Source organism: Solanum stenotomum, chromosome 3 (assembly GCF_019186545.1).
Source record: "Solanum stenotomum isolate F172 chromosome 3, ASM1918654v1, whole genome shotgun sequence".
Lineage (NCBI taxonomy): Eukaryota > Viridiplantae > Streptophyta > Magnoliopsida > Solanales > Solanaceae > Solanum > Solanum stenotomum.
In genome coordinates, this window is record NC_064284.1 from 37,436,118 (window position 1) to 37,508,206 (window position 72,089).

Here is a 72,089-nt window from a genome sequence, read left to right on the forward strand (position 1 = left end):
TCAAACAAGATTCTACAATTTAGCTTGGGTGCAATGATCATCACAAGATTCATTTCAACAATCGGCCAGTCACAATGAGATGCTAAGAGTTCACACATGACTTATGCAACTCAAATTTTCCTCATTGGATTTCCACAAACATATCATTCAATCAAGACCACTGTTTGAGTCATTGGTATTGATCGCAACAGATACTTAAATACGCAAGGGAACAACCACATTCACAAACATCAAGAGGTGAAATTTTAAATTTGGATCCAAAAGCTATCTAAAAACAAACACATTCACATTAAAGACCAACAACCGGTAGTCAGAAAAAGTAAGCATTCAAAACAAGCTACCAAAAACAAATATTTACAAAAATAACCCAAAAGAGGTAGGTATGAAGATACCTCACCCCGTCAAATAAAACTAACAATTTTCCTCAATGTGAAAGAAATAAAAAGTCTAGCAATAAAGTAGAAAGAGAGTCAGGATCCCCCTGTCAGGCTAAGTCTAAGGTGAAATCTGCACATTCTAGATTCTCTCAATCTGGGCATCAAGCCCAGCTCATCTACATCATTTGCTTTATTGGATCCCACCATCGATGTATCCCAACGAGAAGCCTCTATGGTTTTCTGCACCATCGCGCCCTCTAGGTCCTCCAGGTCATCGTATACTTCTGCATCTTGTGTACGAAGATCTTCCTCATCAGTCTCAGGAGCATCATACTCGGCATACTCATCAGCCACAACAATATCTCCGATCGTAGTAGCTGGAAGGATCTCATAAATGGCTGGCAACTGTGTACTCGGGACCTCAAGAAGGTACACTGTGCTGGAGAACATAGATACGTGGATTTAAGCTTATCAACATCACGTATCAGGCTAGCCATATCGACTTTCAAAGCCATCACATCCTCATATTTGCATCCACTCTGCTCGCACGCCTCCACTCTAACTGTAAGGGCATCTAATGCTAATCCTTGCACGGTGATCAGCTATCGATACTCTCTCAACTCAGCCTGGATAGGAGCTAAGGCGGAAGAAATGACCCTCTCAATCAAACCAGGGATAGAAGCCTCTACCCGTGAGGAACGTACATCATCAGATTAAGCCAGATGACCCATCTTGAACAACATAGCCTGGGTCAATGGGGGCCGGGGAGCAGCAGTAGTAGAAAAAGCAGTAGAAGCTGCAGAAGTGGAAGGACCAGTAGTAGAAGTGCCAGGGATACCTGAAGGCTCACCGGCCTAAGTAGGAGAGGTTGTCTCTGGCTATAACATTCCACGTCAACAACCGAGGAAGTGTCCACTGGTGCATCTCTCCTCCTGTCAGTCTCGTCCTTAGTGTACTTGGCCTCAATCCTACAAATATCAGTAGAGGAAGTGGGAGTCACTTCCACATCCGTCTTCTCAACTAAGGCACCCGAGCACGCCGGCACAACTCCGTGATCAATACCGAGAATGAGAGTGAAGTATGACTCTTCTTAGCCCTCATGGCCATATCCTGCTCAATAATCAGTCTGAGATTGAGTCTATCCCAATCGATGATGGATCCCAACAAGGCAGCCTTCGGATGCCTGAGTATGGACTCATTTTATGAAGGCATCAAAGTGCTACTGATAAATCTGAACCAATAACGGGCAGCCACATTCAAATCCTTCTTCTCTATTTGCACTGCAGGATCGATCCATGGCGGTGTGATATTGGAGATTAGTGGAGCCAACCACCCCTTCAAGTCATCCAATGTCTTCTTTCATATTTAATCTACACAAAAGTTGATCACGTTCATTGTACAACCTAGTTCCTTATTAATGTCAATGCTGCTGAATTTTTTACTCTTCTACCCCACACCACTACATGGTCAACCGGTACAAACAAGCTGGCCATCTTCTTCCCCTTTGACATCAGCTTCCCATACTCATCATAGAACTCTCGACCTAGGAAGGTATATAGGAGCATCGGGGCCGGGTAAATATCTCAAACTTGTGGAACTTGATAGTGTTCCACACTTACGGGTACCTGTCCACCACCCCATCTGTAGACAGTTGCTTCTCTTCCAGAATGGTCCTCAACCCAGCAACCTTTAGTCTATTCAGTGATCGAGGTGTGGGTGCCTTTGTTGGGGGAATTGAAGGTACCTGCTCTACTATCTGTGCTGGAGGTAGAGGAGGTGTAGGAGTCACTGGTATCCTGGCTGGATCATGTAGCGCCTTACAGCGCAACTCAGCTCTCCTCCTCTGCAAGGTCTAGTCATCCTCCGGCTCAGATACGGAGACTGGCAATCTAGACCCCGAGTTGCTCTCACCGTCAGACTCTGAGGTGGTGAGGTTGATATCGTAGATACCCATACTCTCAGAGCTAGCCTCTGCTTTATTGGGATTAAACAGGTCCCTTTCCCTTGCCTTTGCCCTTCCCCCTATCGGAAGAAGTCTTTCATGTGTAGCTTGTGAGGGAGCAGCACCCTCATTGATTACTATTGCCCATGTTCTCTTTTGGGGTAGTTCATTTCTTCCTGGCACATTGGGTCTGGCCATACCTGCAAAATAATATGGAATAAACCAATACATGAGAAATAGTTCAAAAAATCTCAAAGTATAAAAACCTGCAGGAAAACTCACCGGCTGGTTCAGCGAATAGCCGAACACATTCGGTGAGCTAGATCGAGCTCACCGAAAGTTCCAGAACAAAATTCCTCGGATATCAGCACAAGTCGGCGAGGTGCAGGGACTTTCAACGATTCGCCGACACCATTTGGCAAAATAAAAGTAGCTCGCCGAATGTTACTGAATATTTTCTAGAATTTAGGATAGGAAAGGGCGATCTAACAGACATTCGACGAGTCACCGAGTGATCTCAGTGAGCTCAGGCATATCGCCAAATGTTACAGAATAAAATCATCAAATATGAAGAATAAAAAGGCGATCAAGGATTCACTTGTTGAACCGCCGAGCCAGTCGGCGAGGTCAACTAAGCTCGTTGAATAGTCCTTCGTGCCAGATTTTGACCCCGACCTTCAATTTTCAGCCCATAGCCCACGATAATGAAATTAACGTACTATTCTATGCAATAAAGCCCAGACCCATACGAAAAATGATCTTGGGGTACTCAGACTTCCCCCGAATTATCCAAAATTGGCCAATCGACGTCTTTTTCCCTTAAGAATGACATCACCCGCTCTATCATTGGGCAAAATCAGTCGATCGTTACAATTCGGGTTACTTAGACTTCACCCATAACATACCCAAGACGCAAATAACACACACCCACGAATTCAATCAATTTAAAACATGGAAACTCAACAACCAAGGGATAAACACAAACACAAACACAAACATGAAACAAAAGTAGCCTATACTTACAATTAACGAATAATACAAGATTAAGCATTCAATTCAACAATATTATGAGCATGCATCAAAAACTACTAAAAACTAAGCCAATTTTGGGACACCAACCTCAAAAGTAGATAGAGAAATGCTAGGCTAGCGAGTACGGAAGTGAACGCATAAGATTCCCCCCAAGTAATTGATCCCCACTCAGAAATAACGAGCAAAAATATAATTGATAAATGGAGTGAACGAGTGTAAAAGTTGGAAAATATGAAAAGAAATGGAAATTTAAATTCAAAACGGTTAAGATCAATTTTTGACCCTTCAGTTCGCGCCTAAATCGGCATCACCAATTTATGTCGCCGACAATTCGGTAATGCGCTGAATGGTGCTTTTTCCCACCAAATTTTATAGAAATCCAGTCTTTTGGTTGATAAAAAATGGTGATCCAGATCGGCCTCGCGGACCAGTTCAGCTGGTCGCCGATGGGTACCTAAGCTCGCCTAATTGCCTTTTTTTCCAAAACTTCAAAATTTCAACCTATACATCGAACGCCCGTTATTTAAACAACAACATTAAAAACAAAAACTTTGGGTTGCCTCCCAAAAAGTGTCTTATTTAACGTCATGGCACGATGAATAGATTCTTTCAAACTTCATTCTTTGGGTTGACCATGTATCCCTCGGTAAACTTGCTTTTGATCTTGGGTTTAAATGAGTCAAGATTTGACCCATTTGTGCTTCGAGGTACTTAATCGATACTGAATGTGACTTAACTGTTTGGTTCAGAGTTGAGACATTATCTTTTATTTCCTTTAGCACTTTGTCCGATCCTTACACTTTGTGTAGAATGCGTGCAAGCATATCTTCAGTGCAGAAATTTCCAGGATCAGCCATTTTCTCTTTTGGCTTTTGACGATCATAGGGAGGTACATATCGCACTTTGTCACCATCCCATTCTCTCCAATTCATACCACGGTCACACCATTCCCTATCTGGGTCTCTCCAATCGTCATCGTGATTCCTATTCCAACCTTGGTTCCCAACCAACCTTGGATAGTTCAGGCGGAAACCTCCTTCCTGATTTGCTAGGAATTTTACTTCCTCATTGTACATCGCTTCAAATTGCGCTGCATCGGGATTCACTCTATAAATTCTGACTGTTTTCACAACTTTGGAACCACTTCCCATGACATGTTTTGATAATAGATCTATTTGGGTCATCATTTTGGCAATGTTTTCATCTCACTCTTGGTCCTTTTCCATTTGTTCCTTTGTCATACTGAAGTTTAAAGGAGACACTTGATCCTCTCTAGTGTACTAAGCATGGTTGATCTTTGTCATTTCATCAAGAAGAGTGGATGTTATTTCAAATGGTTGTTGCATGATTCCTCCTCGAACAAGCTGGTCAGCCACACCCTTGTTGACTGAATCTAGACTCCAGTAGAAGTATTGTAGCAACACATTGTTCGGGAGTCCATGAGTTGGGCATTGGAGCAGCAACTTCTGAAATCTTAGCCATGTCTCGTGAATTGGTTCGCCATCCACTCACTTAATGTTTTGAATGTTATCTCTCAAAGTCACCATCTTCGAGGGAGGGAAAAACCTTACATAAAGCGCATCAGTTTGTTCCTCCCAAGAAGTGATCGAATCCTTTGGTAAATCAGTCAAGCACTTCGTTGCCTCCCCCATTGGAGAAAAGGAAACAGCCGAAGTTTGACCGACTCCTGAGTGATGTTCTTGAAAGCAAATGGCCCACACACATCCATAAAGTTTCATATGTGATCATGAAGATCCTCAATAGCTAAACCTCCAAATAGACCCTTCATTTAAAACAACTACAACATAGTGCTAGTCACATGAAACACCACATTGCCTACAACCGAATGCAACTGAATAGCACCCGCACTTCCCAACTGATCTTCATTCACATCGTGCAAGTTACCGATGTCATCATTATGCCCAAGTTGGCTAGTAAAACGGAGCATAATACAATACCAATGTAATATTCTAGAAACTAGTAGACTAAACTAGATCTTAACATGAGGGTTAGAGTCGTAAACGTACCTCCCCATACCTAAAAATATAGGGTTTTATGTTAGAGCGTCAAGGTACAAACCCCAAGAACCAACCATGGGTCCTTGAGGAAGACACATAGAAACTGCCTCATCAATGATCCACAGAGGGCACCCACGCCTCGTGGGTCAGGCCATGCCCCATGGGTGAGGGGCGTAGGTCAAGCCTAAAAAATGAAGCCCCAGAACCAAACCCACGGACCACCAGCATGCCATGTGGGTCCATCCTCGGACCATGGCATTGGGGTTGTGGGTGGTCACTGAAACTACCTTTTGGCAGTTGACTCTAGGGGTCTTTTGGGGTTTTCCTTTTTAATTAAATATTAAGTGATGTCGTTTTAGTCTATTTTTAAACACCTATGAAGGGATTTCAGACCCCCTAAACTAACTCATCCAAATCATAAATTCTAAATCCCAAATCAAAAACCAACCTTTCCCCAAATATTATCTCTCTAGAACTCCAAGGGAGAAAAAGAAGAAAGGTGAAGCTAGGGTTGAAAGATCAATATTTTCTACTCAATTTAGTGGGTATTATTCACCAACGTATGGTAGCTCTTCATCCATGGGTAGCCTTCACTCATAGAGCCCATTCAAAAACTCCAATTTCAAAGCTAGAAATCCCAAAAGCTAGGGTTTGATTTCAATCTCATTGATTCCTTTTTAAAAAATCTTTAATGATTGCATTATGTATTATTATGGATATATTGATGATTTTATATGGTTTTAAGTTGAATTCCTCAAGAATCCATGAATTTCCTTATTTTCCCAATTTGGATCTCAAAGTGTGGGTATTGATTGATGCAAGTAGAATATGATAGAATTATGCATGTCATAATTAAACTACTTGAATTATGTTATCATCCATGTCTAATGTAGTAATTCTAGATGTGTTGGTGGAATATAATCTATGGTCCTTGAAGGGCAAAATATGTGAATTATGCATGATTATGAGATTTATGTACATGATTTAAGAACACTTTCAGAGTAAAGTGAATATAATTATGATCTAGTTGTTGTGTTGTTGGAGGTTATCCTCATGTACACATATATGTATGACTATGATATGATGTTAAAGGTTTTCTCACAATATGATGATTCTAAGGTTGAAAGGCTATTCTCACCTATTGAATCTATGAGCTCTAGTATGATTTATATTGGATTGAGTGTCAAGACATTCTTCCATGAGTATGAAATTAAGTCAAGACTTAATATGCAATATATGGGAATTAATGCTTATCACCGAGTGGATATGAATATGAGATGGAAGCTTATACGCTAGTTGAGTCCGGCTTTCCAAATGGGTTCCTTATACGCTAGTTGAGTCTGGGTTCCCAAAGTATGTATCTCATGAGATGGAAATCTTCTACCATAGTTGAGTCTGGGCTTCTAGAAACAATCTCCTTATCCCATAACTATGTGCCCTCATAGGTCTTTAGCTAGTGGATCCACCTAAGCTAAGAGTATGATTCTACCTTAGGCAAGTAGGACAACCCTTTTTTGGTGTGGGGTAGACACCAGATTCCATGATAAGCTCACATGGTCTATATCGGTTAAGGATTTTCCCCCTATTATGATAGTATGAACAAGAAGATGAGTTATGAACTATAGATACTGAAGGAGCTTTAGTTAGTATGGGTAGGATTATGGGATCTTATTCATGCATTGTAAAAGTATGCTTTGAGGGTATGTATGATATGTTCCTTTTATGATATGATGATTTATGAGTTGATTATGCTTATGACTTATGCTTTTCGATTATCTTCAAATGATGCTTTAACTTATTAAATTGCATGCATTCAACCAAAATGTCCCTTTTTAGCATATTTTCAAGATTTTTATGCATGGCTATCATACTTAGTGCATTTTTGTACTAACCTATATTTTTTAACATTTTCCACAAGTGTAGGGTCCTGTGTTTGAGGTGATCTTCATTTGGTTCAAGCTTGGGTTTGACTATTCTCCTTACTTGTGGTGATTCCTCATGGTTAGAGGACGGATGATATCTTTGTAGTCCCTTTTTTTCATTGTGTTAGACTTTCGGATTATGTTGTAAGGATTGTGACCCTATTTGATTCAAAGATTAATAGATGGCTAATTGAGACGAGTCTAGACTGCTGCTTTCCTTTATGAAAATTCTGGACTTGAAACTTTGTTTTACTCTTTATTGTTCTTTACTTGTGTTATGATATGCTAAGTGGCTTACATGGTTCCTTTCGGGGTTCTATTAGCCTTGTTACGTCTAGGGGATACCCTTGGGTGGTGACAACCAACTACATTAAATAAACACCCAATCCCATAATTGCACCCCTAGACCTTGGGGTTTTAGCCACCTATCACAAAAAGCAAAGAAAATATACCTTCCATTAAAGCAGACACGGGTAATAAGAAATTAAGCAATTACAAGTAAACTCACTTTAGATTCAACTTCAATTTAACAAATTCAAGAGCAAAGTTGAAAAGCCCCAACAGCTAAAAAGTGTTCTTCAAAAAGGTTATATATTCTCTCGCAAAACTCAAAATATTTCTCTCTCTTTCTTCATTGCCGAACTTCATTTGCTCTCTCCTTTGGGATATTCATAGTTTCTAAAAACTTGGCCCAAAACCCAATGCGCATCTTATTCAGCGACATTATGATAACGCTCAACTACACTTCATCCGATTCTAAGTTTAGGAAGTCTCAATGAAGTATAAACCCAACGGAGAGTTGGGATTGATCCCATAGGGAGCGGTACGGTAAAGAATTCGATTACGAAGTGAAAGGAGTGTTCTAATCATTTGTAAAAGTAAACATTTTCGAAGCAATTAAAGTAAATGGCAGGGGTTTGAAATTTAATGTCAATTGAGGGCATTAGAGTGAACAATTAACACCTACGAACACACAGGGTAATCAAGTAGAGAGGGATCCTTGGAAGTGTTATTGATTTAACGACAATTTCTCTATATGGGTGATTATCACTTACTAATAGTCGCTAAAGCTTAATGGGTAAGCTAGTCTTTAGGTGTCACAACTATTTCTCAATCAACTATTACAAATCAAGTGAGTTCTCGAACCTAGACAAGCATAACAAATATGAACAACCCAAAACCTCAATTAATATACTCTATTGAGCTAGATTAGTAGGATTGAATTCATACCCACTTTCTCAAGATGAATCCACAATAACTACAATCATCAATTGGTAGCTTTAATTCTAAAATATCTTTCTCAAGAAAGCCTAGAATGCTACACTAGAACTGTATTTGCAACTACAATTCATCAATTAAAACTCAACTATCAATTGAACCCACTTCAAATCAACAATTAAATCAGTAAATACTAACACCCATAAACTAAGTAAAATATTTAATCACATAATCACACCCCTAAGAATGGGGGTTTTAGCTAAACATCATAAAAAGCAAGAAAATTTTACCAACTATATTCTCCATTAGTTTGGGTAACAGATTGCAAGTTTGCACAATGCTCAAAATCAGTTCCAAAACAAAACCAACACTAAATTCCTACTCAAAAAAACTACAACCAACGTTCAGAGTGTTTTAGATCAAAAACCCAGTATTAAAATGTGAGGGGACTCCTTTTTTTTTCAAAACTCCATTTATACATTCCCAAATTTTTTGCTTCGGAGTTATTCGACAGAATAAGTCGTGCTTCGCCGATCAGGTCGGTGACGCACCCAATGCTCCTTTCCATCACCTTATTCGCTTGAGTCTTCACCACTTCTCTTCTGTGAGTTTAGGCAATTAGGATTTTCATCTCCTATCCAGTCTACGCTTTGCCAAAACGTCACTTTCTTCGCTGAGTTGGCTTTTTTCCTAGGCTGGCCTGCTGTAACTTTTGGCGAGTTACTAGCCGAGTGGTATTGGCGATCATCAACCTTGCTTGTTTTAAACTTTTTCAGATTTTTTGCTCTTTTTTGCCCAGTAATGTCTTTGCCTTGCTCTTTTTCCTTCATTGCTGCAAATTTGCATTTAAACATCAGTTTAGAGCATAAAATAGATATTGAGGACACTAAAACTCTAGATATTAAGCCCTAAATAAGTCTAAATACTCGACTCACACATTAGTCTGGCTCGTTGAGCTCGTTCAACGAACCACCTCTTGTGCTTCAGCTCGCCTTTTCATGCTCTAGGCTTAAGGTGTTTGAACCTCAGTCAGCGAGCTCGGTTGAGTCAGCCTTTCACATTCAGCGAATCACTGAGTACCACCTTGGTTCACCTTTCGAGCATTCAATTTTTCTCCTTGCACTATCATTTTTTGCGACGATTGGCAAGTTCAACTTTCACATTTGGCGTATCGCCTTCAGAGTTGGAGATTGTCGACCTGTTTTAATAGACACAAGTGTTATGCACTGTCAATTTAGGCGAGGTCATGCTCACTAGACGATCTGCCCTTCTCAGTTGGCGATCAAAATGTATAATTAGAACTTCTTTTGCATTTTTTGTCATTCTTTCAAACATCAATCTTTGTCTTATACATTAGACTTCATAGTTGCATGTTGATATACCGTGAATTTGCAGTATTTTTAATACATTTCACTTAAGATTTGTGTGTGTCTAGAGACATTTTGTATTAGAAATAATGTGTTTTGTATCATGTTTGCAGGATATAGGCTTGGACGTGGTAAAGTGAGATGACAACTGAAAATTGGCAGAATTGGCCACCCACGGAGGGACCTACGGACCGTAGGTCCTATCACGGTTCGTAGATGGTGAGCGTAGAAGGGAGCATCAGGGAAGTCTGACCAAGTATGGAACAACGAAGCAACCTATGGACCATAGGTCGACCTACGGGCCATTTTGCACGTCCGTAGAAGGGGTTCAGAAAGTTTAAGTTCTAGTACCTGATGAAAATCCTAACTGTGAAGCCACGAAAAAGGACCCCACACGTCCGTCATTTATGAACTGGGAGTTGAACGTTCCAGTCCATGCAGAAAAAGTCTAAGTGTTGAGTTATGGAGGGGACCTACGAACCGTAGGACCCACGGTCTGTAAGTCGAGTCGTCGATCAAAGCCGAGTCCAGAAAGTTTATTTCCTTACTTTGTTTCATTTTTGTTTAGGACATGTTTTTCTTTAAATAGGGTATGTAAACCTCATTTTTGGGGGTTAGACACCATTGTATACTTTTAGTTCTTGTTATTTTCTTGGGAATTATCTTGCAAACTTTGGCAATTTGATTTCTTAATTTTGGTTTATAAGATTTTTCCTTTGAATTTCAATTGGAGATTACAAGTTTTTCCTACTCAATATGTAAGTTCATGAATTCTTCTTCCAAAAATATGAATTGTGTTCTTTCAAACATAAGTAACTAAATCCACAACTAGGGTTGTGGGAACCATGAGTAATTAACAACGTATGAATAATAACTAAGTAATTCTTGAATAGTGTTGATGCATGTATTGGTAATTCTTTCGCTTAGAAGTCTTTTTAACGATTGCACGCGTTAGAACTCGCATTGTTGCTACTTGCCGAACCAAAGGAGGTAGTTAATAAGAAAAGAATTATCAATAGAGATTTAGTGTGATACTATCTAATAGTCTAATGTCAATTGGTGCGAGGGTGAAAACTGAGCCATACATTGATGTGATGTCTAATCTCAGGTAAAGGTGAGGGTTAGTAAATTATACACATTTTCGAAAAAGGTGTTGAAGTCTAGTAATGAGAAGTTAGGTGCAGCCTTGTGCACAGAGAAAATGCACCAAGATCAAAAGACATAAAAGTGCAAACTAGCTCCTGGGGATCTGGTGTTGTTGTTTAAATTAAGGTTGCACTGGTTTCTGGCATATTCAAGTTGGATCGGACCATTCAAACTGACACAAGTGTCCCCACATGGAGTAGTTGAGCTTAAGAACAAGGAGGGAATAAGGTTCAAGGTGAACGAGCAAAGGATCAAAGTCTACAATGGGTCATTGGAGAGTGTGCAAGAAGTGATTGAGGCCTATTATCTTGATGAAGTCTGAGTAATCAAAGGGCCAGCGTCGTGCCGCCAAGTTAAATCAAGCGCTGCTTGGGAGGCAACACAAGATGTACAATCTAGCCAACTATAGGTTTTTCTTTTCGATATAAGAGTTTTCTTCTTTTATTTTGATTCTGGTAGCTCTTTAGATAGGTGTCTTATTTTTGTATTAGTGTTGGCTAAATATCGAATAGGGTTCGTGTCTAAAAAATGTCCAGAAAATCTAAAAAGAAAGTCCTAATGGTTGCTACGTGTGCAAGGACAAAAGGCAAAATCTATAGAAAAATAGTTGTGCAGTGGTCTACGGACCCTATCGACGGTTCGTTGGTCAATCCACGGATCATGGATCGCATCCGTAGATCCCAGATAAGTCCTCAAATTTTTCTAACAGATAGGTGTTGGCCCATTTGGCAGTGTAAGCACTACTAAGGGTGCTGAGAGAGTTGGTGTGAGCACTACTGAGAGTGTTGGGATAGTAGATGGGAGCGCCACTGAGGGTGTTTCGAGTGTTGATCTAGTAGGCTCTGGGAAACCGGACCCACCCGCTACTTGAGTGGTCTTCGGCGCATATGCGCCACAGGTTTGCTTCACATGATCCTTTGCTTTATAATTTTTGTGCATTGGGGACAATCGCACTTTATTTTGTTGGAGCTAGGGTAAATGGATTGTGAGTGATAGGGTCTGAGTAACCCAACTTATAATCCTCTCTTGGGGTTTTCTTTCCTGTGTTCTTTTCCCCCAAAAAACTGTTTTAATTTATGTTGAACCAGTATGTTTAGGAATGAATGTGTAGTAGTAAGTATAAAAATGAAAGCATGATGGCATGAAAAGCATGAGAAAAATGATCCTTTCCCAAAAATGTTGAATTGTGCTAGATCTATAGTGTTGATGAGTTGAATGTGTTGGATGTCAAAGTGACATGATAAGAACCGATGTGACCTCATGACTTAAGCTAAAACTTAAATTGGGTAATCTGATAATGAAACAATGTGCCAAGAGTGTGTGAGAAAAGTTGAATGTTCAGATAGTATGTGCCAATCTAGAACTTGCCCCGTTGGTCCTGCTAATATGATCTAGGCTAGGAGTTCGGAAGTGATCATTGGCCCTTGTTCAAATTAGTCGACTTAAGCCTAAAGTGATCCAACCAAATGAAATCAATATTCCCTTTGATCCAAATATTTCAGCCTAAAGTAGACCATTTTTTTATTCACCTAACTCACCATCCCTAAAATAAGTGTTTTGGCCCTGGTCCCTCCTTGGACATGTGCACCTTGACTTAGGCCAAAAGCCTAAGTTGAGGGTGGCTAATGCAAAAGTTACCTCAATCTTGGCCCTGGTCTGACTTCGGATATTGTGCACCTCAACTAATGTAAAATTCATAAGTTGAGGGTGGCTATGAAAGAGGAAACCAAAAGAAAAAAGGGTATGAAAAGAGTTTTGTGTTGAAAAAAGAAAAAGAAGAGATAGAAGAGAATGTGACTTTGTGCAAAAGAAGCAAAAAGATGCCTAATAAAAGTGCTGAAAAATAAAGAAAAATAAAGTGAAAGAAAAAGAAGAAAGTGAAAAATAAGAGCCACAAAGTTAAAAGTCACATCCATGATGAAAGGAGTCAAGGGAAAGAAAGTAAAATGAAAGGATGTTAAAAATAGGTTGAGAAAAGAGGTAAAAAGCCAATATAATGTCAAGGAGGGCAGAAAGTCACTAAAAGGTATCCAAACGTACCACACCTGACCCTGAACCTACGTTACAAGCTAAGAAAGTCCTATAGTGATCCTAGCAACTAGTTTGGAGAGTCTAACCAGTGAAAATAAGGGCAAGCATATGGTATTGAGCACTAACTGTACTTGAAATCACTTCTCAGAGTAAGTGTTGAATGAATCCTAAAACTCAAAATTCATATCTTCTGTGTGTAAAGGATTTTGTTTGAAATGAAGGCACTAGTTACATTGTGGGAGAGTTGGTACCTTGGTGATTGTGAAAAAGTGTATGGTGTGTGTCTATTGGTCGATCTCTGTCATATCTTGAGTTAGCTTGTTGAGTCTAATTGAAAAGATTTGCACTAAGAAAATGGAATGGATTGAAATGGCTATGTGATTGCTTGAGTTTGTATGTCTGCTTCTACACAAGTGTCGTTTAGAGTGTTTGTGTGTCGCTTGAGGACAAATAACATGTTTAAGTTGAGGATGTTGATATACCGTGAGTTTATGATATTTTAAATACATTTCACTTAAGAGTTGTATGTATCTAAGGCCATTTTGTATTAGAAATAATGTGTTTTGTATCATGTTTGCAGGAAATAGGCTTAGACGTGGTAAAGTGAGATGACAGCTGAAAATCTACAAAATTGGCCACCCACGGAGGGACCTACGGACTGTAGGTCCTATGACGGTTCGTAGATGGTGAGCATAGAATGAAGCATCAAGGAGTCTGACCAAGTGTGGAACAACGAAGCAACCTATGGACCGTAGGTCGTCCTGCACGTCCGTACAAGGGGTTCAGAGAGTTGAAGTTCCAGTACCTGATGAAAATCCTAACTGTGGAGCCATGGAAGAGGACTCATGGACCGTAGGTCAACCTACGGTCTATCCTGCTCGTCCGTTAATGATGAACTGGGAGTTGAAGTTTCCAGGCCTTGTAGAAAAAGTCTAACTATTAAGCTACAAAGGGGACCTACAGACCATAGGTTGACCCAAGGTCCATAGGTCGAGTCGTCGATCAAAGTCGCGTTCAAAAAGTTTATTTCCTTATTTTGTTTCCTTTTTGTTTAGGACATGTTTTTCTGTAAATAGGGTGTGTAAACCTTAATTTTGGGGGTTAGACACCATTGTATACTTTTAGTTCTTGGTATTTTCTTGGGAATAAACCTGCAAACTTTGCAAATTTTATTTCCTAATTTCGGTTTATAAGATTTTTGCTTTGAATTTCCATTGGAGATTACGGGTTTCTTCTACTCAATACATAAGTTCATGAATTCTTCTTCTAAAAATATGAATTGTGTTCTTTCAAGCATGAGTAACTAAATCCACAACTAGGGTTGTGGGAAACATGAGCAATTAACAACGTATGAATAATAACTAAGTAATTCTTGAATAGTGTTGATGCATGTATTGGTAATTCTTTTTCTTAGAAATCTTTTTAATGAGTGCACGTGTTAGAATTGCTACTTGTCGGACCAATGAGGTAGTTAATAAGAAAAGAATTTATCAACAGAGATTTAGAGTGATATTAACTAATAGTCTAATGTCAATTAGTGCGAGGGTGACAACTATCCCATACATTGATGTGATGTCTAATCTGAGGTAAAGGTAAAGGTTAGTAAATTATACACACGTAGCCGGACCAAGGTGCGGGGTGAAATTCCCGATTTGGAGGACCAATCACTTAGGGATACCTAACTTACCAACTTTTCATGTAAAACACTAGGAAAGGAATACTATTATTAGGATTACCGCGTTAAGAGCTTATGGGGAACACATACACCCTAGTTTATCTCTCTTATTGATAACAACAAAGCTTGAGTCTTGCTCACTTGATACTTGATCAACAATCGGTTATTTGTTTCACAAATACCCCCCCCCCCCTTTTTACTTACTTGTTTTCAGAAATAGTTTGACTAAACGAATATAATTGTAAGTTAAGTTTAAGGCTGAACCATATTCCTTGTGGGATCGACCCCAACCTCCAAGTTGGGTTCTTTACTTGATAACGATCACTTATACTTCTTTAGGAAAGTGTAATTTGAGCGCATCACAACTCATCAACATTTCATATGAATAGGACAAAATTAGACATTGAGGACACTAATTATTGATCTAAATGGACCTCAAATGACTGCATATCTACCACTCATAGTTTATCATATGGGTAAAGCAACTATGGTTGCCGATGTTCTTAGTCGATTGTTCATAAATAGTATTTCTCATGTTGAGGATGGCAAGAAAGATTTAGTGCATGCTCAATTGGGTGTTCGCTTAGTTGATTACGAGAATGGTGGTATCATAATTCAGAACTGCTCACAATTGTTTCTTGTTTTTTATGTGAAAGCTAAGAAAGATCTGGATCTGACCATATTGAGTTGAAGAAAGCAGTTTACGAAAAAGACATTGAGGTTTTCTCCCAAGAGAGAGATGGTATGCGTTTTACCAAGGTCAATTATGTGTCCCAAATGTTTATGAGTTGAGGCAACATTTTTTATTGAAAGCTTATAGTTCTCAATATTCAATTCACCTGGGAGCCACCATCATGTACCTTGATTTGTGGGAGGTCTATTGGTTGAACATGATGAATAAAGATACTACAAAATTTCTTGCTAAGTGTCCTATTGTTAATAAGTGAAAGTTGAACAACAAAATTGGGAGGTTTGACTAAAGATATTAGCATTACTACTTGGAAGTGGGAAAATTTGAATATGGACTTCATTATAGTTTTACCTCATACTCGTTGATTGTTTGATTTGATTTGGGTTATTGTGGACCAAATGACTAAGTCGTCTCATTTTCTTTTGGTGATGACTTTATTTTCAGCAAAAGACTATGCTAAGCTTTATATTTGGCAAATGGTGAGGTTTCATGTGGTGTGTTTATCCATTATCTCCAATCGAGGTACCCAATTTACCTCTAAATTTTTTGGTTTGTTCAGAAAGGTCTTGGTACTCAAGTGAAGCTCAGTATGAATTTTCATCCTTAGATCAACAGTCAAGTCAAGCATAATATTTAGACTTAGGAGGATATGTTGAGAGCATGTGTGATTGATTTCACAGATAGTTGAGATGATCACTTGTATGTGATTGAGTATGATTATTATAATATAGTTATCACACAAGTATCCAAATGGCTCCATTCGAGGCTCTCTACAGTAGGAGGTGTAAGTCTCTTATTGGTTGGTTTGAAGTTGGTTAGGTATATTTGATAGGGCCTGAGTTAGTGCATTAGGATATGGAAAAGGTTCGACTTATTAGAGAAATATAGAAATGGCTCAAAGTTGACAAAAGTCGTATGCCGATGTTAGAGGAGAGAGCCTTAATTCGATTTAAATGATTAGGTTTACATGAAAATCTCACCCATGAAAGGCGTGATAAGATTTGGAAAGAAAGGAAAGCTTAGTCCCATATCTAAATTTTAGGTATTTTGGCAAGGTTGCCTATAAATTAGATTTCCCGTCTAATTTGGCATCAGTGTATCCGGTGATGCATGTTTTGTTGCTGAATAAGTGTGTTGGTGATCTTACATCTATTGTACCATAGGAAAGTGTTGGAGTGAAGAAAGTCTTTCTTATGAAAAGGTTCCTATTGAAATCCTGGATCGTCAAGTACAGAAGTTTAGAAACAAAGAAGTTGTTTCCGTGAAGGTTCTTTGGAAGAATCAATTAGTTGAAGTGCTATTTGGGAGGCTGAAGTCGATATGATGTCCAAGTTGCCTCATTCATGTCCCTCTGATCTTGTTTTAGCTTAAGGTATTGAGTCCCTCATGATCACTCTTTCAGATGCACGCCTTTTAGTTATTCTCATGTTTCCACATGTATTCATGTTCATGAAAACTTGATTTTTTGAGTTATGGTTTATCTTCAAGTGATTTCTCCTTGTTTTTGTGCATTTTGATGTGATTTACATTTATGTTGGCTATTAGATCTCTTTCCCTACTCTATTCATGCTAGCTTGAGTCCCATTAGAGGACGATTGTTCCCGTGGGGAGATTTTGTAAACCCTTGGAAATTGGTAAGTTAAGTTTGGAAAGAAAGTTTCAGAAAAAGTTGTTTGTACCTGTTTATACAGGCTTGACTACGGTATGTAGAATGTTCTACGGTCCGTAAAAGGCAGCCTTGGAATGAATTGTGAAAAGTTGGAAAATGTAAAGTCCGAGGAGTTCCTATGAACCAAGAAGACGGTCCGTAGAAGAGTTGATATGTCGTAGGAAGTGCCTATAAAAGGTGAATTCGGATTTGGTGTATTTGGTACCTTAGGTTTTACAGAAGGTTTATACGGCCTATTAAAGCTTGCACGTGCCATAGATCAGAATAGTGGGAAATATTTTGTACATGAAGAATTTTTGGTCATTGGGTTCTACAAAGAATCCCTACTAGTTGTAGAAAGCTCCACTACCCATTGGAAGGGTCTCGTGGTTTTCATCATAAAGTTGGTCCCTAGTACGTGGTTCTATGGACGACCAGTACGGTCCGTATAAAGTTGCACGGACTGTAGAGACTGTTCAATAGTTTTATTTCAAGGTCATTTGAGTCATTTCCTGTCCTTACTATACCTATACTATGTCGTTTTAACTTTATAAATAAGTCCAATAATTACTTTTACCCTTCAAAATCTACCCATTCCCTCCCATTTAATCTTAACCCTCAAAATTTTCTCAAAGGTTTTTTTCTCAAATTCTCTCTCAAGGCTCAAGAAAGGTTCTATGGTTTCTTCAAGTTAAAGGTTTGTTTTTCAATCTATAGGGCTTTCCTTACCCAAGGTATGTGGGAACCTTATCAATGGATCTTTTTCATCCGTCGAGTCCCAAAAGAAACTCAATTTCTCCTTTGAATTCTACCCAACGTTTTTAGGGTTTCATGTCTTTCTCCATGGGTTCAATTAATTATGATTCACTTGCATTTATTTGATATTATTATGCATGATTTGATTCAGTTACATGTCTTCTAATTTATTTCATATGAACCCATGTTATATACGTATGCTATGATTATGAAATTAGGCATGCCTCATAAAATTGAGGAGTTTATGAATAAAGGATGTTTTTAGATGAAGTATCAAATTATTAAAGTTTGCTTCCTAATTACAGTATTCTTATTATGAAACATAATGCTTATATAAGTGTCTTTATGAACAACTGATAAAATTATGGTTTTGAACTATTCTATGATATGAAGTTTATGATTTAGACTGGTATTACTAGATTCTTACCTTTACGAATATTATGATTATGATATGACTATTTCTATTTTACTTTGGAATTTTACTTTGCACCGAGAGGACTTAGAGATGGAGGTTATCTCGTTAGTAGAGGTCGAGTCTCTAGTAGAAGTCTCTTGATCCCATAACTACCTTACCCCGTAGGACTTTTCATAGAAAGCAATTAGCTAGTGGATCCACCTAAGCTATAAGTTTATGGTTCTTACCTTGGCAAAGTAGGACATCTCTTTCCAGTGTGGAAAAGAGACTGGATTCCAAGTTATAGCTCACATGGTGTATGTCGGTTAATGGTAAACATTCCAGAAAGAAATATTTTAATCTTCAAAGGTTTTATGACTTCCTCAATGATTATGATTTAAGTTTCCACATGACTTTAAATGTTGCATTGAATTTGTCCCATGATTGATGGTTTTGCTTATTATGCTTTGACTAGTGTTTTACTTGGTAGTAACTATCATGTTTAAAATATTCATATTATCATGTTTATATTTAAGAAAGTTCCTCATACATAACACATTCAAAGTATTGACACACATAACTCATGTGCCTATAGTTTTTCATATTATAAGATCTGATGTTCCTCCATCTGGTCGTGGCTAGATTGGATTGCTTAACATTTCTTTTGGATAGGTGAGTCCTAATGGTTCGATAACATGTACATTTATAGTCTTTTATTATTTTTGGTCATTTCATTATTCAGACTTATTTCGTGTGCTAAGGATTTGTCCTAGTCATATCTATGTTTAGTAAAGGCTTATGTCAATATGTTTTTCAACATTTTTCAGTGTTATATGAGACTCTGTTATGTTGATATATTATGATTTAGACTTCTTATAGCTCATGATTCTTTTTATATTGCCTTATTGTGATTCATAGTGTCATGTTCATGTCAAGTGGCTTATTTTGGGCCTCTCGGGTTCCTATTTACCATGTCACATCTAGGGTCTATTTTGAGTCGTGATAATCTACAAGTCTTCGTGATTTCTTATTGTGAGGTTGACTTCGAGGTCCTTATAATATTGGGACAACCATTCCTTGCCACTGGTATGCGTAGATTGATATGTAAACTAAAAATATGAACTCTACATTCAATAATGAAGAAGTGACTTTCAATGTTCATCTGTCGATGAAGCACCCTAGTGATTTCCAAGTGGTTTAAGTGATTGATCTAGTTGATGAGGCCCAAGTGGAGGTATCTATAGAGAAGTGATTGGGTGTTGAAGCACTTGTTGTCGTGATCATGAATTTTGATGGGGAAGACATTATTGAGTATGAGGAGATGATTGGTGCACCTATTTGTTTGGGGACCAATAGTTATGCTTCGGAAAATCTAGACTTGGACTTGAAAAATAGGGCAACACCACCAGCGAGACCATCCACTATGGAACCGCCAAAGTAAGAGCTTAAGGCTCTTCCTTCTCATTCGTGGTATGTTTTCTTGGGAACCAATAATATATTGTCGTTTATTATAGTTGTAGATATAGACAAAGGGAAAGTGGAGGCATTAACATCTGTGAAGAAGTTGTTCAAGGGGGCCATTGGATGGTTCATTGCTGACATTATAGGTATTCCACCAGGCATATGCTCTCAGGAAGATCAAACTCATGACGGACTGTAAACCTAGTATCGAAAATCAGCATAGGCTAAATCCACTTATACAAAATATTTTAAAGAAACAAATCATCAAGTGGTTGAATGCATGTGTAGTTTATGCTATTGCTAACAACAAATTAGTAAGAGCAGTCCAAAGCTAGATTGATTTTGTTCTTGACTTTTTATTCCATTTATTTTACCACTGATACCCCCTATTTTTTTGTTCTACTATATATATATATATATATATATATATATATATATTAAAGGACAGTACTTAAAATAAATTTTATTTGAATATTGAGAAAGAAGAAAGAATATATCATGTTTCAGATGAAGATAGCGATCTACATTATCTTCTCTCGCAATGAATCAAATATAAATATTACATACTACTTCATAAAAATAATAAATTACTCACCTCTAGAATTAACTTATATATATATATATATAAAATAGGCTTAAAGAGAATAATTTGACTAGTATGATAATGGTAGAATGACTTAGCTATACTGTCATAGATTTCAGCTAATATACAATAACTTTTAAGTATTATAAAGTTAATATCAAAACAATATAAGTATAAAGAGAAACATACGAGAAATATAGATGGAATAGAGAACTTTTCTTCTAATTAAGTGTATCCTACAAATGGTGAATGATATCTCTATTTATAGTGTTGAGATATTGTCACATCCCAAAGTATATCCTAGATGTGACATGGCGAATAAGACCCCGAGAGGCCCTAAACATGACACTTGACATAAGACTGATGAAAAGAAAGATAATACACAAGAGAGTACAACATAGTAGCATGAAGTCTCAAAAGTAAAGTCTAGATAATATAGGGAGTCTGGCATGAGCATAAGACCGAAACATAAGTTTGGAAATCTAAATTGTTTCTGACATAGCCTTTTTAACATCATTGGAGTGGTTGAGACGTAACCCATGAACCACATACAAGTCTGAAATAGGAAAGAAAATAAAAGCAATAAATCATCAATGGCCTAGTCCTCAAACCATTAGGACTCACCAATCAACACAAAGCTGCAAAGCGATCCCGATACTAACTACGTCCTAGAAGAGGAGTGTTAGTCCCTATATTATGAGATAATATAGGAACAAATATGCATTAGCACTATGATTTATTTAAATATGGGGAATGCATGCAATAAAATGTAATCATGAAAATTTAGTGAACTTAAATTGTAACATCTCAAAAGTAGGAAGTTGAGTTTGGGTTGAAAAGTTGCAGGAACTGACCAGATGGTTGTTTCTACGGATCAAGTCTATGGCCCGAAGAAGGGTCTACCATCCATAGAAGGGCGTCGTAGAAATGATCTTGAGAAATTTGAAAGGGTCTAGTCTCAGTAGTTGACTTATGAATGAATAGGATAAGTCGTAATATGGACTATGGGTCGTTAGAGGGATTCATAAAAGTCATCCAGACTTGATGAAATTTTTCTTAAATATTGACTCTAAGGAAGCGAGTTTACGGACCTTAGAGTTGTCAACAGTCTGTAGGAATGACCAGTAGGAATTGTTAAGAATATTCAGCCCTGGTAACAGGTTCTACGGTTGACTAGGATGGTCCATACAAAGTCCTACAGACCATAGGTTCAAATCGTAGACCCTATCAAACAATTTTTAATCAAGGTTAATTTGGTCTTTTCGTACCCCGTTAACCCCTAACTAAATCGTTTTGCCCTATAACTACCCCTATAACAATTTTTACCTCTAAGACTAAGCTTGAATCCTCTCTTTCATTCAATTTTCTTAAATCCCTCAAGCCTTCTTATCCAACTTTCTCTCAAGAACTCTCAAAGTGAAGGTTAGGGCTTCAAGAGCTTCAAGGTCTCATTCTCCATTACTTTTAGGCTTTGATTATCAAGGTATATGGGAATTCACTTATCGATCCCTTTCGTTCATTGGGTTCCAAAAGACTCTCAATCTCCTAAATTGATTTCACCTAATTCTATTAGTGTTTCATGATATTCTTCATGGGTCCAATTTGTGATGATTCAATTGTTTATATTCAACCTTATTTTGCATGATTTTATTAAATTACATGATTCTTCAATTGATTTCATATGAACCTATGCCTATTTCTTTTTTATGAACATGAATTATGAATCTTGCTTATGAACTTATGATTTATTATTATTAAAGTTATGCATGTTTTATGAAAAGGATGACTTATGAACTAAGGATGCTTTTGAGATATGTATCAACAATTTGTGAAAGTTTTTCGCACATATAAATAAAATCATGATATAGATTCTTAGAAAGGTAAGTGTCTATTATGAATGTTTATAAAATCATTGTCTTGAAAGGAGCTACTTTATTATGACTTATGATTAGATTAGTAGTTTTAATTGTGTCTTTCCACGTACTTTTATATGATTATTATTATGACTTTTTCATTAGGATTTACTTAGCATCGAGAGGACCTTGAGATTGATACTCTCCCCTTAGTAGAGGATAGGTCACTTGAAGCAATATCCTTAGCTACATGCCCCCGTAAGATTAATCTTAGAAAGACATAACTAGTGGATCCACCTAAGATAGATGATATGGTCTTTACCTTGGCAAGTAGGACAACCTCTTTTCTATGAGGGGAAGATATTGGATTCCATGTTATAACTCACATAGTCTTTGTAGGTTATATGGTAAATATCCCTCAATTGAACTTTGTTTTCTTCAAAGGTTTTATGAAAGCTTCTGAAATAGTTATAAGTATGCATTGACCTTGTTTATTATTTATGATCTCTTTTAAAACTTTTATTACGTTTTACTTGGTCTTGGATATTATATCTTAATTCATCATGTTATCATGATTTACGTTTCAATGTGTTTCCCTATACTTAGTACATTCATAGTACTAATGCATATTTTTACCTATATTACCTCATAATATAGGGTTCGACGTTCCTCTTCCCGCTCATGGTCAGCTTCAATTGCTCTACTAGCACTTTGGATTGGTGAGTCTTTATGATTCGAGGGCAAAGCCATAGTCAGTTTAGTTAGCTTTATTGTCTTTTTTTGTTTTGCATTATGTTTATGACTTAGATATTTATCCTAGTCACATCTATAATACTAGAAGGCTTATGTCAGACTTAGTAGTATTCCGCATATTTCTAATGTACTCTGTTGATTTTATTTTATGTCATTATATGATTTTAGACTTAAATTGTTTATATCTCTTGAATTGTAATTCATTATGACATGATTATGTCAAGTGGGTTTTTTAGGGTCTCTCGGGATCCTATTTGTCATGTCACATCCAGGGTGTACTTTGGGTCGTGACAAACTTGGTATTTAGAGCATCAGGTTTTAGACAGATTCTAGGATGGCTGACAAGCTGCATCGAGTAGAGTCTTGTTTATGAGTGTGAAGCACCCCACATTTATGAATAGGAGGTAATAAGACATTTAGGAAACTTTACTTCTTTCACTACTATAAAGTCGTGCAATAAAGTTTCTTTATAAATGTCTTTCTCCTAACTCTTGTCCAGTGCTTTTCAGGATATACCTCCTCAGAGAGCTAATGTAATAAGGAATGTGGGTAATTATGTAGATCCCGAGGTTCCTCAAGTGTCGGTCGATCCTTTAGCCGAGCAACTGTCTACCAAATTTCAAGCTACTTTCCAAGTGTTGTTTCAAGCTATAACAACCCAAGCTAAATAAAAAGGTCATGGCTCCCTTGAACCAAAATTTAGGTATGGTGGTAATAAGGGTGAGGGACTTCACTAGGAGGAATCCTTCAGAGTTTCATGGATCAAAAGTTGAAAAGGATCCTCAAGAGTTTGTTGATGAGATTTATAAAATAGTAGAAATTATAGGAGAATCAATGGTGTAAAAGGCAGAATTGGATGCGTAGCAACTCAAGCGTGTTGCTCATGTTAGGTTCAAGCAATAGAAGGAAGATAGGGATATTGATTCAGGTCCTCTTGATTGGGAAAATTTCAAAAGGGGCCTTTGTTGATTGTTTCTTTCCCCTTGAGATGAGGGAAGAAAATAAGCTTGAGTTCATTAATCTTCGTCAAATAAATATGAGTGTGAAGGAGTACACTTTGAAGTTTATTCAATTGTCTAAGTGTGCTCCAACTATGGTTGTCGCCTCTAAGGCGAGAAGTAGCAAGTTTGTGTTGGGTTTGTCTGAAATGGTGGTCAAAGAGTGTCGTAGCACCATGTTTGTTAAAGAAATAAATATCTATCATTTGATGATGCATTCCCCCATAAATAGAAGACGAGACGTTAAAAGAAAAGTCTAGAAAGTCAAAAAGGTCAAAGACTGGTGATGGTAACTTTTCTCATTCGATGTCCAATGGGCATGGTCGTTCTCAATTTTGGTAAAATTTCTATAGTCAAAGTTTTTCTAGCGTTACAGATCCAAAGCTCAACAAGGATAGGTTTTTAACCCTAAGCCTCAAGGAGGTGGTGGAAATGGATCTTCTATTCTCGCTTGCCAAAAGTCTAGCAAGAGTCACTCATAAAAATGCTTAGCATGTATTGATGGTTGTTATAGTTGTGGGAACACTGGTCACAAGATGAGAGTGTCCATTGCTCGCTACTAAAGGTAGAGATGTTAGGCAAGAATAACTTGGTTCTGGTTTGGGTGCTCCTCGTCAGAACAGGTTCTACGCTCTTGAAACTTGGCATGATCATGAGGGTTCCCTAGGTTGTGACTAGTAAATTAAAAGTATTTCATCTTGATGTATATGCTTTGCTTGATCTGGGTGCTATATTTTATTTTTTTTGACTCCTTATGTGGTTATGAGATTTGATTTATGTCCCAATATTCTTTTAGTATTTGTTTGTCTCTATACCCATTGGTGGTTTCGTTGTCGCTAAACGAGCCTGTAGAAATTGCCCGATTTCAGTTTCTTATAGAGTCAATCATGTTGATTTAGTAGAGCTTGATAGGTTAGACTTTGATGTCATTATTGGGGTGGATTGGCTTCACTCTAGTTATGATTCTATAGATTGTAGGACCCGATTGGTCACATTCCAAGTTCTAAACGAACCTATCTTAAAATGGAAAGGGGGAAATTATGCGCCTAAGGGTCATTTCATATCTTGCGTAGAGGCTACAAATGATTTCTAGGGGTTGCATCTATCATTGTTTTAAGGTTAGAGATACAGACTCTAATACCCCTACTTTTGAGTTACTTCCGATTGTGAATGAGTTTCTAAAAGTGTTTCTTGATGATTATCCTAGTATTCCTCCCAAAAGGGAAATAGACTTTGGTGTTGACCTACTTTCAGATACGCAGCCTATCTCTCTTCCTCATTAAGGTATGGCTCTGACAAAACTTAAGGAACTAAAGGATCAATTGAAAGACTTATTGAATAAGGGTTTTATTAGACCGAGTATCTCACCATGAGGTCCTCCAGGTTTTTTGTTCGAAAGAAGGATGGTTCACTTTGTATGTGCATTGACTATCGTCAATTGAATGAGATCACCATAAATAATAAGTATCCTATTCCAAGGATTAATGATTTGTTTGATCAACTCCAAGATGCGAGTTTATTTTCCGAGATTGACCTTTGGTCGGGTTATCACCAATTAAAGGTAAGGGAAAGTGACATTCTGAAGATGGTTTTCCAAACTTTGTATGGTCACTATGAGTTTGGTTATGTCCGTTGGTTTGACTAATTCCCCGGCAGTGTTAATGGACTTAATGAATGGGTCTTCAAGTAATATCTTGACATATTGGTGATTGTGTTTATTGATGATATATTGATTTACTCACGAAGTGAGGATGATCATGTTGAGCATTTAAGGATTGTGTTGCAAGTTCTCAAGGATCGGGAATTGTATGCTAAGTTTAGCAAATATGAGTTTTGATTGAGGCTTATTATTTTCCTTGGCCATATTGTCACTGATCAAGGTATTCAAGTTGACCCTAAGAAGACTGAGGCAGTTAAGAATTGGCCTAAACCTTCATCTGCTTCAGATATCCGGTGTTTCTTTGGTTTGGCTGGTTAATATAGAAGGTTCGTGGAAGGATTTTCCTCTATTGCCTTGCCTTTAACGAAGTTGACTCAAAAGAAGGTGAAATTTTTATTGTTGGAAGCTCGTGAGAAGAGTTTCCAAGAGTTAAAGGATAGACTCACTTCAGCCCCTATTATACATTACTAGAAGAATTGGCTGATTTTAAGAAGTCGGTTTATAAAAAATCCATTGAGGCTTTCTTCCAAGGTGGAGATGGTGTCCTTTGATACCAAGGTCGGTTATATGTTCCAAAAGGTGATGAGTTGAGAAATCAATTTTTAATGAAAGCTCATAGTTCTTGGTTATCTATTCACTCAGAAGCCATCTAGATGCACTGTGATTTTCTTTAGGTCTATTGGTTGAATGGGATGGAGAACGATACTGCACAGTCTGTAGCTAAATGTTCTAATTGTCAAAAACTGAAATTTGAGCATCTAAAACCGGGTGGTTTGACTCAAGACATTAGCATTACTACTTGGAAGTGGGAAAAATTGAATATGGACTTCAATATGGGTTTACCTCTTACTCGTCGCAGGTTTCACTCGATTTGGGTTATTGTGGATAAAATGACAAAGTGGGCATGTTTCTTTCCCGTGAAAACTTACTTTCAGTTGAAGAGCATGCCAAGCTTTATATTCACGAAATGGTATTCTTGCATGGAATTCCCATGTCCACTATCTCCGATCATGGTAATCAATTTAAATCTCAGTTTTTGAAGTCGTTCCTAAAGGGTCTTAGTACTCAAGTGAATCTTAGCATGACTTTTCGTCCTTAGACCAATGTGTAAGCCGAGCATACTATTCAAACTTTGGAAGATATGTTGAGAGCTTGCGTGATTGACTTCAAGGGTAATTAAGATGATCATTTGCCTTTAATTGTGTTTTCATGTAATAATAGTTATCACTCAAGTATCCAAATAGCTCTATTAAAGACTCTCTATGGTAGGAGGCATATGTCTCCTATTGGTTGGTTTGAAGTTGGTGAGGTCTTTTTGATAATGCATGAGTTAGTGCATGAAGCTATGGAAAAGGTTTGACTTATTTGACAAAGATGGAAAACAACCAAAATTCGACATAAGTCTTATGTCGATGTTAGAAGAAGAGAGCTTCAATTTGGTGTTTATGATTGGGTTTACTTGAAAATATCACCCATAAAGGGTGTGATGAGATTTGAAAAGAAAGGAAAGCTTAGTCCCCAATATGTGGGCTCATATCTAATTTTGAGGAGTATTGGAAATTTTGCTAATGAATTAGAGTTACCAACCATCTTAGCATCGCTACATCTGGTATTCCTTGTCTCTTTTGTGGAAAAAGTATGTTGGAGATCCGACGTCGATAGTGCCAATGGAAAGTTTGGGAGTTAAGAAAAGTCCTTAGTATGAAGAGGTTTCGATTGAGATTTGAGACCATTAAGTTCAGAAATTGAGAAATAAAGAAGTTGCTTTCATGAAAGGTCTTTGGAGGAACTAATTAGTTAAGGGTGCTACTTGGAAAGCCGAAGCTCATATGATGTCCAAGTATCCTCATATAAGTCCCTCCGCTCTCGTTCTAGCTTGAGGTATAAGTTCATCATGGTTCATTCTTTTAGATTCACGCATTTTAGTCATTCTCATGTTTCCATATGCATGTATGTTCATGAAAACTTGATTTTTTGGTTATGATTTAGCTTGGAGTGAATTCTTCTTGTTTATGTGCATTTTTCTAAAATTTACATTCATGTTTGATTGTTGGTTTCTCTCCATCTTTTATTTTTCAAAGGGGGGGTGATATTGTAACACCTCAAAAATTAGAAGTTGAGTTTTGGTTGAAAAGTTGCAGGAAACTGATCTGATGCAAGTTTCTACGGGGCAAGTCTATGGACCATAGAAGGGTCTACAATCCATAGAAGGATGTCGTAGAAATAACCTTAAGGAATTGGAAAATTTCAAGTCCCAATAGTTGACCTATGAATGAACATGACGAGTTGTAATATGGTCTACAGATTGTAGAAGGAATTGGTAGAAGTGATCCAGACATGGTGAAATTTTGCTTAAACTTGGACTCTACGGAAGAGGGTCTACGGACTGTACAATTTTCGATGGTCTGTTGCAACGAACCATAGGAATTTTTCAGAATACTAAGCCCTAGTAACAGGTTCTACGATTGACCAGGAAGGTCCGTAGAAAGTCCTATGAATCATAGGTCCAAAATGTTTACCAGTCTGACAGTTTTTAATTAATGGTGTTTTGGTCTTTTTCTACCCAATTAAACACTAAACTATGTCATTTTTTCCCAATACCTACCCCTATAACCGTTTTTACTTCTAAGACTAAGCCCTAATCCCCTCTTTCACTCAATTCTCCCAAATCCCGCAAGCCTTCTTCTCCAATTTTGTCTCAAGAATACTCAAGGTGAAGGTTAGGGTTTCAAGAGCTTCAAGGTCTCATTATTCATTTCTTTTTGTCTTTAACTATTAACGTATGTGAAAAATTGCCAATGGATATCTTTCATCCATTAGGTTCCAAAAGAATCTCAATTTCCTAAATTGATTTTACCCAAATTATATTAGGGTTTCATGTTATTCTTCATGGGTCCAATTTGTTATGATTCAATTCTCTATTTAATCTTAGTATGCATCATTTGATTGAATTATATCAATCTTCAATTAATTTCATATGGACCCATGCCTATGTCTACTTTATGAACATGAATTACAAGTCATGCTTATGAACTTATAAATTATGATTATGAAAGTTATGCAAGTTTTATGAAAAGGATGACTTATGAACTAAGGATGCTTTTGATATAAGTATCAACAATTTGTGAAAGGTTTTCTCACATATGAATGAAGTCATGATTTAGATTCTTAGAAAGGTAAGTGTCTATTAGCTACTCTATTATGGATTATAATTGGATTGGTAGTCTTAATTGTGCCTTTTCAAGTACTTTGATATGATTATGATTATGCCTTTCCCGTTGGTATTTACTTAGCACCGAGAGGCTCTCCCATTAGTAGAGGTTAGGGCTTTAGAAGTATTATTTTTCTCCCTAACTGCGTGTCCTAGTAGGATTTGTCTTGGAAAGACATAGCTAGTGGATCCACCTAAGATACATGATATGGTCCTTACCTTGGCAAGTAGAATAACCTCTTTTTGGTGTGGGAAAGACACCGGATTCCATGTTATTACAGGTGTATGCTTTACTAACCCTTACCCTTGACCCCAGATTAGCCCTCACATATTTGGTTTAGGCTATTAGATAGCGAATTATCAATGCTAAATTGCTTTTATTTAATCTCTTTCTCATTCATTACTTCCTTCTTCAGGTAATTAGGAATGAGGCGAGTTGTAATGTTGCGCGCCATTTAAAATCATTCAAAATGAAGATATTAACAATACATGCATAAACACTATTCCAGAATTACTTAGTTATTAGTTTTAGGTTGTTAATTACTCATGGTTCCCACAACCCTAGTTATGGATTTAGCTATTCATGCTTGGGTGATCACAATTCATAAAAATGTTAATAGAATAAATCATGATTACAATTAAAGTAGATGAAATCTGGAATCTTCAATTGATGAACAAAAAGCAATATTATAAACCAACAGTTCAAGAATCAATTGCACAAAATGTTTGCAAGTAAATTCTCAAAGCCAAAAGTATGTATCTCAAAACGTCTAACCACCCAAAAATGAAAAAGAAAATTAATATTTATAGAAATCAAATCCTAAATAAAGTAGGACAAGGAAATCTAAGGAAAATTGGCTTGGGTAGTGTAGTCTACAGTTTGGCACCTACAACTCGTAGGTCTTCCTACGGTTCATAGGTTGCCTCCATCAGTCACCAGTCAGTCCATCACTTAAGTAGCATCATATATGGGAATGACCAATAATTCATAGATTTTTTGCAGCCCGTCCTATCAATTCGTCACCCGATCACTGGAACTCAACATCACAGAATATTTCTACAACTCATATGTATGGCTCGTCAGTAGTCTCCGTCGTTTTACACTTAGCTCATGAAATCAGTATTTTAACTACTACTCCTACCTATGGCTCGTAGGTCGAGTCATCGATCACCAAGAATTATTGATGCTGCAATATTTCAGTATCAACTGCCCCTAAACCTCTTTCCTGCAAAACCCCTAGAAAAACCACATCACATCTACTAACAAATGCTTAAGACACATGCAAAACTCCAAGTTTGAGCATCAAAAGTACCATATATTCGCGGTACATCAATAGGAAAACCTCTTTTTGGTGTGGGGAAGACACTATATTCCATGTTATTACTCACATGGTCTATGTCACTTAAACGGTAATACCCCACAAATGAACTATGTTTTCTTAAAAGGTTTTATGAAAGCTTGTAAAATGGTTATAGTATGCATTGACCTTGTATATGATTTATGATCTCTTTTAAAAGCTTTCATTACGATTTACTAATTAATTCCTCTTGCGATCATGTTTTACGATTTTCTTCACTTCCCATAATTCGTACATTCGTAGTACTAATCCTTATTTTTGCCTATATTGTCTCATAATATGAGGTCCGATGTTATTCCTCCCACTTGTGACTAGCTTTGATTTCTTTACTAGAACTTTGGATTGGTGAGTCCTCATAATTCGAGGGAAAAGCCATGGACAGTTTATTGAGTTTTCCAATATTTTCTTTTATCAGATTATGTTTGTGACTTAGGGGTTTGTCCTAGTAACATCTATGATAGTAGAAGGCTTATGTCAAACTTAGTACTATTCCGCATATTTCTCATGTACTCTATTGATTTTCTTTTATGTCATTCTATGATTTGAGACTTATATTGACTATATCTATTGAATTGTAATTCATTACATCATTCTTACATCACGTGGCTTGTTTAGGGTCTCTCGAGATCATTTTCACCATGTCACGTTTAGGGTGTACTTTGGGTTGTGACATAAATAAGATATGTATGACCGTGTGAAACGTAATAAAAACCTTTAGAGAGAAATAATAAGTCATGAATAAGGTAAATGCATTCTTTGAAAACCATAGGAAAGCTTTGAAAATACTTTTGAAGAATATATAGTTGATTTTTGGGATATTTACAGTTATCCAGCAACAAGACCATATGCGCTATAACATAGAATTCGGTGTAACCCTCACACCAAAAAGAGAGGGTCTACTTCCCAAGGTAGAACTTTGTATCATGCATATTTCTAAGGTGGATCCACTAGCAAGGCCATTTAAGACAATCCTACAGGGGCATGTAGTTTGGGACAAGGGAACTGCTACTAAAGAGGAAGCCTCTCTTAGCAGTATATCCTCAATTCCAAAGACATATCGGTGCTAAGTCAATTCCAATGGAAAAGACATATTCATAATCGTCTCAAAATACTTGGAAAGAAAACAATTTAATGACTAACAATCCAATTATAAGTTCATATTAGAATATCTCGTTTCAAAATCATGATTTTATAAAATGTTCATACTGAACACTTACCTTTCTAAGTATCTAAATCATGATTCTTTTCAAATGTGAGAAAACCTTTCATAAATCATTGACATTTCACCTTCAAACATTCTTTAGTCATAAATCATCAATTTCATGAAACATGCATGAATTCATAATCAATTTATATATTGAAGTTCATAAGTTCATAGTCATAATCAAGTATAAAGCATGAGTACATATGAAATCAATGAGAAAACATATAATTGATGTAAAATCAGGCATAATAAGATCAAGTAATAACAATTGAACCATAATAAATTAGACCCATGAAGAATATCATGAAACCATCAATAATTGTGTGAAATTGAATTAGAGATAAAATCCGTTATAGGGACAGTTATAGGGTAAAAACGACAAAGTTTAGGGGTTAAACGGGTATGAAAGACCAAAACATCCCTAATTAAAAACAGTAGGAAGACATTACGACTGTCACATACGATCCATAGGAACTGGTTAGAACACGTATTGGGACTCAAGATTCCAAATCAATTTCCACAAGACCTCCCTATGGCCCGTCAAACATTCTACGCCTCGTAAACCTCTTCCATAGAAACCAAATTCAAATCCAAATTCCACTAAGTCTGAACCAACTCTACGGGCACTTCGTACAGCCCGTACACATTATCACGACCAATCATGTTCATCCCTAGACCATCATTAGAGACTTGACATTTTCCAAAAGCTCACTTAGTTCCACCGACAACCTTTCCATTACATATAGGACTTCCTACGTCTGTAGGTTTACTCGAAGAACCAAGAACCAATATAATTTCTGAAACTTTTCTATCCAAACTCAACTTCCAACTTTTGAAGTGTTACAAAATCTCCCATTTGGGAACATTCATCCTTGAATGGGACTCAAGTTAGCATGAATATTGTACGGAGAGAGTTATAATCAACCCAACAAAAATACACTTTACATCAAAATACACATAATCAAGGAGTAATCAACTCCAAGCTAAATCATAACTCAAAAAATCAAGTTTTTCATGAACATGTATGCATATGGAAATATGAGAATTACTAAAACACATGACTCTGAAAGAGTGAACCATGATGAATTAAATACCTCAAACTAGAATCGGAGTGGAGTAAAAGAGATGAGGATACTTGGACATCATATAGACTTGGATTCTCAAGTAGCACCCTAAAATAATTTATTCCTCCATAGAAATTCATGAAAGAAGATTCTTTAATTATCAACTTTCAAACTTGATGATCTAAAGTCTCAACAAGAATCTCTTCATAAAAAAGACTTTCCATAACTCCTAAAATTTCCAATGGCAGAATAGACATTGGATCTCCGACACAATTTTTAAACAAAGAGTCATGGAATACTAGATGTACCAATGCCAAATCAAAAAGTAGCTCCAATTCATAGGCCACTTTGTAAATACACCTCAAGATATTTTATGGGCCAAATAACAGGAACTAAACTTCCCTTTTTTCCAAACCTCATCACACCCGTCATGGGAAAGATTTTCAAGTAAACCCAATCATCCAAAATGAATTCAATATTTGTTTGTCTATCATTGACATAGGATTTTTTTTACTTTGAGCCATTTTGAACCTCTCTCTAATAAGATGAACCTTCTCCATAGCCTCATGCACTAACTCGGACCCTATCAAAGCAACCTCATCAACTTCAAACCAACTAATAGAAGACCTACACCTCCTACCATAGAGAGCCTCAAATGGAGCCGTTTGGATACTTCAGTGATAACTATTATTATAACAAAAAAACTCGATTAAAGGCAAAGGATTATCCCAATTACCCTTAAAGTCAATCACACAAGTTTGTCCATTGGTCTAAGCATGAAAATTTGTACAATGCCTCACTTGAGTACCAAGACCCTTTTGGAAAGACCTCCAAAAATGTGACGTAAACTAAGTATCACAATCAAAGATAATGGATAAAGTCACCCCATGCAACCTCACCATCTCCCGAATATAAATCTTAGCATAATCTTTGGCTGAAAATGAAGTGTTCACGTGGAGGAAATAAACTGACTTAGTCATTTGGTCCATAATAACCCAAATCAAATCAAACTGATTACTTGTACGAGGTAAGCCTGTAATAAAGTCCATATTCAAATCCGCCCACTTCTAAGTAGGAATGCTAATGTCTTGAGCCAAACCACTCAGTTTCTAATGCTCAACTTTCATTTGTTGACAATTAAGACACTTAGCTACAAATTCCATGATATCTTTCTTCATCATATTCCACCAATAGACCTCTCACAACTGACGATACATCTTAATAACTACCTAGTGAATAGAATATTGATAATTGTAAGCTTCCACCAAATTTGATTCCTTAACTCATCAACATTTGGAACACATAACCAACCTATGTAATTATAGAAACCATCCCCCCGGGAGAAATCCCCAATGATTATTTTTCATAAACCGGCTTCTTTAAATCAACTAAAATTGGATCAAGATCTTGCCTAGCCTTTACATCCAAATGAAGAGACAATTCTGAATCTTTCTGAACAATCACATCACCCTCATTAGAATAAACCAAGAAAACACCCAATCGAGATAGCGTATGAACCTCACGAACTAATTATTTCTTACCATTTTCAACATGAGAAACACTAGCCATCGATAACTAATGAAGAGAATCCACAACCACATTACCTTTATCCAGATGATAAAGGACACTCATACTCACGGCATCTCCTTTAGGGAAGATTTGCATCCTTTTGGATGAATACATAATTCAAGCTCTTGTGGTTGGTAAACACATCCACGTGAACACCGTATAGGTAATATCTCCAAATCATCAAAGTAAAGACCACTACTGCTAACTCTAAGTCATGTGTCAGATAATTCTTTTTATACAAATTCAATTGCCTTTAAGCAGAAGCGATAACTTTTCGATGTTGTATCAAAACACAACCAAGACCAATATATGAATTGTCACAACATACCACAAAACCATCTGATCCTTCCGGTAATATAAAACCTCATAAATTGGAAGTTGAGTTTGGGTTGAAAAGTTACAGGAAATTTTGTTGAGAGGAGTTCTATGGAAGACACTTACGTACTGTAGGAAGCTCTACGGTTCTTAGGAAGGCAATCATAGGATTTGATTAGTATTTGGGAAATTTCAAGCCTTTGATGGTTGACCTACGAGTAGCCAGGACAAATTGTAGGGTGTTCCACAGACCGAAGAAATGGTTCGTAGGAGTGATCTAGACTTAGTTGAATTTTGGACTTGAACTTGGGTTCTACATATTGGCCCGATGAGTCGTAGAAAGGAATACGACTAATAGGAAGGGTTTGTTTAATTTGCTAAGGATTTTGAGTCCCAATAAGTGCTTAACGGCTGGCCAGGATTGTCCGTAGAAGTTCCTACAGAATGTAGGTTGAAGTCGTAGGGTCTTGTGATAGTTTTTAATTAAAGGTATTTTGACTTTTTCCTAGCCAATTAACCACTAAAATATGTCGTTTTTCCCTATAACACCCCTATATCCATGTTCACTCTCACAACTAAGCCTAATTCTTCTCATTTACTCAATTTCCCAAAATCCCTCAAGTCTTATTCTCCAAATTTTCTGAAGAGCTCTCAAGGTTAAAGTTAGGGTTTCAAACTTCAAGGTCTCACTCTCTTTGAATTCTTAGTCATTTGATAGTCAAGGTAAGTGGAAATTCACCAGTGGATCCCTTTCATTCATTCAGTTCCAAAAGAAAACTCAATTGTCCAATCGATTTCACTAAATTCATATAAGATTTCATATGATTCTCCATGGATTCAACTCCTTGTGATTCAATTATTTGTATTCAAATTTATTATGCATGATTTGATACAACTATATAATTTTTTCATTGATTCCATATAAACCCATGTCTATGCCTACTTTTATGAACATGAGGTATGAACAAAGCTTGTGAACTTATGAACAAACATCATGAATTTATTTAAGGATTTATGCATCTAAAGGACGTTTTTAGATAAAGTGCCAATAAATTGTGAAAGTTTTTCTCACAATTGAAATGAACCATGACTTGGATTCTTAGAAAGGTAAGTGTCTATTATGAAAGATTTTATGAAATCATAATTTTAAAGGAACTACTCTATTATTACTTATAATTGGATTGGTAGTCTTAAATGTGCATTTCCAAGTATTTTGATATGAATATTATTATGTCTTTTCCATTGGAATTTACTTAGAACCGAGAGGAATTTGAAATGGAGTGTCCATGTAGGATTGTATTAAATGACCTAAGCTAGTGGATCCAGTTTAGCAATTATGAATGATACGAAATTCTACCTTGGCAAGTAGATTCACCTTTTCGCTGTGAGGGGCATGCAGAATTCCAGTTATACCTCAGATGGTCTTATTGTCAGTTAACCGTAATTATCCAACAAATGAACCATATTTTCTTGAAATATTTTATCAAAGCTTCTACCACATTTTCTTGCGGTAACGAAGCAGCTCCAGTGGGATGGGCTTCATGATTTTTCATTAAAAGAGCATTATGTTGGTCAGCCACCAAAAGGCATGATAACACTTCAGAGTATTTTGAAAACCCTTTTCACAATATTGTTGTTGTAATATCCCATTTGAGGCATGGAAAGTACCAAGTATATTTTCAAACATCTCATCTTTAATAGTCTCCCCACAAAATTTCAATTGGGAGGTTATCCTTAATACAACATAGTAATATTCAATTACGGTCTTAAAAAATTGAAATTGCAAGTGCATCCACTCATAATGAGCTCTTGACAATACTTTGACCTTTAGATGGTCCTACCTGCCCTTCAAATCAGTCCACAGTTCAAGTGGATCTTTTAACATCACATATTCAATCTTCAGGCCCTCGTCAAGATGATGACGAAGTAAAATCATAGTCTTCACCATGTCTTGGCTCAATGCTTCATTTTCCCGAGTAATTGTGGCATCAAAATCTTTAGCAGCTAAGTGAATCTCAACATCGAGTACCCATGACAGGTAATTTTTTCCAAAAATATCTAGTGCCACAAACTAAAGTTTGAATAAAATTCGACATGATGAGATTATAAGAAGAATAAGTGAATTAAATAAAAATATAATACCTTTGTAAGTGGAAACTTTGTGTTGATAACGTAATATAATGTAACTAAAAGCAATATAAGTATAATGAGCAGAAGAGAATAAATATAGATGAAAGAGAGAACTTTTCTTCTATTCAAGTGTGTCCTACAAATATAGTGAATGATATCTCTATTTATAGTGGTGAGATATCACCCCCAACGATCACTATGTTAAATGTACAAACTAGTGAATACATAGTTATCTAAAAAGGTTCATATCACCTTAAAAATATACGTGCATGATTGATATAAGACAACTTTGTTAGAGAGGTTCATATCCACTTTATTTTGATCAAAATAAAACAGCGCATTCCGATAATTCTTCCATACATCTTATTCTTCAATAGGTTGCATAATTTCTTAGGTTGCCTTCAAAAGGTTGCTCTATACAAAATTAAAGAACTTTATGGTGTGATTGATATAAGACAACTTTGTTAGAGAGGTCCCCCACGGAGGAAAAAAAGCTAAAGTTGAGAAGAAAAGGCAAATTAAATCTTGACCCATGATCACCTTTGAAAAGGAAATAAGAAAATAATAATAATAAATAATAATATAATAGGTAACATCAAGTGAAAAAACAAAAGTTCTTCTTTTGGATATCTCCCTTTCACCAATTATTATTATTATTATTATTATTATTATCCATCTATATACATATATCCCTTTTTTGTGCTAAAGTTTCCCAACTTTGATGTTTAGATTCTGCAAGTTGCAGGTATTTATATTATTGGGGCACCTTTGTTGCTGGAATATGTACAAGAAAATCTTCATGGTGAAGAAAGACAATAGGGAGTGGCAGAATTTTTTATTTTTATATATCTAGGTTCTTTACTCTGCCACAGATGTACAACAGTAGTTATGTGTAGTTATGTCTGGCCATCAAATCAAATGGGTTTTCTTGTCTAAAATGATACTCCACAATAAAGTTAGGTGATCTAAAATTAAATCTTAGTAAGTGTTTTATTTTTATTGGAAATTTATTTCATGTTTTATATATATATATATATATTAGTCTCTCATCATATGCATGGCACGAGTGTTTCGAGTCATGTGGTGTACATTTGTCTAGTACACTCTAATTGCAAGTGTACTATTTGGTTGCACGAGTTCATTCATAAGAAATAAAGTTATATTAAATTTTTAAAATAAAAGTAATTATCTAAAATTTTAAAAAAAATTATTGAACAAATAAGGGCATTTATAAATAATATTAAGTTAAATCTTTATGGTATATATTGTCTTTTGAAAATATATTAATTAATAAACATATGTTCTTAATTAATATTATAAAAAATGATTGATTTATATTTTTCAAATTAGTATAATATTTTAATTAAATTCATCATAAAAACTAAAAGTACAAGATTTCTATGAAAATCATAAAATGCATGTTTGCCAAAAATGTTAATATTATAATTATAATGTCATAAAATTATTAAAACATTTGACAAAAAAAAGTAATCTATCAAGTTAACAAAAAAATAATTGACTTGCAATGTGAAATATCAAGTCAAAACTATTAAAACAAATGAAACCACAAATATAACATAAGTACTAAGTTCAAAAAAAAATAATTTAACATAACTCTTCTGTCAAATTTCAACCTAACGTGCATAAATAAAATTTAAAAGAAAAAATGTAAGTTTATAACTTTATTAGACAATGAATTCTATCTTAATTTAAAAATTAAATTACTAACAATATTATGCTAATGAAAAAATAATAATAAATAGATAGTACAAAAAATTGAATAGAATCACATAAAAAAAGTAAAGGTTGAGAATGAGATGGAAATAATATATAAGCAATAAAAAATATTTTTAGAAAATATTAGAAATAACAAAAACTTATTTTTCTAAAAAATAGATAAAAAATAAATTAAAAATAAAATTACAAATATAAATAAAAGAAATAAAAGAATTTTAAAAAAGCTTTAACATGGTGTAATTACATCAAATTTCTAACCTTCCCACGGAAATCGAAAAGTGTAATTACTACCCTTCAATTACACCCAACTCCTTTCTTGCCAAGTACTTAATTGATCTAACAAATATATCAAAGAGTGTAATTATATCAAATCTCAATTATATTATGATTTTGGAAACTTGCTCTAAATGAAAGTTTTGAATATAAAATTATCTAGCAAAAAGAATAATTTAGAAGTTTAAGTGAATCGTTGTATTGTAAATTGTTTGTCGCGAACAAAATGATTGAATATGAATCGATGGACATGAACAAAGTACGTTTCAATAAATGCATTATTGTGTATCTGAATTTAATACTTTTTTTTTGTAAGTATGTCAAAATGACTCTAATTCTAATTAGTAATAATTACCAATTATGTAATTATTACTAATTAGAATATGTAACGACATGTTCCCGTCGTTATAGAAAAGTTAATGGGGAAAGAATTGGGGCCAGAAAACTTTTGATTAGTAACTTTGGATTTCCTAGCCTAGTCCAGATTTGGACGAAATCAGAGTCAATGAGGTCAAGGGAAATCTGGTAACAAATGAGAGATCTAATTATGATTTTGATCACATGACTAGATAGCTAAGATGTTAAGGAACCCGTACGACTTTACGGAATTGAATTCGGGTGAGTAGAACTTTAGAAACTGATCTTAGCGTGGAAGAGTACTTTCTGAGTGTCATGGGATCAAGGCGTGTTGTGAAATGGGGGTTTGGAATTCTTAATTTTGCTCATTGGTTCCGTGCAAGCTGCTAGAGCAGGATTTATCCATATAGGGTGGGGAGGCTGTGGCGGGTTGGGGTGGGACAATCGCGACTTAAGTCAGAAATAAATCTCAAAAATGTTTTATTCTGCACTTTTCAACTTTGAGAGCTAAGGAACGACCCAGGTGTTTTCTTGATAGTTTTTCACCATTCTTGAGGCTAAAGATAAGGTTTACACTCCTCGGATCTATTTTTCGATCTATAGAATGTAAATTTGTGGGTAATTATTATTGGGGAAGGGTTTTGATTTGAAAGTAATGGTGGAAAAAGCCCTAAATTGGATATTAGGATCTTGGGTTAGTCTAGGGTTATTGAGTTTGTTATATTCCGGATAATTAGACCTTTGATTGTTGACCCTTGCGTTAATTGTATATTTTTAAACCACGAACAAGCATGGAGAATCCGGAAAGGAAGATTCAAGTTTCTTAGGGGATTCAAGCTTGGATTCAAGGTAGGTGGTGGTTGTAATTTCATGTTAGTGTGATATATGTTTGTAATTGCTCATTATAATGCATGCCTGTATGTGAATATTGCATTATTGATCACCCTAATCGTAAATGAGGATAATTGAATAGTTGTATGCCACGAACCACCTCTTATTGTATGATTGTGAGAATATACATTGTGATTAAGATTGTGGTTTGTTGAATGGATCAGATGTTGCGTTCTGACGCCTTAACATGGATCGATTGCCACATTCCGGCATAAACATGGGATCAATTGCCACGTTCCGGTATAAACATTGGATCGGGTACCACGTTTCGGTATGCTAACAGTTTGGGTGTGGGTTCCATGAGAGGACCATTGAATTGTGTTATGTATCTACTTGTGATGATTACGTTCATATCTAATGATGGTTGATATTGGAAGATTGTATGTTGCTCTAAATTGATAACCAATGTGTATTATTGAGAATGTGGGATGCTACATTGATTCTGAAAAGATGACTAATATTGTATGTTCAGTATATGCCTGTTTTTTAATGTTGTGGTTACTTGCATGTGTTTCACTTATTGGGATAGCCACGTGATCCTACCAGTACACTGTGGTTGTGTACTGATACTGAACTTGCTTGTTCTTTGTTGAGTACAGAGCATCTTCAAGCGGCTATTGATAGACCTCAACTAAGTGACTATTGATCGTGACCGGATTCAAGGGTGAGCCAGTTCTTTCAGGCTGTCATGGATCTCTCTTGTTTAAATCCATTCTTTTCATACTCAGACTATTTGTTTAAGGTGTTTGTTTAGTTTTGGGGTTGTGCCCATTGTTCTTAGACTTGTCGTTAATAGATTTTTGTACAATGACTTTTAGGTTCTAGGGGTTGTTCTTCCAAATTAGTTTGGTTAGTTGTTTGTTAAAACCTTGGAGTTTATGGGAACTCCATTTTTATAGTCATTTAAATTTGCTTCTGTATCTTTAAATGCCTTAGTTTTCAAAAAAAATATTTGTTTGGGTTGTAGCAATGGTTCTCTTATCGGAGGGTTTGTGTGGGTGTCAATCACGACGGTCTGGGTCGTGATAAAGTTGATATCAGAACCCTAGGTTCGTTGATCTCATTGTACTAAAACGAGTCTAGTAGAGTCTTGCGGAACGGTACGATGACGTCCGTACTTTTCTTCGAGAGGCTATAGGACTTTAGGAAAAACTCACTTATTTCTACTCCTTCGTGCTATGACTTGGATCCAATTGGTATCTGGGTAATACAAATTGGTATTTTTCCTCCTTCACTCTATGGTTCGAGCTAGAGCAACAACAACGGTAACACCATCACTAGCAAGAGAGGATGTGTATAGACTACCGACATTTGAATAGGGCACCATTCAGAACAAGTATACATTGCCTCAGATAGATGACCTTTTTGAGCAATTGCAAGGTGCATCAGTTTTCTCTAAGATTGATTTAACGTCTGGTTACCATCGGTTAAAGGTTGAGGCGGTTAAAAATTTGGTTCGATCAAGTTCTATGATTGATATTAGCAGTTTTGTGGGGCTCGCTAGCTACTATTGGTGCTTGTGGTATGAGTTGAGTCCAATTGGTATCTCCCGATTCCAATTGGTATCTGAACGAAGTGAACTAGACGACGTAGTCCCGGCTAAAGGGACACAAGCAAGTTAATTGGAACTGAGAAGGTTCTAATTGGTATCTGGCTTTAGGGGCCATATAAGGCATAGATTATCAGTAATGGTAGTCTATGGAACGAACTAATTAAAGAATTTGGACTTGTCTACAAGTTGTAACTGCTTGAGTGTCCTGAAACTTGTTGTGAAAAGAAAGTCATCACGAGATTAGGTACAAGGGTCTAAATAAATTACGATGTGATTCGTAAGTGAGAAATCTGGACGTTGTGTTGCGACCAACTAATAACCGTGTGAGAGTCTAGGTGTATCCTGGGGATATGTGTGTGGTAGTGTTGAAACGATGTAAAAGGATTCTAAAGTGCGTACTTCGTTGGGTTGATCGAGGGATAGGCAATGATTGTCCTAGCTAAAGAGATTTTCTTAAATGCCTAGTTATAGCTAGAAATCTAGGGGAAATATAGAAAAGAGAGGAACCCCAGAAATTATTGGCAGGGGTTCTGTTTCCGTTGGAGCCGCTGGGGTGGGATAATCTTGCCAGTGCGGGATTTCTCCCGTCAGAGCGGGACAGGGCAGGATAGGATCTCAGCCCTGTCTCTCCTAATTTCCCCTAGTCACAATTATGGACCCCTAATCGTAACCGAACTAACCCACGCAATCTAATTCAGTGTTCAACAATCAAATATAAGTTATAAGGTGTGTTAAAATTGTGGAGAACTTGGGAATATCTGTGGAGGTAGGGGAAACGGTAATGTATGTAGAGGAGCAGTGCAGCCAGGCGAGGAGGTTTCCTATCAAGACGACATGACTCAGTTATATGCTTTTCTGGGCAAGACCGAGTTTGAGGTGTGTGATGCAGTGGTCACTAGTGGTACTCTTGTCTGTGCCCAGATGGCTATTGCTTTGTATGATCCGGGTTCTACTTATTCGTACGTGTTAGGTCAATTGCCTTGGGATTTGATGTGGTTTGTGATATACTTGATGCCCCTATCCATGTTTCTACCCCAGTGAAGAGTCAGTCATAGTCACCCTTGTATATCGTGTTTGTCCTGTTGCGTTTAGGGATTTTTAGAGTTGGGTTGATTTGGTTATGTTGGATATGACTGACTTGATATAATCTTAGACATGACTTGGTTGTCCCCCTATTATACCAGGCTTAATTGTAATACTAAGTCGGTAACTCTAGAGATCTCCGATAGGGAAAGATTAGCGTGGGAATGGGTGTACAAGTCTAAGCTAACTAAGATCATATCCTCCATTTGGGCTAGGAAACTGATAGGGCAGGATTGTTTGGCTTATTTGGTTCATGTTCGGGGTGTTGTGGTTAAGTCTCTCTCTATTGAGTCTATTCCTGTGGTATCTGAGTTTTAAGGAAGTGTTTCCTACGAATTTGCCTGGTATGCCTCCATATAGAGATATAGATTTCTGCATTGACTTGGAAACTGACACTTGTCCCATTTGCATCCCTTTGTATCGTATGGCTCCAACAAAATTAAGAGAGCTTAAGGCTCAAATCCAAGAGCTTTTTGATAAAGGATTATCCGTCCTAGTGCTTCCAAATGGGGTCCTCGTCTTGTTTGTTAAGAAGAGGGAGGGTAGTATGACGATTGATTATTTTATCTTAATCCATAAGTGAGTATATTAATATCAAAATGACAAGCTTATAGATAAAAAAATTTCCATTGAGTATACTTGGGTGAAAGAAATTGAAGATTTTAGTAAGAAATTGCATATCAAGATTGGGTTAGTCCTTTAAATTTGATGAGTATACCTGTGTTTTATGTGTCATGTTGATGAAAATGTTGACTTCATAGTGATAGTCAGGGTTGACTGAGCGTAATGGTAATAAGAGTTCGCGATGGATTGTGATGGGATGCAACTATATAATAAGATTGTTGGTTAAGCGAATTCTTGTATAGTAATTATGACTTGCAAATATCTAAGGTTGTGGTTTTCCAATATTTTGTGAGTCAAGTGGATTTATGGAAAGTTTTAAGAGATGGTGGGACACCACTCGAACCGAATTTTAAAGAGCTAGAGTTATAATGAAGAAAAATAGTGGGATGTAGTACAACCTTTACAGAGAGGCTAGAGCAAGAATATTTTATTTGATTACAAAGGCTAAAGAGATATCTTTAGAGGGGTAGATAATTGGGTTCAGAGACGCGTGATTTCATTCGTTTTGTTGTGGCTATGGTAATAGTGTCAGGGATCCATCAGGTTGGTAAAAAACTATCGAAAAAGACCTGAGAAAGGAGTGTGTGGACAAGTTCTTGGTTTTGTTTTTGAGTCTAGTAATGAGTATGATTGAAATTTTAGCGAAATATATGGTAAGATCGATGGAGATGCGGTCAATGATAAACGGAGATCCATGAATTCATAAAAATCTTCAAGGTACAAGCTAATGTTGATAGAGAAAGGGATTATTTTATATGGTGGAAATTCCAATTCAGATTTTTCATTATGAGTTTACATTCGTGGTGATGTATTTTTTCAAGGTATGAATTGACAAGGTGTGAAATGATCAATTGTATCCGGTATTGAGCATTTGAAAGGACTTACGCCTGGGGTGAGTCGTAAGTTTACTACTATTGATTGTTAAGCACCTAAGAAAGATTTCATTTTTAAAAGTGTTGGTTTATAATAAGGTAAAAGGTCGGAGTGTTTAGGATGGTTGTTAGTGTTGTGAGTATGCTTCACTAGCTATGCTCTAGTGTATTTTCACTTTTGTGGGTGGATTCCTAGTGGTGGATCAGGGGTACCAAATCCTGCGATGTTCTCTTGGTTGAGCGGGAAGATTGGGAATTTTGAATGACATAATTGGTGTTGTCTTGGAGTTGTTAAAGTATTTTAGTGGTTCTACATGTACCACCTTACTTATGAGAATTTATAGAAGAGCTACCATGAGTATTTGTGGTTGTCCGACAATCTTAATATTCCTCTAGTCGTCAAGGTCATGTATCGATTATGTGTGGTTAAATGTGGGGATCATTGAGTCCAATTCTATTGTTCTTAAAAGGTAATCTACAATTACTAAATCTAGCATTTTGATAGTGTTGTTGGAGGGGTTGTATGCTTGGACATATCCCTCGATGAGTATCTGATTTCTAAAGATCAAATTTATTATAACTTAAGCTCATGGGAATTTATGTTGTGGGATGGAGATTTTATTAAGAACTATGATTGTTTGGGTATTATAAGTGTGTGTTGGTTGATTCAGGCTCACTTCTATTTGTAGCGAGTATTGAGTTGGAAATTTATCATGCTTAAGTGCTAAAGGATTGGTCCAGATGATTGTGTCAAGGTCCTTGATAACATGTTGTAGACGTGTGTACGATCAACTTTGGTGGTTATTGGAAATCGCTTTTGTTGTAGTTAAGTTTACATACAATAATATTTATCACTTAAGTATTGAGATGACTTTATAGAGGCATTGTATGGGAGGATGTATAGGTGTTCAATTGGTTGGTTTGAGGTTGAAGATGTGAAACCTTTGAGAGTTGATTTGGTGAAAGATGTTCAAGGTAAGGTGAGAAGTATCCAATCTAAACTTCTAGCAGCCTAGGGTCGACAAAAAAAGTATGTGGGACAAGTATCCCCAGTTATTCGACGATTCAGATACTACTGTATTCTTGCTTTAGCCTTTTTCTCCTAGTTTGTCACTCGGGGATGAGTGATGGATAAATTGATATCTATTGTAATGACCTGTTCCCGTCGTTATAGAAAAGTCAATGGGGAAATAATTGGGGCCAGAAAAGTTTTGAGTAATAACTTTGGAGTCAGTGAGGCCTAGGGAAATCTGGTAACAAATGAGAGATCTAATTATGATTTTGATCACATGACTATATATCTAAGACGTTAAGGAACCCATACGACTTTACGAAATTGAATTCGGGTGAGTAGAACTTTCGAAAATGATCTTAGTGTGAAAGGGTATTTTCTGAGTGTCACGGGATGAAGGCGTGTTGTGAAATGGGGGTTTGAAATTCTTAAATTTTGCACACTGGTTTCGTGCAAATCGCTAGGGCGGGGCCGCTGTGGCTGGTTGGGTCTCGCTGTGGCGGGACAATCGTGACTTAAGTCAGAAATAAATCCCAAAAACATTTTATTCTGCACTTTTCGACTTTGAGAGCTAAGGAACGACCCCAGGGGTTTTCTTGACAGTTTTCCACTATTCTTGAGGCTAAAGGTAAGGTTTTCACTCCCCGAATCCATTTTTCAATCCGTAGAATGTAAATTCGTGGGTAATTATTGTTGGGGAAGGGTTTTGATTTGAAACTAATGGTGGAAAAAGCCCTAAATTGGATATTAGGATCTTGGGTTGGTCTAGGGTTATTGGATTTGTTATAATCCAGATAATAAGACATTTGATTGTTGATCCTTGCGTTAATTGTATATTTTTAGACCACGAACAAGCGGAAAGAATCCGAAAAGAAAGATTCGAGTTTCTTAGGGGATTCAAGCTTGGATTCGAGGTAGGTGATGGTTGTGATTTCATGTTGGTGTGATATATGTTTGTAATTGCTCATTATAATGCATGTATGTATGCGAAAGTTGCATTATTGATCAGCCTAATTGTAAATGAGTATAATTGAATAATTGTATGCCATGAATCACCTCTCGTTGTATGATTGTGAGAATATACATTGTGATTGTGGTTTCTTGAATGGATCGGGTGTTGCGTTCCGACACAGTAACTTGGATCGGTTGTCACGTTCCGACATAAACATGGGATCGGTTTCCACGTTCTGGCATAAACATTAGATCGGGTACCACGTTCCGATATGTTAACAATTTGGGTGTTGCTTACATGAGAGGATCATTGAATTGTGTTGTGTATCTACTTGTGTTGATAACGTTCATATCTTATGATGATTGATATTGGAAGACTGTATGTTGCTCTAAATTGATAACCAATGTGTATTATTGAGAACGTGGGATGCTACATTGATCCTGAAAAGATGACTAATATTGTATATGTTCAGTATGTGCTAGTTTTTTTAATGTTGTGGTTACTTGCATGTGTTTCACTTATTGGGATAGTTGCGTGATCCTACCAGTACATTGTGATTGTGTACTGATACTGCACTTGTTTGTTCTTTGTTGAGTATAGGGCATCTTCAGGCGGCTATTGATAGACCTCAACTAAGTGACTATTGATAGTGACCAGATTCAAGAGTGAACCAGTTCTTTCAAGTTGCCATGGATCTCTCTTGTTAAAGTCCATTCTTTTCGGACTCATACTATTTGATTAAGGTGTTTGTTTAGTTTCGGGGTTGTACCTCTTTTTCTTAGACTTGTCGTTAGTAGAGTTTTGGTATAATGACTTTTAGGTTCTAGGGGTTGTTCTTCTGAATTAGTTTGGTTAGTTGTTTGTTAAAACCTTGGAGTTTATGGGGACTCCATTTTTATAGTCATTTAAACTTGCTTCAGTATCTTTAAATGCCTTAGTTTTCATAAAATTTGTTTGTTTGGGTTGTACTAATGATTCTTCCACCGGAGGGTTTGTGTTGGAGCCAATCATGATGGTCTGGATCGTGATAGATTAGTACAAAACAAAATTTCTTAGGGTGTCATATTAAACCGTAAAATAATAGTAACAACATATAACTTGCCCTAGATATTTTTGTGCATGTAATTAAGTGAATTACATGTGTTTTATACGGAATGAATCCATTCCTAGCAGCAAAATTCATAAATTTGAGGACGACGATGATTACCTTAGCTTGTAAAACATAGCAAAATGTTGACAATGCTTATCCTTAAAGATATGTTGTTTCGCATTTTTAATAAGTATGGATTGAATTATATTCTTGAAAAGTAAATTTAAAAGATTCAAGAGTTTACACAACATAAATCTAAAGGCTGATACTACAAAAAAATAAATTACCCATTCTCGTAAAATTCTAGTCCAACAATCCAATTCTTCATATTTATTCTAAGAAAAAGGGTTTGATATATCCTAACTGTCATTTAGAACTGATATACCCTCGTTATGAAATTAACTCATACATATTTCTACCGTTATACAAATAATTCACATATACTCCTACTGTTATAAAAAGAACTCACATATTATACCCTTTATCTAATGAAAATGAAAAAACTAGTTTTAGATTTATCTTTTTTTGACTTAAAAAAAAGCCATGTAGGGGTATATATATGATCCTTCTAGTAAAGTTTAAGGTACATTTTAATTTTTTTCATACATAAATTATTTTTTGACTTCTTTAATTATCATCACTTGAGTTTCTTATTCTTTTCATTCATTCTTTAGTATAAAAAAAAAAATTGAAACGAATTTTTTTTCCGGGTATATTGTAATTAATTTTTTGAATTTACTAAAAAAAACAATTGGGGTACGTATGATAAATTTTACAAGAAAATTAGTGACACATAAATAAATTTGACCATCAAAATAATACATTAAATTAATTAGTCATTGAAGCAAAAAATGTCAAAAAAAAAATTAACTTGTGAGGATGATCAAATATACCCCATATGAATTATATTTTTTTCAAAAAAATAACCAAAAATTAAATTAAAATTAATTTTTTCACTTCGATTAGAGGAAAAGAGTATACGTGAGACATTTATATAAAAATAGTGATATATATAAGCCACTTTCATTATGAACTGTATATAAACTCGAAATAACAAAATTAAAAAGAGTGTATCATACCCTTTTCCCTTCATTCGAATTCAATTGAACTATCAAGCATCAAGAGTAGATGCAATTTATAGAAACTACCTGCATAAATTTATAGAAACTATATATATATATATATATATATATATATATATAATAAAATTGTGACTTTACTACATAAATTTTTATATATAGTTGATTGACCTTTTCATATTTACTCAATAACGAATTACAAAAATAAATGTAAAAAGCAGTTTAGAAACAAAGACAAGAATGAGCATGAAAAATTTCGGTATATTAGTATTTGTTTATACTTTTTATGATAATTGATTCATATTTGAATATATTACTATTTTAAAAGAGAGTAAAAAAAAAAGCGATAAGTTGTTTTTCAAATTTGAACATAACTTCAAATTAAATTTCAAATTTTCATAGCGAAACACTGCTTTCAAGCAATTTCTTTTTCTCGGTCAATAAAAAGAACACACAATTGTTATAACCAAATTTTCTTCATCCTTTGGATTAACAGTCTGTTCTACTTTACATATTAATTATTTTCTCAAATCATTTTTTAATATTTAAGATTATATATCAATTAATATGACTATTGTAATAAAATATATTTATTAATCATTAATTTAAAATGTGTATGAAATATAATATGTACAAATAAAAAATTAATACAAAATATAGATGTAGGAAGAAAATATACCTTTAATTTCATTTAGAATTTATTGTGAAAATATAACGTTAATTTCATTTAGAACTTATCAGGAAAATATAATATTAATTTCGTTTAGAATTTATTAGAAAAATTATATACTATTATTATCTATCTTACCTTAAAAGCATGAACAACTAACTTGAATGTTAAATTACTATAATATCCCTCACTTAAGTTGTGACATTTCCGATGAGTTGTGACTTTTCCGATAAGTTGTGACTTTTTTCAAAAGGTTGTGATTTTTCGATGAGTTGTGACTTTTCCAAAGAGTTGTGACTTTTTCAATAAGTTGTGACTTTTTCAAAGAGTTGCGATTTTTTCAATAAGTTGTGACTTTTCCAAAGAGTTGTGACAATTCCAAAGAGTTGTGACTTTTTCAATAAGTTGTGACTTTTTCAAAGTGTTGCGACTTCTCAGAAGGGTCATGATCTTTCACATAAGACACAAAAAAATATTTGTTCATACTACCCTTTGTTAACTATAAATAGACGGACTTCCTCTCATTTTCCAACAACATTTTTTTCTAATCTTCTACTCTTCTTCTTCTTGCAATTTAAATTTTTTTGTGTAATTTATTGCCGTTTGAGTGAGTGTAAAGTTTAGCGGAATATGAGGTGCCACTATCCGGATGAAGTAAGTCGTTCTATCCTAAGAGGGTATATTTCATAACCTCAAGTACTTGAGAAAAATAACATAATTTTGATGATATAATAATTAGTTTTTTCTTAATATAAACATTAGTATGTAATGTTCCAATATATGAAGTTAACATGATGTAGTCTAAATACATTTGTTTTTGTTAACAATTTCTCTTATAATGTAGATATATGCTTCTGAAAATTATTTTTCAAAATTTAGAGAATTGTCACGATTTGTTTTTGATGCTCAAGACAAAAGAATGACTTTATTTATCAATGTTACTTATCTGATTTAGACTCCCAGGAAGTTTGCTTCAAAATAATTGTTACTATATAAACATTGCCTTTTTGTTTTACTTATTTTCTATTTCTCAATAATTCAGTATTTTAGATGAAGAAAATTTGATATAACTTGTAATAACGTCAATTGAAGTTTGTATTAGTTTAATTTTTATTATTTATTTAGTAGCTAATTTTATGAGATAAATATTTTCACTAATGCAAATATTATTTATATTTGGGTAGGTATTTGTATTTAAATTAAAGTATTATATATGTCACAAAAGTACTATCAAGTTAACGAGATCTTCTAATTTGAAAATATATTATTTTATAATGTTTCGAGTATTTTTTTTTTATAAAACAAAACTCACAACAAATATGAAAATATGTGAATATATAAAATGTAGTTGTTCTCTTCACATGTTCATATGACATTTAAACAATTTAACGTAGAATACACATGCAAAACATATCTGGTTAGATGACAAGAAAAATTCAAAACAAATATTGTCTGTAAGGTAATATTAGTGAGATAAGACTAAATTCATGATTGAACCTAATTAAATTGAAATAAATATATACATAAGTACATTTAACTAATAAATTTTTTCATTCATAATCTTTGACATAAGACACAAAAAATATTTGTTCAAACTACCCTTTGTTGACTATAAATAGAGGGACTTCCTCTCATTTTCCAACCACAATTTTTTTCTAATCTTCTACTCTTCTTCTTCTTGCATTTTAATTTTTTTTGTATAATTTATTGTCGTTTGAGTGAGTTCAAAGTTTAGCGGAATATGAGGTACCACTATCCGGATGAAGTAAGTCGTTCTATCCTAAGAGGGTATATTTCATAACCTCGAGTACTTGAGGAAACTAATATAATTTTGATGATATTATAATTATTTTTTGCTTAATATAAACATTAGTTGTAATGTTCCAATATATGAAGTTAACATGATGTAGTCTAAATACATTTGTTTTTGTTAACAATTTCTCTTGTGACATAGATATATGCTTTTGAAAATTATTTTTCAAAATTTAGAGAATTGTCACGATTCATTGTTGATGCTCAAGACAAAAGAATGACTTTATTTATCAATGTTACTTATGTGATTTAGACTCCTAGGAAGTTTGCTTCAAAATAGTTATTACTATATAAACATTGCCTTTTTGTTTTACTTATTTTATATTTCTCAATATTTCAGTATTTTAGACGAAGAAATGTTGATATGACTTGTAATAACGCCAATTGAAGTTTGTATTAGTTTAATTTTTATTATTTATTTAGTAGCTAATTTTATGAGATAAATATTTTCATTAATGCAAATCTATATTTATATTTGGGTAGGTATTTGTATTTAAATTAAAGTATTATATATGTCACAAATGTACTATCAAATTAACGAGATCTTCTAATTTAAAAATATCTTATTTTATAATGTTGCGAATACTTTTTTTTTATAAAAGAAAACTCACAGCAAATGTGAAAATATGTGAATATATAAAATGTAGTTGTTCTCTTCACATGTTCATATGACATCTAAACAATTTAACGTAGAATACACATGGAAATCACATTTGGTTAGATGACAAGAAAAATACAAAACAAATATTGTCTGTAAGGTAATATTAGTGAGATAAGACTAATTTCATGATTGAACCTAATCAAATTGAAATAAATATATACATAACTGCATTTAACTAATAAAATTTTTCATTTTATGATCTTTCACATAAGACACAAAAAATATTTGTTCAAACTACCCTTTGTTGACTATAAATAGAGGGACTTCCTTTCATTTTCCAACCACAATTTTTTCTAATCTTCTACTCTTCTTCTTCTTGCATTTTAATTTTTTTTGTGTAATTTATTTCTGTTTGAGTGAGTTCAAAGTTTAGAGGAATATAAGGTACCACTATCCAGATGAAGTAAGTCGTTCTATCCTAAGAGGGTATATTTCATAATCTCAAGTACTTGAGGAAAATAATATAATTTTGATGATATAATAATTATGTTTTGCTTAATGTAAACATTAGTGTGTAATGTTCCAATATATGAAGTTAACATGATGTAGTCTAAATGCATTTGTTTTTGTTAACAATTTCTCTTGTGATGTAGATATATGATTCTGAAAATTATTTTTCAATATTTAGAGAATTGTCACGATTCGTTGTTGATGCTCAAGACAAAAGAATGGCTTTAGACATTTATATGAATGACATCTAAACAATTTAACGTAGAATACACATGTAAAGCACATCTGGTTAGATGAGAAGAAAAATACTAAACAATTATTGTCTATAAGGCAATATTAGTGAGATAAGACTAATTGCATGATTGAACCTAATCAAATTGAAATAAGTATATACATAACTGCATTAAACTAATAAAATTTTTCATTGACCATCTTCATAGGTTTGCGTGAATAAGAGATATATATGACGATCCACATTGAACATTCACAAAAGAACCTGCAATATTATTTTTTGCTAAGCTTATTATTCAAATCTTCGCTGCTAAGCTTATTATTCAAATCTTCGTTTAAATAAGCAATACTATTTACCATAGCATATATTTTTTAAATTGATAATCACGTGCAACGCACGTGTCAAAAAACTAGTTAATATATAAGTGGAAACAAGCTAGCTAATAGTATAAAAAAAAATAAAATTGAACGGGCAGCTGATGGACAAGTATATAACACAAACAGACATGTTGATCATCAACTATCTGCTTATTCACATTTATATATTAAAATAATAAAAATAAATAATAGTATATAGAAGTAAGTGGAAGTGGATAATAGATTATATAAAAGGAGATATCTAGGGCTTAAGTTGTTTGATACATGATGGATGACAACTTACAACTACCTTAAATTTTTTGGCTGGGTAGCTACTCACTAATGAGACATGCATGGCCTTTTTGCTAATATATAAATAATGTATAATAATTATATTTTTCTTGGTATAGACAACTCATGATTACATGCACTCACACGTAAGTAAAGGGAACAAAACACATCATATATACTAAAACAGCAATTAGCTGAATATTATGATCTTCACTTTAATCAACCTTTTAAAAAAAATTTCAAAATGATGCAATGTTGACCAGCAAATCACTGCTTTTAAGTGTTATCCTGTGGACCATCCAATTATATGGCTTTCCATAACATCCTCTGGAAATTGCAGATTTTACGATGCATTGATAATGGACTATGGATATATTTGCATTAGTGCTAAACTTCTTATGATATAAGTGTAATTTATTAAAAGAAAAACTACGTAATATGGCAAACTTTGTTATATATATAAGGTACATAGTTATAATATATTTTATTTATGTATTATGGATTTATTTAAATATTAAATAGCAAATATGCTATTACATGCTTAATCATTTATTTTCAGACATGTTTTATGGTCACTATTCTTTATTTATCATCTCCAAAGCTTATCTCCACAGCTTTCCCTTTTATATCAACCTTATTTTTTTGTTCAAATTTCATTCCAATTTATATATATAATTTGTCTTGTCTGTTCAACATCTTTCTCAATTATTCATTGCCTATTGGTTAATATACATGTATTTTTGTATAGATATATTTTAATTCAATGTTTTCATGTTAGTTAACTATATATATATATATTGTAGCATTTTTATTTTCTCACTTAGTCATTGCCCATTGATAGTATCCATTTTTATTATAAATATTTAGTTAATATCCATGTATTTTTGTATGTATATTTATTAAATCAATGTATTCATCTGTATTTTCCATTGGTTAATATTCATGTATTTTTTTGTATATATTTAGCTAATATACATTATTTTTGTATATATATATATATATATAAATATTAAACTAATGTATTCATTTGTATGTTAATAATTGTATTTATTTATTTATTTATTTATTTTTGTATCTATATTTCTAAGGCGGAATGACTTGAGAGACCCTTATACTTGACTCCGTTTGTCAGATGAACCCTCCTATTCACCAATTTGCCAAATGAACACTTAAACTCGATGAAACTCTATTTTTGAAACCCTTCTGACCATTGACTAAACTTATGTGGCATTAAAATGGGTGAGTTGGACAACTGCGTGACTACACGCGTTTTGCAGCAAGTGACTACAATATTTTTATTTTTAAAATATTAAAATTACACAAGAAAACAATAGTAATATTAATTTTTTTTAAAAAAAAACTCAAATCATCTCATCTTCTTCTTCATCCCCCACCCACCCCTTCTCTCTTTATCTTCAGCCCCCACCCACCCCTTCTCTCTTCATCTTCAGTCCCCAGCCCACCCCTTCTCTTTTCTTCTTCTTCTTCTTCTTCTTTATTTGAGTACTCACCCACTCATCCACCATTCTTTCTTCTTTTTTCAGCACCCCTCTCATTCTATTTTTTCTTTTTCATTTCAACACCCTCCATCACTGTAGCCATTATCATTATTTTATTTATTAAAAAGAAGTTACCAAAAATGTAGGTATGGCTAATCCATTCTTTATTTTTATGTTTTATATAAAATTTTCAAGATCTACTATATTTCTTGGATTATTCACAAACAAATTCTTTTCAATTTGAAATTTCTTTGATAATTGAGTTTATCGATTCAAAATAAATAAAACATATCTTCAAGAAAACTTAATGGCTAATGAATTTTTGTGTTTGAAAATGATGGAAAAGGTGGGAGTAGAATGCGACTTTTTTTTGGGGATGAGGAGTGGAACTGGAGAAGACAATGAAGTGGGGGATTGGGGAATTGGGGAAAGGAGGAATTGTACATTTTTAAAAATATTATTTATCTTTTTTAATCATTAATTTCTAATGTGTCATTAAATGTTTAAAAAAATTATGATGTGTCATTAAAAAAATGACGTGGAGTTTCACGTGTAGCTGCGTGTATTACACTTCCACTGATCATGTGAGAAGAGGGTTTAAAATGTTATATTTCGTTGAGTCTAAGTGTTTATTTGGCAAACTAGTGAGTAGAAGGATCCAATTGACAAACAGAGAAAAGTATAAGGGTCTCTCAGGTCATTCCGCCTATTTCTAACTTAGTATTTACATTTTAGTTTAGTCATTATCATCTAATAGCAATAACATAAGTTTGTTTGTTTATAATGGAATTATAGATTAATAAAGTTGTATATGAAAGGATTTGTTTGACTTATAAAATTGGCCATTAGTTCATACAAATGAGTACATGTTTTATTCATAATGATTTTTATACCTGGATATTTATTTATTAAATCAACAAAAAATAAAAATACTCCATAAACAAACAAAAACTCTTTAATAGGTAATTATGTATTGTTAATTTAATATTGGAAAGTTGAGAGCTTGAGGGGTAATTAAAGGACAGTCAATTACAATAATAGAAATCACCTTATTTAGTGCGTTACAATTGAAACTATATCAATGTATTTTTTTTTAAAAAAACTACTAATACTTTATATATAGCAAGATTATGACATAAACTATAGTCATTTTTGATAAATATCATAATTATAGCTATTTTAATTTAATAAGTCTAAAACTGTAGTCATTTTCATAACTTCGTTCTGAAGAAACCTTACCCCTATACAAGAACCAGGTTCTTGTACTTTTGTCGAGACAAAAAAACGCAACATAATAAAACATAGATTTTATCGTGAAAACCTTCCTACCTCAAGGAAGGTAAAAACCACACCACAATCTTATTCACTTCAAGATTTACGTCCTTCTCAGGATTACAACTCAAAAGGAACTAACTCTAGTGCCTTTAACTCTCCAACGATTAACTATAATCTAAGACTCAACTCTCCAAGAAGTCAAACTCGCTTCTTGTTACAATTCTCTCACAACTCTCTTAACTCTACTCCAAGAAGTCAAACCCACTTCTTGTTACAATTCTCTCAAGACTCTACTCTCCAAGAAGTCAAACCCACTTCTTGTTACAATTCTCGCAAGACTCTACTCTCTAAGAAGTCAAACTCACTTTTTGTTACACAATCTAGGAATTATTACAACTCAATAATAAACCTAGGACAAATCAACAAAGACTAATAACCCTAGACTTTAATTTATCAGACTTCAACCATCAATAGTTCAGACTCGAACACAACTCATGAACCTGGTCCTCGTATTGTTGTGACGATGCGTGAACTTGGTCCTCGTGTTGCTATGACGAAGCCTTGCTGTTTTTCTCCAATGACTATTTCTCTCAAGATGATGCATTTTGTGAATATGCAATAGATATCGTTCTGGCTTTGCTAAAAAATTCTCTCAATTTGTGTTTATGCAAAGACGACTCTTTTCCTTCTTTGGCTTGAACCTTTTATAGACTTTGATTTGCCTTCATCAACTTCTACAAGGAAAGGAATAACAAATCCTTTTCCTTCTTGAACTTGTCTATATTTACTTCTTTCCTTATTTGACTTGAATTGCTACTTCTTTATTTCTTTCCTTATTTGACTTGGATTGGTACTTCTTTATTTCTTTCCTTCTTTATTTCCTTCCTTCTTTATTTCTTTCCTTATTTGTTTCCTTCTTTCTTTTCCTTCTTTATTTCTTTCCTTCTTTGCTCCTGTGTTTCAGTTCTTTCTTTATTTCCTTTTTCGCTCTTTTATTTCTGCACTTTTTCTTTTTGCTGCAATCTCTCATATTTGTACAGGTAGACTGCAGTCACGTGTGAGAACCTGGTTCACTTGATAGAGTACACATAAGGCAACAAGTAGTGAACCATGTTCACTTTATCAATCAACAAAACTAGTTTATATGTTCTCCTACTTCCCAACATTTTTCCCTTTTTGATGATGATAAACAATGCTTTGTCAATCATCAAAATTACAAACTTCATGTTCTCTCATTCCCCATTAATTTTCCCCTTTTTGATGATGACAAACTATGCATAATATGTCACTAACCCACATCATATAACTTCTCCCTTTTGGCATCATTGAAAATCAATAAACAAAGGACTCGATTAACATACAATGAGTGCAATATCATTTTAACTGATGACCACTTGGGCAACACTTTCAAGTACACTTCTGCTAACAATAAGGTAAGTTAATATGAGGATATTACCCATCTTAAACTCACACACAATCAAGATCTTCAATGAGTAACAAAATAAACAAATATGTACAAGTTTAAGACCTTAGAGCCCTGATTCAAAAGCATATGATATCATGAGTATGAGACAGACATAAGCACATCAAAGAGTCTGGAAAAATAGAGGATAAGGATTGGGACGAAGATTACTAAAGTGGGGCGAAAAAGAATGTTTATTGTCATCAATAATTTTTTCAGTACCCCCGTTGTGCACCAACTCCTTCGTTATGATCAGTTTTCTTAGAATGTGAGAGCAATATGAGGTCCATCATCAATTGAGCATAATCAATTTAAGAAGGTCAGGTGAGTATTTTCACGCATTATGGGCAACAACAACTGAGTTATGGAGCTTTCTTTCTTTGAACTTTTCATTTTTTTTTTAATTCTACTCCATAACATTTTCACTCCTCCATGTTTTTTTATAGCCCTTTTCTTGATGATATTTTAAAGGAGTACCAACTATAGGTAAGGGATTCATCACAATTTGGTGCAATAGAGATGGATTTATCAATAATAAAGGCAAGTACCGATAATATTAGGTTCCTAAGAGAATTGTTCCCCCTGAGAGATAACTAGTTATACACTTGGAATGGATGGAATATAAAATTTGAAATTTGTGAACCTGGTTCATATGTGAGAGGTAAAACAAGGTTCCCCCTAAATTAAAGAAAGGGTGGCTTCAAGACTGAGGTTTTCATCATTTGAGTGGTTTGGGATTGAATGATGCTTATTGTCAAAGAAAGGGTTCTTGGTGATTTTTAAAACAAAAAAGAATTGAATTTTTTTATGATCAACCAGGTTCACTAGTGCTTATATTTGACACAAACTCAAGAAATTCATGCATTGAAAAAGGATGGTATATACCATGAGTATTACAGAGAAACCAAGTTCCCCTTTTGTGTGCTCCTCAATGATTTGCTTAATGTTGTTAGTAAAAAAGTAGGGATAATATCCGCAGACCTTCTAAACATTGTTTGAGATGTGCCTGGAGTGTGTACCTGTTACAATACGAGACTGAGTTAGCAGATATTCATTGTATAATCACTCAAGCGTAAGATTATTAGTTTACTTGCCAATTATTAAAGGAAAACATGATAATGCATCAACTTGTTTCGACAAGACCAAGCTTTGGCTGATTTTTCTCAAGTTCTTCATATTCAAGGCCTTCATGAGTATGTATGCATCATCATATTGTCCCATATCAAAGGAATCTCTAGTTGAGTAACAGATAACCAAGTCCTATCAATTTTCAATAACTTCCAATGAGTAACAAGGACCAGGCTCACTGTAGGTGTCCTGATTGCTCTATTATTCCCCCTATCTCCAAGACCATGGGTTAATCCACTAACTCCTGCTGCAGGTGCATCAATGATTGTTAGATGTGAACCAGATCCTTTATCACTAGTTTACTTAAAAGAGAAATATCATTAATGACGCTGAGGCAAGTAAGATTATCTTCATGAAGGGGCATCTTAGCAACTTTATATACATTCTTGTGTCTTTTCAGAATCAGGTTTCCGGAGTTACAATTTGGCACACGATATTCAGCTGATGTGAACACTACATTATTTTCTTTGTCACAAATTTCAGAGATGATCAATGTGTTATGCTTCAATACTTGAACATAAAACACATTCTCTATGGCATGTGGCTGTGACTTTTCAACTTTGTCAATCTTGACTCTTTTACCTTTGTCATCATTTTTAAGGACACTTCACTGTCGCCTTGAAAATCAAAGAGTGAGAGGCAATTTTCTATCATTTTTAGCACCCGTTTGGAGCATGCACTATCCATGTACCTCTCACCATCACCTGAAACACTGGTAAAAAATTAGCCTTGGGAACCTAGATCAGCTTGGGCCCCTTTTTGTGAGTAAAATGATGAATAAGATCTCATCTATTACATCAAGGAAAATAAGATCTTTTATATGAAGTATTTTTTATTTGGAACCAGGTTCTTAACCGTTTCAGCCTTTTCCTTTTTGGTGAACTTAACATTTTTCTGCAAGGCCTCAAATAGAGCTTTACATCGATTCCTTAAATGACCTAATTTTCCACAATGAGTACATACATTTTTAGACATGTGAATAGCGTGTGCTACAAGATTTTTCTGTTTTCTAAATCCTATCCCACTTCGACTGATGGTCTGCCTTTCTTGAATCTGAGTTAAAATTTCGGTGGTCCATCTAAGATTTCGTTCCAAATCAAGTTTGGTCATATCAAGATTTTCTTGTAGTAGCCTATTTCTTTAAATTAAGACCTGGCAATTTATGGTTAACCGTTCTATTTCTTCTTCCAAGAGCTAATTGAAGTTCACTAGCAGAGGTTTTTGCCCTTGTGACTTAATTATGTGGTATTAACCCATTCTTTTAGATAATTGATGGTGTTATCACAAGAAGAAATTTGATCTTCCAATGCCATACAGTCAAGTCTTAGGGATGCATACTTATCCATCAATTGATTCTTTTCAAATTTTACTAGATAGTATGCATCAATAAGAACTGAAGACAGTGATTGCAATTGTTTCTTGGAATACATATTTATTTTAGACCTAGTTTCAATAAAACTTACCTCTAGTTGTTTTTCCTCCTCTTCATCTTCATCAGAACTTGTTCCAGCCATTAGTGCCTAAATTATTTCTTGTGTTTGATAGGTGTTTCTCTCATCTTTTGATTCTGTTTCAGCAACTAGTGTAAGAAAGTCATATTATCTGTTTCCTCTATTGCAAGTAGTGTGACTGATTTTTGAATCCTTCATCCTTAGACTCTTCTTCCAATGAGTCTCTCATAGCGGCAAAAGCCTTTCTCATTGAGAGATTTGCTTCTTGGTTGGTCATTCATCTGTTTGTGGGAATGTACTTATCATTCTTGATCTCTTTTACTTTTTCCGAACTTTTCCTCCTTTGAAATGCTTGTCCTCTTTATAACATTCTTGAGAACGTTTTGGTCATTAGCACAATGTGTTCGTCCTCAAAATCTTCTGGTGTTCTTGCTTTAACAACCAGATTCTTCTCCTTTCTTTTTCCACCGATTTCCTTTTCTTGATTTTTCTTGAGTTCATAGTTCATGAGATTTCCAAATAGTTCATCCATAGCCAAGTTATCTAGATCACGTGCTTTAGTAATGGCTTCTACTTTTCTTTCCCAAGACTCTGGAAGAATACCCAAAAGTTTTCTACATGCCTTCCCATTGGAAATTATTTCTCCTAGTGAGTAGATTTCATTAATGATTGCAGTGAACCTGGTATGCATATCTTAAATTGTTTCACCTTTTTCCATTCAAAACAATTCGTACTGTCTGTTCAAATTATCAATTTTTGATTTCTTTACCTGAGTTGTTCCTTCATGCGCAGTTTGCAAAGTTTCCAATATTGATTTTGCATCTTGACATGATGAGATTCAATTGTATTCATTTGGACCTATTCCACATATTAAGATCTTTTTAGCTTTAGCATTGTTCTAAATTGCATGTTTATCTGCATCATTCCATTCTTTCCTGTCCTTTGGTACTTGAGTGGTTCCATCAATTATTACTCTCTTCATGTATATAGTTGGACCATCCATCACGACTCCCCATAGGTCTAGATTTTCTCCTATTAAGTGATCCTTTATGCGGTTCTTCCACCATCCATAGTACTTTCCATTGAAAAGGTATTTCTTATAGTGTAGGTGGTGCAGCCATTGATCCTTTTTAAGATGTGTCTTTTAATGAAAATACCTACTCTGATACCCCTATACAAGAACCAGGTTTTTGTACTTTTGTTGAGACAACAAAATGCAACTCAATAAAACAGAGATTTTATCGTGGAAACCTTCCTACCACAAGGAAGGTAAAAACCACACCACAATCTTATTCACTTGAAGATTCACGTCCTTCTCAGGATTACAACTCAAAATGAACTAACTCTGGTGCCTTTAACTCTCCAACGAATAACTATAATCTGAGACTCAACTCTCTAAGAAATCAAACTCGCTTCTTGTTACAATTCTCTCACAACTCTCTCTTAATTCTACCTCAAGAAGCCAAACCCACTTCTTGTTACAATTCTCTCAAGACTCTACTCTCCAAGAAGTCAATCCCACTTCTTGTTACAATTCTCTCAAGACTCTACTCTCTAAGAAGTCAAACTCACTTCTTGTTACACAATCTAGGAATTATTACAACTGAATAATAAACCTAGAACAAATCAACAAATACTAATAACCCTAGACTTTAATTGATCAGACTTCAACCATCAGTAGTTCAGACTCGAACACAACTCATGAACCTAGTCCTCATATTGCTGTGACGATGCGTGAACCTAGTCCTCGTGTTGCTATGACGAAGCCCTACTGTTTTTCTCCAATGACTATTTCTCTCAAGATGATGAATTTCGTGAATATGCAATCGATATCGTTCTGGATTTGCTAAAAAACTCTCTCAATTTGTGTTTATGCAAAGACGACTCTTTTCCTTGTTTGGCTTGAACCTTTTATAGACTTTGATTTGCCTTCAATAACTTCTACAAGGAAAGGAATAACAAATCTTTTTCCTTCTTGAACTTGTCTATATTTACTTCTTTCCTTTTTTGACTTGGATTGCTACTTCTTTATTTCTTTCCTTATTTGACTTGAATTGCTACTTCTTTATTTCTTTCCTTCTTTATTTCTTTCTTTCTTTTCCTTCTTTGCTCCTGTGTTTCAGTTTCTTCTTTATTTGCTTTTTCGCTCCTTTATTTCTGCACTTTTTCTTCTTTGCCGCAATCTCTCATATTTGTACAGGTTGACTGCAGTCACGTGTGAGAACCTGGTTCAAGAGTACACATAAGACAACAAGTAGTGAACCATGTTCACTTTATCAATCATCAAAACAACTTTATATGTTCTCCTACTTCCCAACATTTCCCCCCTTTTGATGATGATAAACAATGCTTTGTCACACATCAAGAGTCTTTGTCAATCATCAAAACTACAAACTTCATGTTCTCTCATTCCCCAGCACGTTCTTTATTAAATATAAGATAATCAAATCAACCATGTATTTGTCACATCTTCGTCAAACTTGATATGAAGAAAGAATAACCTATTGTTGCAACTTCATTCTATATTATTATATGTATAGTAAAAAAAAACAGTCACCTATCATTAAAGTCAATCAAGTTTATACATTTTTCAAAATAAATGATATCTACCAAAGAACCACTAAACATGAGAAGTTATCCAACAAGATTCACCTGCAATTCTTTGAAAAGGCTATATATCATAGTATAAATGCGTAAAATGTAAAGTAGATTACACAAGCAAAGAAAAACTAAATATATATAGAAATAAAGGAAGTGAGAAAGAAAATAATATTTCCTTCAAGTAAATAAAGTCGAAGACAACTTCTGAACCTATAGTAATGATTAAGTGAACTATAGGAGGTAATGGAGTAGGTCACTGATTTTTTAGTAATAGGTATAATCTCAGTGTATTGACCATCTAGTTCATTTTCTCGGTTTTGGGTATTTTTAGAGTTTAGAGCTTTTATATAGCGATCCCAATTCAGTCATGGCTTTGAAACTAACAACTAGGTCACCTGGTCATTTGTTTAGTTTTTATGCAAGTTTCTTTGTCTTAAAGCATTTGAAATTTGAACATTTGACTTAGGCTAAAACATCAAGTAAACGACCTCAAAATTTAATTCTTATGGTTTCGTTAGCTCTCAAAAATTGAGTTTTGTCCATATGGACATTTGGTTCGGGTACCTAGACTTCTGGACTCACTCCTAACTTGAGGCTTATGGATAAAGTAGAGCCTTGAATGTGAGACCCATTTCTTTGTGGAGATAACCTTCGATGGAAGTTCTGACATATCCGTTGAGTTCGAGGTGTCGAATTTGGTAAGATAACAGAGTTTGTTTGCGTGCACAAATTTCCTAATCAATCTCGATAAACTGACGGGAGTGTGTCCGGACTTAGCAAATTTGGTTGGTGCCATATACTGGTGTAACTGCTTTAGTGGCCTTGAACCGCTTTAGCGGTAGCCGATCTATCGACCTTGAACCGCTTTAGAAGCCTAGGGACCGCTTTAGCTGATATAGCTAGCCATGTGCTTTGTCACTTTAGCGACAACCAAACCTTTTTAGCGATGGCCGCTTAAACCGTCCTTTAGCCACTTTTGCGGTCATCGATGGTGGATATATCTAAGTGTTCTTCATCATTTCAAAAATATGAACCATTGTTCTTCGATCGATTTCAACCCATTTTGTTGAGCATTTTGTTACATTGAGCTACAAATAATGTTAGGGCATGGGGAAGGTTGCTATTCGTGTTCTTAGACCTGTAAGTTCCATTTGATTTTCTCATTTTAAACTCTTTAATGGTGATTTCCCAAATTTTGGTTCATGATTTATTTTTGACCTTGTTTGAGATCGGATTGTGCCCATTTTTCGAACACATATTCCTTGAGTTGGTTTGGACCTATTTATATAGTCAATCTTGAGATTTTTTTGCACAGATCCCATAATCCGATGTAAGATTTTGAAAAGGACTAGCCGCGTTGTAAGATTGTGGAGTGTGTTAGGTTTTGATAAGACTTTCTGATGTATGATTTCAAGAAGGAATAGCTATTTCGACATAACATTTTGGGGGACGTTGTGTGAATTTAAGAATTAAGCCTTGCAGTGTAGCCTTTAAGTGTACCCATTGAACTTATGTGGGTTTGAATGGATTATTGTTTGTATGTCTTGCCACTATTATGCCTTGTGTGTGCCTTCCTATTTATGGGGGTGTAGTTAGGTTTAGATAACTTTACTACTTTCTTTATATAGTACAATAACTTTACCTCGATGCATGTCTAGTTATGCCTTTACTTTCCCCCCTGTTATCTTGTTATACTTGTTTTTATCTTTTTATTGCAATTACAAGCTTGATATGCCTATGATGCCTACTGAGTACCCATTGTTTTAGTATTCATACTGCACTTTGCATCTTTTTCCTTGATACAAATTCCAGCTCTAGTCGCCCTTAGTGATTCTCGTGCTGCTGTAGCTAATATTCCGAAGATCAAGGGTAAGCTTATTTGCATTTGTGGTTGACTCATCTTCTTATGTGCATTTTTGGCTAGTCTTTTATATCATCGAGGAAACATGTATATTTTTTTGTATATTTCTAGTCTATACACTCCTTTTGTAGTAGCTTTGCACTACAATCTACCAGATTTTGGAAGGGATCTTGTATTTTTTCCTCGTTTGAAGGTAGATATATATACATATACATATATCTATATATATGTGTGTGTGTGTGTTATTCCTTATTCTTGATGTTCTTTCTTAAAATGCTTTATCATGCTCCTTTCAATCCTTTCCACTCTCGGGGCTCGTTAACACTCTAGGCTATCAGTTGACTTACTTAATGGTGTTATTTAGTAGGCGTCATCATGATCCCATTATTTTAGTTGTGACAAGTTGGTATAAGAGCTCCTGATGTACCACAGATTCACGATACTTGTAATGCTCTAAACTTGAAATTTTACATGGTTCGTAGGAACTTGTTAGTAGATTTATGGTATTTTATCTTTGTTTTGAAGGAAAATAGGTTTTGGCAAGTCAGATTGAGGAATACAATGAAACAACAGTTTTTTGTGGATTGACGAGTTGACGTACGAGCCGTAGACTTTCTACAAGATGTAGGAATGAGTCATCGAAGGGTGGGGGCACGAGACTGTACTATGAGCCATATGAACTTGTAGGAGCTGTAGGACCAAGTCAAAAGATACCATAGATTTTGATCTCATGTACATGGACTACGATTAGCCATGAAGGGTCATGAAGTATTCTACGAGCCGTAGATAATGTCCGTATAAAGAGTCTAGTTGAACATTGAGAATGTTGTTTCCATGAGATGTGTTTATGAGTCGTAGACTCAAACACCAGGGACGACTGTCGAGTCCTACTATTCCTATATTTTCTTAGTCTATTTTAATTAGGATTAGATATCTCTAAATAATCATTTTTATTTATTTTTGGACGTTAGACAGTTCATACTTTGGTTTTGACTTTGAGAATTTATTTGTGAAACACTATTCCATTTTAATTCTTGAATCGTTAGTTTATATTGTATCTTTTATTCTTTAGTTCAAGATTCTTGTATTCATCAATTATTCTTGTAAATTCATGATTTATATTAACGCAATTAATATGAATTGTGATCTAACAAACACGAGTAGCTAATTCCACAACTAGGGTTGTGGGAACCATAAAGAATTAACAACGTAGACTTAATAATGAATAATTTTTTAATAGTGTTTATGCATATCTTGTGTTTCTCTTGGCTTTGATTACTTTTTAACGATGTGTAACATTAGAAATATCCTTATTTATTACTTGTCTGACCAAGGGCGGTAACAAATGGGGAAAAAGATTATACAATAGAGATTCAAGGACATCAACCCTCATCTAATAGGTTGACCTAGACTAAGGATCGTTAATCTAGGGTCAAGGGTAAGGATTAGTATAGCATACACCCGTAGATCGACCAATGTTGCATGGTAAAATTCACTCATTTGAGCGACCAACCACATAGGATATACCTAACTTATCGGTTTTTCATGCTTGACACCAAACAAGGTGACTATTATAAGGTTTACTGCGTTATGAACTTGTCAGGAACACTAATACTCTGGTTTTATCTTCTATTGATTTTATAAAATATTCATTCCTGCTTACTGTGTTACATGTTACCACAATCATTCAATAAACTTTTTGTTTCACTAACCCCACTTTTTACGAAATAACTCGACCAAAAGTATAACTAACAATCAATTAGGATAAGTTTAGACCTCATTCCTCGGGGGATCGACCATAACCTCTGTTAGATTCCTTATTTAATCAACGACCACTTATAAATTCATTAGGGAGGAATAATTTAAGTGTATCAAATTTTGGGGATGCTGTGGGGGATAAGGCTTTTAGATTAGACTAATTTTGTTGTTGGACTGTTAGTCATTATTTCCTGATTTACATCTTTTGTTTTTGTTTCTTACAAGTTTAGTTCTAAGTGTATGCAAAGTACATGGAGTTAAGGAATTCCCCAGAACCATGTCAATGCAGAGCTAAATAAAACAGTTTCAAGAATAGCTAACACCAAACGTGGAAAAAATCTCAGACTAAACAGCGATCTCCAGTCAGAGAGGGACAAGAGGGTAGTCCTGAAACCCAACTTCTATGTACATGAAAAGTACAAGGAAACAAGAAGAGAAACCCACTGATACTTCAAGATTAACCTCCGGTCAAAAAGAGGCCAACACCCGATGTGCGAGATAATTACAAGGTTGATCATAATGTTATTGGAACAATGAGTCCCATTGTCGTACCTTTGCTGCCACTCGAACATACGTTCATTTTCACTAGTAGCCTGATGTAAATGCTTACATCTAGAGGATTATTTGATGGTCTGCCATTGAAAGACCCATATGTCCATCTTAGCAAAGTTACCGGTGTTTGTAAGAGTAGTGTGGGTAGGCCAGGCTTAAATATGAACTCCATTGAGTTACGTGTCTTCTCATTATCAATTAATGGTGATGCAATTGTATGGCTATTTGAGCTTTTATATGACTCAATTACTATATGGGAGGAGTTGCATAGAGTATTCCTTTAAAAATACTTCCTATTTTCAAAGAATTTGAAGCTAAAGGATAAACTTAACAACCTCGAGCAACTACCCGGAGAGTCGGTGAGTGCTGCAATGAGAGCAATTTACCAGTTATTTACAAAGTGTACAAAACCACATAATAGATGGTTACTCACTCAAGGATTCCTTCTACAAAGGATTGGATGACAATGGTAAAGCAGTGACAAATACTATTACTAAAGTATCATTCGGAGCAAACACATTCGAGCAAGCTGTGGAGAAACTTGAAAAGATTACAAAAACTAATAAGGCGTAGTGCACTAGGGGTACATACACTGCATGGAGTACTTTTTTGGTAAAGGAAACCCACAACCCAACGATTGAACAAATGTGTCAAGAGGTGGCACAATTAAGAACGAAGGTTAGCTTGTTGTTAAAGCATTTAGGTTCTAGTACACAAAAAGTTAATGCACTAAACTACCAGAATAGAGCACCACCACATGAGGATTATGGATATGAAGAAGATGCTAATTATGTGAATGATCAGATTGGGGAGTTTTCGGACTAACGACCAAGTATCCAATTAGGATACTTGACGCCGCGGTCAAGGAAATCAAGGTTGGAACTGCAGCAACTACAACCGGAAAGAGAACTATTATTGTGAAAACAATTACAACAGGAAGGGGTATAATGACACAAATCAGGGCCAAGACAGAAAATGCGAATGGGCATGGAAACACAACAATGAAATTGATACGAGTGGCCCATATGTTCCACTAGGAAGTTGAGATGGAGGATTGATACACTAAAATTACACCTCTGTAAAGAATTATAAGCGGTCATTGTTCAAATAAAGAACCTAACCGAGGTTGCGGTTGGTGCGATGAGGAATAAGGTTAAGACTTAGGCTAATTGGTTGTTAATTGTACTTTTCGTCAGATTATTTCTTGTTAAGGGGGGTTTTGTGAAACAAAATATTAATTGATTGATTTCAGTAACAAGTAACCAAATAAACATGATTTAATATTTTGTAGAATCAATATAAGATGAAACTAAGGTTTATGTATTTCCCACATGTCCATAACATAGTAAACCTTGTAGTAGTACCCTTGTCTAGTGTTTAACATGCAATGTCGGTAAGTTATGTATCTCTTAAGTGATTGATTGTCAAAATAGAGAATGTTATCACACAACTTGGTTGGCCTACGGGTGTGTACTTTACTAAATCTTATCCTTGACCATAGATTAGCTCTCATAGAGATGGTTTAAGCTATTTGATGTCAATTGTAGTCGCTAAATTATTGTTGTTTAATCTCTTTTTCCATCTGTTAATTCTTTAACCGGGAAAACAGTAATAAGGCAGGTTCTAACATTGACCACCGTAAAAAAACAATTAAAATAAAGAGATTAACAATACATGCATAAACACAATTCAAGAATTACTAATATTAGGTCTACATTGTGAATTCCTCATGGTTCCCACAACCCTAGTTGTGGATTTAGTTACTCCTACTTGAGTTATCACAATTCATAATAAGTTTGTTAAAATAAATCATGAACTTACAATAAGAGTAGTTGAGTTTCTAAATCTTGAATTGGCGAACAAAAGTGTGTAACCAATGTTTCAAGAATTAAAATGGACAAATTGTTCACTAAAATAATTCTCAAAACCAAAAACAAAGTATTCAATAGTCTAATAGTAAAAAACGTGAAAGTGAAAGTGAGGGTACCAAAACTCTAACAAGGAACCATAAGTCTAAAGAAAAAGGGGCACAACCCCAAAAGCTAAAACAACTGATCACTTAGAGTACTAATCTAAGTCCGAATAAGAGGGATTGGGAAAAAAGAGAACTCATGGCAGCTTGGAAGAACTGGCTCACCCTTGAATTCAATTGATCAATGATCTCCTAGACGAGGTCTGTCAGTAGCCACCTGAAGATGCCCTGTACTCAACAAAGAAAGAGCAAGTGCAGTATCAGTACACAACCACAGTGTACTGGTAGGATCACGCGACTATTCCAGTAAGTGAAACATATACAAGCAGTTACAACATAGTAAGCATGCATAAACATAATGTAAACACATGTACCGATTATCAATCATGAACAATTTACAATTCCATATTCTCCTTAACAAGTAATCACGACAATTCAATGGTCCTCTCATGGAACCCATACCCAAATTGTTAGTGCACCGAAGCGTGGTACTCGATCCAAGTTAGTATGTCAGAACATGACACTCGTTCCAATATGTATGTCGGTATTTGACATCAGATCCCAGTTAGTGTGTTGGAACGTAACACTCGATCCATTCAACAAGCCACAATAACAATCACAATGTACATTCTCAAAATCATACAATCAAGTGTTGATTCATGGCATACAATCATTCATTCATACTCATTTGCATTAGGTGTGATCAATAGTGCAACATTCGTTTACATACATATATTACAATGAAGCAATTGCTAGCATACATCACACAAACAAGAAATCAAACCATCACCTACCTCGAAAACAAGCTTGAATCCTCCGAAGAAACTTGATTCTTCCCTTTACAGATTTGTTTCGCTTGTTCTAGGTCTACAAACAATCAATTCAATACGCGGATCAATAATTAAGGTCTAATTTACCCGGATTATGACAAACCCAAACCCAAGACCCAACTCATGATCCTAATATGCAGCTAGGGGTTTTTACCCATCCAATTCAGTTCACAAACCCTCCCCCAATAATATATAATGAAGAATCTACTTTCCAAGGATCGAAAAATGGATTTAGGGAGTGAAAACCTTACCTTTAGCACCAAAAGTCGTGTTAAACTATTAAGAAATCACTTGGGGTCATCTCCTAGCTCTCAAAAATGAAACTTGTAGAAAATAATGTTTTGGGTTTATTTCCTAGTTAAGTAGGGATTGTCCCGCTATGGCGGCCCCTATCCTGCCACAGCAGCCCCGCCCTGGCAGGAATAATCCGGCCCTGGAAGCTTGCACGAAAATAGTGAGTCAAATTACGAGTTTCAAACTCCCATTTCACAACATACCTTCATCCCATGACACTCAAAAACTACCCATTCATGCTAAGATCAGTTTCGGGAGTTCTACTCTCCCCGAATTCGATTCGGTAAAGTCGTACGGGTTCTTTAATGTCTTAGCTATCTACTCATGTGATCAAATTCATAATTAGATCTCTCATTTGCTACCAAATCTTCCTAGAACTTACTGACTTCGATTTCGTCCAAATTTGGACTAGGCTAGAAATTATAAACTTACTACCAAAAGGTTTTTTGACCCAACCCAATTTCTTTCCCCGATGGCTCTTCTATAACGGTGGGAACAGGTCGTTACAAGCATACTAGATTATCCATACTCACCACCTTCCGACTTAGCGCGTATGCCACTACATTAGCCTACCCGGATGACACTGAATGGTCACATTATAATCCTTGAGTAACTCCATCCATCTTCGTTGTCACAAATTTAGATCTTTTTGAGTAATACATGTTGTGGACTACGATGATCAGTGAACACGTCACACTTGACACCATAGAGGTAATGCCACCAGATCTTAAGAGCAAACACCACCACTGCCAACTCTAAATCATGTGTTGGGTAATTCCTCTCATGCACCTTCAACTGTCGCGATGCATAAGCTATAACATCCTTATCCTGCATTAACACAACACCCAAACCCGAATGGGAAGCATCACATTACATAATAAAATCTTTACCTTCTACCAGTAGTGCTAGAATATGTGATGTGGTCAAAAGAGTCATGAGCTTTTGAAAGCTCTCATCACATTTTTCGATCCATTTGAACGGCACCTCCATTTTGGTCAACGTTGTCAGATGTGTGGCAATAGTAGCAAAGTTTTTCACAAATCGATGATAGTAGCTAGTGAGTCCCACAAAACTCCTAACTTCAGTCAAAGAGCTAGGCCAAACCTAATTCTTAACCGCTTCAATCATTTGGGAATCTACCATTACCCCTTCCCTTGAAACTACATCCCCCAAAAAGGCAACTGAAGTTAACCATAATTCACACTTACAAAATTTCGCTTATAACTTTTGTTTCCCAAGAACACCCAGAACAATACGAAGATGGTTGGCATGCTCTTTCTTACTTTTCGAATAAACTAAAATGTCATCAATAAATACTATAATAAAACGAATCAAGAAATGGTTTGAACATACCATTCATCAAGCTCATGAAAGGTGCAGGCGCATTTGTCAACCCAAACAACATAACGATAAACTCATAGTGCCCATAGCGGGTCCTAAAGGTCGTCTTCGGTACATCCTTAGGCCTAATCTTTAACTGATGGTAACCAGATCTTAGATCAATCTTAGAGAGAACTGATGCACCTTGCAGCTGGTCAAAAAGATCATCTATTCGAGGCAATGTGTACTTGTTTCGAATGGTGACTCTATTCAATTATAGGTAATCAATGCACCTCTTCATACTACCATCATTTTTCTTAACAAACAAGAAAGGAGCACCCTACGGGGAAGCACTAGAACGGATAAAACATTTATCAAAAAGTTCTTGGATTTGAGCCTTAAGCTCTCTTAATTCTACCGGTGACATGCGATACAAATGGATGGAAATGGGGTGGGTACTAGGTTCCAAATCAATGCAGAAATCTATATCTCTATCTGGAGGCATACCAGGCAAATCTGTAGGAAACAATTCTCTAAATTCTGACACTACATGAATAGACTCAATAGAGGGAAACTCAACCTCAACATCCCGAATATGAGCCAAATATGCCAAACAACCCTGCCTCACCAGTTTCCTAGCCCAAATTGAGGATATGATCTTGGCTTGCTTACGCCTGTACACCCCTTCCCACTCTAACTTTTCCCTACTCAGAATTTCTAGAGTCACAGACTTAGTATTACAATTAAGCACAACATAATAGCAGGACAACTAAGTCATGCCTAAAATTATATCAAAGTCCGTCATATCCAATATAACCAAATCAGCCCAAGTTTGGAAACCTATAAACATAACAAAACAAGCACGATAAACATGGGTGACTATGATAGACTTTCCAACTGGGGTAGAAACATGGATAGGGGAATCAAGTACATCACAATTCATATCAAAACCCAAGGCAAACTAAACTGACACATAAGAAGAAGTAGAACTCGGATCAAATAACACATTAGCCATCCGATCACAGATAATATTGGTATATGTGATCACTGCATCAGACGCCTTAGCCTCGCTCTTGCCTGGAAAGGCATAACACTAAGCCCTGTCATTTTGACGGGTGACTTCCCTTCCTGGCTGCGTCGTACCTCTGCCTGCGTTGTACCTCTGCCTGCGTTACCATTTCCCCGACCTCTATGGCCTCACTGATTTCATCCTCGCCCACCTTGTGGACGTCCTCGACCAATATTACCAATTCCCGCGGGTACCACTACTCTAGTCTGCTGTTGCGCGGGGTCCAACATGCGTGGGTGGGGACAATCTCTCCTCATATGCCCAGGTTCTCCACAATTATAACAAGTGCAATCAAAACATGACCTACTGCCCACCGAAGGTACGGCTCCCTGGCTATCCTAAATCAAATTCTTAAGTGGAGTTCCCAAGTAATTACCTGTAGAAATGGGCATAGCGGACTGAATTGGATTGGCTGCAAGTGTCAGCCTCCCTGAACCTCTAGAATAGGAACCCTGAAAGTTACTTGTGCTCTTAGATTTCTTAGCCAACGCCTTAGCCTGTCCATTACGCCTCACTCCTTCCACTTTCTTCACAAAATATGTTACCTCATTAAAACTTTTCCCTGCAGAAGTCATGTGCACAGACAATACATGTAACTCAGAATCCAGTCCCTTGACGAATAGACAGATCCTCTCTTCCTCAGTAGT

The 72,089-nt window shown here is 35.3% G+C and overlaps 1 pseudogene; it reads right to left on the reverse strand.

Moving 5' to 3' along the window:
- Positions 1-9,081: 9,081 nt before the first annotated feature.
- On the reverse strand, positions 9,082-59,462 carry LOC125858925 (uncharacterized; annotated as a pseudogene).
- Positions 59,463-72,089: the final 12,627 nt, after the last annotated feature.